The 72,089-nt window shown below is 34.3% G+C and overlaps 3 protein-coding genes and 3 long non-coding RNA genes across 7 annotated transcripts in view; 2 read left to right on the top strand and 4 right to left on the bottom strand.

The window, feature by feature from the left end:
• Positions 1-5,689: 5,689 nt before the first annotated feature.
• LOC130052039 (uncharacterized) lies at positions 5,690-6,331 on the bottom strand. The gene is made up of 2 exons (XR_008800381.1): positions 6,152-6,331; positions 5,690-5,927 (listed from the first exon to the last, which is right to left on the bottom strand). It is a non-coding gene; the product is annotated as an uncharacterized LOC130052039 (long non-coding RNA).
• A 20,716-nt stretch (positions 6,332-27,047) lies between these two features.
• Positions 27,048-41,659, bottom strand: LOC125667329 (cyclic nucleotide-binding domain-containing protein 2-like). 2 transcript variants are annotated; one of them, XM_048900830.2, is made up of 17 exons: positions 40,859-41,650; positions 40,096-40,166; positions 39,882-39,999; positions 39,584-39,652; positions 39,416-39,504; positions 37,994-38,156; positions 37,803-37,886; positions 37,640-37,704; positions 37,484-37,564; positions 37,316-37,376; positions 37,074-37,221; positions 36,011-36,114; positions 35,855-35,927; positions 35,670-35,755; positions 35,501-35,584; positions 27,752-27,886; positions 27,048-27,335 (listed from the first exon to the last, which is right to left on the bottom strand). In XM_048900830.2, the coding sequence occupies exons 1-17, from the start codon at positions 41,351-41,353 to the stop codon at positions 27,183-27,185; spliced, it is 2,079 nt and encodes a 692-aa protein (XP_048756787.2). In that variant the 5' UTR covers positions 41,354-41,650; the 3' UTR covers positions 27,048-27,182. The 2 variants fall into 2 exon arrangements, with proteins under 2 accessions (XP_048756787.2, XP_048778121.2); XM_048922164.2 differs by having other exon boundaries at positions 27,181-27,335; positions 27,748-27,886; positions 40,859-41,659.
• Positions 41,660-45,398: 3,739 nt separating this feature from the next.
• Positions 45,399-55,690, bottom strand: LOC125680834 (splicing factor U2AF 26 kDa subunit-like). Its single transcript, XM_048920609.2, has 8 exons — positions 55,601-55,690; positions 50,951-51,038; positions 50,790-50,856; positions 47,783-47,856; positions 47,376-47,447; positions 47,085-47,218; positions 45,772-45,873; positions 45,399-45,675 (listed from the first exon to the last, which is right to left on the bottom strand). The coding sequence occupies exons 1-8, from the start codon at positions 55,642-55,644 to the stop codon at positions 45,525-45,527; spliced, it is 732 nt and encodes a 243-aa protein (XP_048776566.1). The 5' UTR covers positions 55,645-55,690; the 3' UTR covers positions 45,399-45,524.
• On the top strand, positions 47,856-50,707 carry LOC125667307 (uncharacterized). The gene is made up of 2 exons (XR_007367125.2): positions 47,856-48,956; positions 49,931-50,707. It is a non-coding gene; the product is annotated as an uncharacterized LOC125667307 (long non-coding RNA).
• A 697-nt stretch (positions 55,691-56,387) lies between the features above and the next one.
• LOC130052038 (uncharacterized) lies at positions 56,388-58,958 on the top strand. Its single transcript, XR_008800380.1, has 2 exons — positions 56,388-57,011; positions 58,652-58,958. It is a non-coding gene; the product is annotated as an uncharacterized LOC130052038 (long non-coding RNA).
• An 11,331-nt stretch (positions 58,959-70,289) lies between these two features.
• Positions 70,290-72,089, bottom strand: part of LOC125667302 (persulfide dioxygenase ETHE1, mitochondrial-like) — a 6,783-nt gene continuing 4,983 nt past the window's right edge. The window contains exon 7 of the mRNA XM_048900732.2: positions 70,290-71,562. Within this exon, the coding sequence (XP_048756689.2) occupies positions 71,495-71,562 (68 nt within the window). The 3' untranslated portion in view covers positions 70,290-71,494. The remainder of the gene's footprint in view (positions 71,563-72,089) is intronic.

The raw sequence follows: 72,089 nt of genomic DNA, 5'->3' as shown, positions 1-72,089 counted from the left end.
ACAAACTATCAGGATGTCTGGCATTGGCAACCACACCAACAAAACCACATAAAGTTCATGTTGACGAAGTTCCTGAATATAAGGGTCATATATTTCCCCGCCAGAGGAAATTATATCAGTACATAGTACCCAAAGTTACCATGGCTACTTAATTCCATCATGCGGCGTATGTGTAAATCTCTATGACAAAATAATAATAATGTTTCTCAAATGATCATTTATAAATTATTTTCTTTGATATCATAAAAGTCTACAATTTTTATATATACATAATCACAAGTATTACATATGTAGTATGCGCTACGGTTAATTTCCATCAAAATTATGTTGTGACCATGTAATCTCTGCGAATCTTGCTGGGGAAAGTAGGATTTATTTTGATCATTGTTTGTGAATAGTATCCTCAAAGACAAGGTTATTCGACATGAACGAAGGTAGAAATTTTTATGACATTCACAAGCATTTTTAAAAAGAAACCTGACAATGCTCTCTAGTTACATGTATACACTTTATATTTCAATGCTATATAACATCTACTTGCGCTGATAGAGCGATTTATCGCATGAACTTTGAAATGTAGAGAATAAAAAAGGGTTCTTTTCTAGTATATCTTAATTTTGTCTGGGGAATATCTGCATAACGTCGACATAAAACAGATTTATTACTGTCATTTTTATTAACTTTACGGTACCCCCCCCCCTTTTTTTTTTAGATCCACCACTGACTGGGCTTTATATTGTCGCGAAGGTTACAGTTGTATGTTCAACTACATGTATGTAAACAAACATCAAACAATGGAGCAAGAAGAGGGAATTTATTTCAAAGATGTAGTATATATGTATAAGACAGGTTCGGGCTAATGTAACAATGAATCTATGACGAAGCAGGACCGTGGAAAACCCGCCGGGATATTGAAAATATTGTATTGAATTTAGAAAAAAAAAAAGAAAAAGAAAAAACTCAACATCTTAATTTCTAATAAATGTGATACTACAATACTTGACAAATAAATATAAGTATCATTTATCATTTTGGGGGCTAGAATTGTATCTTATTCATGAAAATGCTCAATGCACTCTTCAAAAGGTGTACAATTATATTATTATTATTCTTTATTGCTGAAGACATACGTCTTATGGCATACATGTTTACAAAAATAATAAACAAGTTAACAATTGTATAGTATGGCGTGACATTATATGGTATGTTACACAATACTGATGTGAATTTATAGACAGAGAATGCTATAAAAGTAAATCATTACGTAAATTAAAGGCACAGTAAAGATATTTCCCCAAATTACAGAACTCTGAAAATTTTTTACACTTAATAATTGTATAAGTTTAAAAACAGATGGGTTTTTCCAATAATACTTCTTGATATAATTCCTCCGCAATTCAATAAAGTAAGGGCATTTTAAAATGAAATGAAATTCATCCTCAATATCTAAATTACAAAGTTTACAATAGCGGTTATTTCTTGCTACATTAAAATGACGTCCACTCTCAATGGCAAAATTATGCGAAGACATTCTAATTCTACTAATATGTTTTTTATAAACATGTGGTATAGCCTTCATCAAGTAAAATTGCAATGAAAAATAGTCATAAATGTACATATAAATTTTACATCTTGGTGAGGAGTTGATTTGTTCAACAATACTCTGCACAAAAATATCAGAAATTCTTTGCTTAATTATTGGGAAATACGCCATTATATTCTTGATTACACCAAATATGACCCAAACCTATATCAAATAGTTTGTGTTTTATATGGATAGCCCAATTAATCACACGATTTTAACCCTTGTCTGCTTCACGTAAACTTTTGTAACATGTTTTCAAAATACAATTTTCACTTTGTAATAATTTAAACCAAAATTTAAAAATTCTAAACCAGCGAACAATGTTCATGGGCAGTCTGCCTGTTTCTACATACACCATAGCATTATTTGTATTTTTCCTGACACCCAGTACAGACTTCAAATATTCCAAGTGCACTTTTTCAACATCTTTTGCACTATGGCTACCCCAAACTTCACAACTGTAATTAAGTATATAAAACAAAGTGACAAATCGCATAAATGATTTAATTCTTTTTTATCATCTGATAAAAGTTTAAAATGTGAATTTATTTCAATTTATTATAGTAAAAACTAATAAACTATCAAAGAAATATATAGGTCATCACACTTTTTAAGATGCGAGACATACATACACAAAATCATATACCAATGTCGTAAAATTGCAATTTTCCTTCAACAGCATCATGAAAATTTCACAAAAACTGGTTAAAACAATGTAATAGTATTTATAATAATTTCATGAAACTGTTTCTTTACAAAATATTCAAAATTTCTGTCAAAAATAAAGAAAATCTATCGCATAATGAACTTGATAAAGGATTCAATGAAAACAGAGTTATTGCCCTTGGATTCAATATTTTGAAACATATTATTGGTTATTCATGTATAACTTAGACTTTCGAATTATTTTATGTTTAACAAGATTTTTTTTTTTTTTTACAATAACCATTGGAAAAGACTGAACAAAATGTATGGTAATATCAATCATAAATCTAAATAAATCATTGATTTTGTTAAATTTTATGATGTCACAGGAGGGTGGAATTACTAGCTGTATGACCCGATGTCCATGTATTTTTTTTGTACATAATTACTTTAAAGCAGATTCATTACTTTATAAAGTTATTAACTTTCCCTTAATTACATGGTTGAAAACATCTGCATGTAAAAGAAAACAGTGCGAATATTATTTAGAAAGTAAATATAGTGGCTACATATATAAATCATCCCATAATAGACGTCTATAAATAGACCCACGCGCGTCAGGGGAATCCCAACATGATGTATTAACTCATACGCATCTGTCTAGTTTTAAGGCTGAAAGAGCGTAAAACAACGAATTACTAAGAGGTATTTGATATTTTTATTTCTATTAAACTTATGGTACGGTACTGTTATAACAAAATACACAGCTTTACACAGATAAGACCACCGATGATCTGAAAGTTTGAACTGGTCACGTGACTGTCACTTGAAATGGCAGAGTGACTTGGTTATTTGTAAACATCGATTTAAAATCAAATTATTTGCGTTAAAACAGGTGAAATAATTTATGATATGTCGTACAGTCTCATAACTACATGCGTGCGATGATTTAATAGCGCTTTTACGAGATGGAAAAAAATATTGTAATTCGGACCATACAGCTTTAAATATTTATGGTCCAAATATTATGTTTAAAGTGAAATTTTTCTGACGTAGACCTTGTAAAGCTGCTCAATATGCATTTTTTGTTGCCATGGCAACCAATTTAAATTCTATTCAAGATATAAAAATTGCTATTTTTGTGTTTTAAATTAAAATAACATTTTTCTACCAATTAGTATAATCTTATCGATAATACTTTACGGCTCGGAATGCTGGAGAATAATACAGAGCGACATACAGATTTGTCTGAGCGATTGGACGAGTCTTGTGTATTCGGTGTCATTGTTTCGAGAGGGTCATGTTTACTGTTGGCATGTGTGGGCTATGGAGCGCCAAATTAACATCAACTCAAATAATTGAAGATATCTTCAATTATTTGAAGATATCATCAATTCATTTGATGCGCACAACAATTGAATTAAAGATCTCTTCAAATAATTAATGATATCTTCAATTCTGAATTATTGCGCGCATTAATTGAATTGATGAGAGCATTAATTCTTCAGCTGATTTGATGCGCGCTTTAATTGAATTAATGATCTCTTCAAATGAATTAATGATATCAACAATTGAATGGATGCGCGCTACAATTCAATTGAAGAGAGCAATAATTGATATAATGCGCGCATTAAATCAATTGATGAGAGCAATAATTGAATTGATGCGCGCATTAATTCATTTGATGAGAGCAATAATTGATATAATGCGCGCATTAATTCAATTATTGCTCTCTTCAATTGATTTAATGATATCTTTAATTCATTTGAAGAGAGCAATAATTCTTTTAGAGAGAGCAACTATATAATTAAAGATATCTTCAATTCAACATATCTACAATTGAATTAATGATATCTTTAATTGAATTGTTGCTCTCTTTAAAAGAATTGATGCGCGCATTAATTCCTTATACAAAAGCATTGTAAATGATTTAAAGATATCTTCAATTGAATTAAAGAGATCATCAAATTATTTAAACCGAGCTCTAAATTAATTATTGCGAGCAATATTTCTACTAAATTGATGCTCTCATCAAATGAATTGAAGAGAGCAATAATTGAATTAATGCGCGCATCAAATCTATTATTGCTCTCATTAATTGAATTAATGCGCGCACCAATTGAATTGAAGAGAGCAATAATTCAATTAATGCGCTCATTAAATCAATTATTGTTCTCATTAATTCAATTGATGCGCGTATTAATTCAATTGATGAGAGCAATAATTGAATTGAAGCGCGCATTAATTCATTTGATGAGAGCAATAATTGATTTAATGCGCGCATCAATGCAATTAAAGAGAGCAATAATTGAATTGATGATATCTTCAAATAATTGAAGATATCTTCAATTATTTGAGTTTATGTTAATTTGGCGCTCCATAGTGGGCTGGTGCATAACGGAACAATCAGCACTGACTGCATAGGTACAGTTAGCTTGTTCGTTCAGGTGTGACGTCCCTTTGAATTCCACCTCGGATGGATGAGGGGTTCTCTGCGGGGAAATAGCTGAAGCATACGATTTTTGTGTTTTTGTCTTTGAAATTTGTTTCTGTAAGTTAACACATACTTTAGATACTCTTGATAGTTCGTCATTCATTTTCTTGCTCACAACTTGGTACTCAGTGAAATCAAGACCATCAAGTTTCTTCAAGTGTGGATTGGTGTTTTTGCGAGAAGTCTCGCATTGTGTTGCGTGTGAAACAAAATCTGATTGTATTTTATTGGTTGTATCTGTAAGCGTTGTATTTTCTTATTTCAAGTCCTTGATTGATCTTTTGAGAGACTCTATTGTCTTGACATAGCTGGCCTGTCTTTTCTCAAGTTTGGTCACTCTCTGCAATAATACTTGAGTTAGCGATCGTAGTTCGATTAGCGATTGAGTCGGGAACTCATTGTAATGATCTTGTTTTGATTTATCAAACACATCAGATATATGTGAACTATCACCGTTGCAGAACAAGTAAAGCGCAAAACCGTCTCTAGCATATTTAGCGGAACTAATGTTACTTTTGGTTGTTTTTCTGGTAATAAGTTTACCCGTTGGACACCCCTGAATATTTTTGGCTTTCACATTCTATTTCTATATTCTATAATTAGCTGTTCGTTGTTTGATGTCATCTCTAGAAGTTTTTGCACATATAAGTCTCTAGGGAGATTTTGAAGTACATGATCAAGCGATACATATTCATTTGGGCAATACGTTTCTATAGACTCCAATATAGAGTGAGTGTCACTCGATCATACTACCACATAAGCCATTAGTGACTGCTTGCACAAAGTCTGTGTTTTGAGGACAGTACGCAAAATCGGTGTTAGAAATACCCTGATTTTCTGATAGTACACAACTAAATTGTGAATCTTGACTACTTACGGGCAGGAGATTGGTTCCACAATTCTGTATTTCATGAATATCACTCTCAGGCGACTCTTGGGCGCCCTCACTGGACGACGCCATTCCCCCCATCATTTGAATACAAATCACAATCACACCACACACAATCTTTTGTATTTTTCTTAAATGTAACCATCATTTCACAATCACACCACATTGTTTTGTATTTTTTTTAAAAATATAATGTTTGTTCCCCATCATTTCACAATCATACACTATCTTCTGTATTTCTCTTCAATTTTTTCCACCAAGTTTGGCACATTTTGTATTTCAAAGTCCAAAAGCATCTGTCCCATGGCTTTCCCCTACAAGAAAGTCATATGTACTGTATTTAGTTTTCTGTTTGAACTTGAGCTGGATATCAAATTATATAAAATCCCAATATAATTTCATGTCAGATTGTTTCACAAAATTTCAATTATGTTTACAGTATATAAAATCGATCAGAATAAAAATAAAGAATTCTTGTGGCTTAATTACAATCTACAGATGAAAGTTTTTTAACATGTATACTAGATTTTCCCTTTACCTGAGGGTCACTCCTTAGAGAGGCTATCCCCTTCCTCCTAAAACATCCTGCAGAACAAAATTTATTCCCCACACACCAGGAACATCATACCTACAAATTCCAATTTTTTTTAAATGTTGATTTCATTTTTCTACAACAAAATAATTCTAAATACAATAAAAACTCTCAATCCAATTATGTAAAAAAAAAAAAAACCCACACAGCAACTAACATCTAAAGTTTATCTCTTCATTGGATCTATTTAAACAGTATTTTATTATGAATAACATAATAAGGATTAGGCAGCAGGCAATGCCTATATAAGCCTTCTCCTTTAAGGTACAAGGTAAAGTCCACATAATTATACACACAAGAAATTACAACATAGATATGAAGTAAAAGGATAATAAGTCATTCTAAATATAATGATTATATAAGTATTATGATTTCTTGATATGAATAATAGGCTAACAAAATAGAAATGTGGGATGGTTAATGGGATCTAAATGACATACAAAAGAGAAAAAATGAAATCAAATGAAAATAGTGAAAGAAAAACGAATAAGTACAACAGGGGAAAAAAATGGTGAAAAGAAAAAAATTGATACTCAATGGAACAGATGGAACTCAATATTTACTTAAAACATGCGTCTCTCTTTTTCTCTCTTTCTCACTATATCTCTCCATGCACATAATGATAATTATATATGACTTGTTGTATTCATGTACTTTATTATGTGTACAAAAACCAATAAAAAAAAGAAGAAAGATTGAGAGTACCGACTTAACATGATACGAATAGACATACATAACAAACACACATGTATTAAATGCATTTTTTAAATCTTTTGCTTTCTATAATATATTTCTGAACATATTACTAAAGTATTAATTAAATTCAATTATATATAAAAAACCCAAAACACCCCCCCCCCCCCCCAAAAAACCCCAACAACACAGAAGCTATATTTTTTAACACTTATAAAAAGAACTAAGTATAACTCAACATTAATTAAACTCTTTAATGTGTTAAAATTGCTTAAACATAATAGTATAATTGTATGAAATTGACCATCATTAACTTCCAGAGTAACTAACAAGTGACACTAATGCCCTCATTTAGGTCTGTAATTAAACAACCAAGCTGTGGACTGTAGAACTGTGTTTATACAGGGGAGTCCTCCTTTGATCTCCGTAGGCTAATCACCCAATTTTGGCCTCATGAGTTTGATTGATGAGAGTCCATGAGTAACTCCAAATAAACACAGTACCTATATAAGAGGGGTGTTTTTTAAAGTTGCATCAAAACTGAACTTTGCTTCACACATTGATATTGTCCTGATCTCTCCTCTGAAACCAAAATGGAAAATATTGATATTGCCCACAGTCTGCTGAGACAACTTAGATACCATGAAAGAGCCAGGCAAGAGATTGTTCTGTTAGGTATGCTTTTATTGAACATGCTATTGTGTTAAATGATACAAGGTATAATTAACCTTATATAAGAAACATGGGATTCTTTACACCCAACCCCAATTCCTATCATTTTCTAATATTAAATACAGTGTAACTCGACATATCTTAATTTGAGGGATAATTGGGAATTTGAAAATATGGTATATATCTATTATTTGTTATTTTATTTTTTAAGATTAGAACTCAACCCCCCCTCCCCCAAGAAATTGCTCCAAAACGGTATTAAATTAATTGCTTAGTATGCTGTAATAGGGTTTTCATAAATAAAGGATATATGATCTGCAAGTTATACTGATATAATGCAATACTTTATTTACAAAGAGATCCAAACTAGCAGGGATTCTATTGGGGGGGGGGGGGTAAATCTCTATCAGACAACAATATAATGTAAAATTGTTAGATGTCTTGTACCGATGTTTAGTTCAGTCAATCCCTATCAACAATAAACATGATGATGTGTAATGTACTTTCATAACACTCTAATGTAAGACACAGGATATTTTAATGTGATTAATGCAATTTCTGTTTTTGTTTTTCAGATAAGTTGATTCAGAGACATCAACGTCAGATTGAAAGGTCTCTCCAGCTAGGCCGAAAAGAACAAGCTCTTCACTACATGGGATGCAAGACCGTGGTCCACACCGTAATGTACTTCTACAAACAATACTACGTCCGCAGCTGGCTACAGGCGCAGGTTCATTCCTGGGAAATCTTGCGCGCCGTGGATACCGACTGCGATCCCCCTAACTTCGTGTCAGCCACGCTAAACTTCCAGAACGAGAGGATACAACCCTATAAGTATCATCAGGCACAAGTTGCTGCCCAGTGTAGTTTCTCAAGGGCAAGTTAGAGTGATCTGTGTTTGCAGTACTTGTTTGATATTTGACAGCAATTTTTTGTCTTGTTGGGATTTAGAACTGGACTCTGAATGCTGTGAGAACTGTGTGAATCAAAAAAAAGGAGGGGGGGATACGTTGTATATTTTTTTGTGTAACACTTTAATTCTGACATTTGGATTTAATTCTACTGAGTTTTATTAATCTAATCTGAGCAGTTAGGAGAATTGTATGTGCATAAATTGTGCTATACTATTACTGTTAAAATGTTACTGTGCAAGTGCTTATGAGACTAATAATAAATTGTAAACCAATATATTTTTTACTCATTTCTCATGAGCATAAAATAGAGATACAAATGTGACACATTGGTGTTCTGAAGGTTGTCTAACATTGACAACGTATATAAAATATGTAGGTATACAAAGTCAAAGTCCAGCTTTAGAGGGATAATTAAAAATTATTTTTGATTCATATATATAAAAAATACCTTTGTACTTTCTTGTGAGTAGGTAAATGTTCCTTCTCAAAGAGATGAGAAAAATAGCTTTCGACAGCCTCTGGAGTTAAGGCTTGTATGAGATAGGACAAACTATCAGGATGTCTGGCATTGGCAACCACACCAACAAAACCACATAAAGTTCATGTTGACGAAGTTCCTGAATATAAGGGTCATATATTTCCCCGCCAGAGGAAATTATATCAGTACATAGTACCCAAAGTTACCATGGCTACTTAATTCCATCATGCGGCGTATGTGTAAATCTCTATGACAAAATAATAATAATGTTTCTCAAATGATCATTTATAAATTATTTTCTTTGATATCATAAAAGTCTACAATTTTTATATATACATAATCACAAGTATTACATATGTAGTATGCGCTACGGTTAATTTCCATCAAAATTATGTTGTGACCATGTAATCTCTGCGAATCTTGCTGGGGAAAGTAGGATTTATTTTGATCATTGTTTGTGAATAGTATCCTCAAAGACAAGGTTATTCGACATGAACGAAGGTAGAAATTTTTATGACATTCACAAGCATTTTTAAAAATAAACCTGACAATGCTCTCTAGTTACATGTATACACTTTATATTTCAATGATATATAACATCTACTTGCGCTGATAGAGCGATTTATCGCATGAACTTTGAAATGTAGAGAATAAAAAAGGGTTCTTTTCTAGTATATCTTAAAATAGTCTTAATTTTGTCTGGGGAATATCTGCATAACGTCGACATAAAACAGATTTATTACTGTCATTTTTATTAACTTTACGGTACCCCCCCCCCTTTTTTTTTTTAGATCCACCACTGACTGGGCTTTATATTGTGTCGCGAAGGCTACAGTTGTATGTTCAACTACATGTATGTAAACAAACATCAAACAATGGAGCAAGAAGAAGGAATTTATTTCAAAGATGTAGTATATATGTATAAGACAGGGGCCGGTTTTACAAAACAACTTACGACAAAGTCGCAAGTCTTAAATTGTATTACACAGTTATTACTTTGAATGAATGAAGTAAAACTTTTTTTAGGTTTAATTTTCAATATTTTAGAAAAAATATTTTGCATTTGCAGTGATTGACCTTACAATAAACTGGAAAATTCCAGTCTGTAAAGTTTGTCGTAAATCGTAAGTTCTTTTGTAAAACGCGCCCCAGGTTCGGGCTAATGTAACAATGAATCTATGACGAAGCAGGACCGTGGAAAACCCGCCGGGATATTGAAAATATTATATTGAATTTAGAAGAAAAAAAGAAAAAGAAAAAACTCAACATCTTAATTTCTAATAAATGTGATACTACAATACTTGACAAATAAATATAAGTATCATTTTGGGGGCTAGAATTGTGTCTTATTCATGAAAATGCTCAATGCACTCTTCAAAAGGTGTACAATTATATTATTATTATTCTTTATTGCTGAAGACATACGTCTTATGGCATACATGTTTACAAAAATAATAAACAAGTTAACAATTGTATAGTATGGCATAACATTATATGGTATGTTACACAATACTGATGTGAATTTATAGACAGAGAATGCTATATAAGTAAATCATTACGTAAATTAAAGGCACAGTAAAGATATTTCCCCAAATTACACAACTCTTTGAAATTTTTTACACTTAATAATTGTATAAGTTTAAAAACAGATGGGTTTTTCCAATAATACTTCTTGATATATTTCCTCCGCAATTCAATAAAGTAAGGGCATTTTAAAATGAAATGAAATTCATCCTCAATATCTAAATTACAAAGTTTACAATAGAGGTTATTTCTTGCTACATTAAAATGACGTCCACTCTCAATGGCAAGATTATGCGAAGACATTCTAATTCTACTAATATGTTTTTTATAAACATGTGGTATAGCCTTCATCAAGTAAAATTGCAATGAAAAATAGTCATAAATGTACATATAAATTTTACATCTTGGTGAGGAGTTGATTTGTTCAACAATACTCTGCACAAAAATATCAGAAATTCTTTGCTTAATTATTGGGAAATAAGTATTACAATATACGCCATTATATTCTTGATTACACCAAATATGACCCAAACCTATATCAAATAGTTTGTTTTTTATATGGATAGCCCAATTAATCACACGATTTTAACCCTTGTCTGCTCCTTCACGTAAACTTTTGTAACATGTTTTCAAAATACAATTTTCACTTTGTAATAATTTAAACCAAAATTTAAAAATTCTAAACCAGCGAACAATGTTCATGGACAGTCTGCCTGTTTCTACATACACCATAGCATTATTTGTATTTTTCCTGACACCCAGTACAGACTTCAAATATTCCAAGTGCACTTTTTCAACATCTTTTGCACTATGGCTACCCCAAACTTCACAACTGTAATTAAGTATATAAAACAAAGTGACAAATCGCATAAATGATTTAATTCTTTTTTATCTGTTACCATGGAAACAAAGCCCGGTGTGTAGTAATTTTATATGCTTTCTGAAGGTAACTCAATACTCGCACTATCATCTGATAAAAGTTTAAAATGTGAATTTATTTCAATTTATTATAGTAAAAACTAATAAACTATCAAAGAAATATATAGGTCATCACACTTTTTAAGATGCGAGACATACATACACAAAATCATATACCAATGTCGTAAAATTGCAATTTTCCTTCAACAGCATCATGAAAATTTCACAAAAACTGGTTAAAACAATGTAATAGTATTTATAATAATTTCATGAAACTGTTTCTTTACAAAATATTCAAAATTTCTGTCAAAAATAAAGAAAATCTATCGCATAATGAACTTGATAAAGGATTCAATGAAAACAGAGTTATTGCCCTTGGATTCAATATTTTGAAACATATTATTGGTTATTCATGTATAACTTAGACTTTCGAATTATTTTATGTTTAACAAGATTTTTTTTTTTTTTTTTTACAATAACCATTGGAAAAGACTGAACAAAATGTATGGTAATATCAATCATAAATCTAAATAAATCATTGATTTTGTTAAATTTTATGATGTCACAGGAGGGTGGAATTACTAGCTGTATGACCCGATGTCCATGTATTTTTTTTGTACATAATTACTTTAAAGCAGATTCATTACTTTATAAAGTTATTAACTTTCCCTTAATTACATGGTTGAAAACATCTGCATGTAAAAGAAAACAGTGCGAATATTATTTAGAAAGTAAATATAGTGGCTACATATATAAATCATCCCATAATAGACGTCTATAAATAGACCCACGCGCGTCAGGGGAATCCCAACATGATGTATTAACTCATACGCATCTGTCTAGTTTTAAGGCTGAAAGAGCGTAAAACAACGAATTACTAAGAGGTATTTGATATTTTTATTTCTATTAAACTTATGGTACGGTACTGTTATAACAAAATACACAGCTTTACACAGATAAGACCACCGATGATCTGAAAGTTTGAACTGGTCACGTGACTGTCACTTGAAATGGCAGAGTGACTTGGTTATTTGTAAACATCGATTTAAAATCAAATTATTTGCGTTAAAACAGGTGAAATAATTTATGATATGTCGTACAGTCTCATAACTACATACGTACGATGATTTAATAGCGCTTTTACGAGATGGAAAAAAATATTGTAATTCGGACCATACAGCTTTAAATATTTATGGTCCAAATATTATGTTTAAAGTGAAATTTTTCTGACGTAGACCTTGTAAAGCTGCTCAATATGCATTTTTTGTTGCCATGGCAACCAATTTAAATTCTATTCAAGATATAAAAATTGCTATTTTTGTGTTTTAAATTAAAATAACATTTTTCTACCAATTAGTATAATCTTATCGATAATACTTTACGGCTCGGAATGCTGGAGAATAATACAGAGCGACATACAGATTTGTCTGAGCGATTGGACGAGTCTTGTGTATTCGGTGTCATTATTTCGAGAGGGTCATGTTTACTGTTGGCATGTGTGGGCTATGGAGCGCCAAATTAACATAAACTCAAATAATTGAAGATATCTTCAATTATTTGAAGATATCATCAATTCATTTGATGCGCGCAACAATTGAATTAAAGATCTCTTCAAATAATTAATGATATCTTCAATTCTGAATTATTGCGCGCATTAATTGAATTGATGAGAGCATTAATTCTTCAGCTGATTTGATGCGCGCTTTAATTGAATTAATGACCTCTTCAAATGAATTAATGATATCAACAATTGAATGGATGCGCGCTACAATTCAATTGAAGAGAGCAATAATTGATATAATGCGCGCATTAAATCAATTGATGAGAGCAATAATTGAATTGATGCGCGCATTAATTCATTTGATGAGAGCAATAATTGATATAATGCGCGCATTAATTCAATTATTCCTCTCTTCAATTGATTTAATGATATCTTTAATTCATTTGAAGAGAGCAATAATTCTTTTAGAGAGAGCAACTATATAATTAAAGATATCTTCAATTCAACATATCCACAATTGAATTAATGATATCTTTAATTGAATTGTTGCTCTCTTTAAAAGAATTGATGCGCGCATTAATTCCTTATACAAAAGCATTGTAAATGATTTAAAGATATCTTCAATTGAATTAAAGAGATCATCAAATTATTTAAACCGAGCTCTAAATTAATTATTGCGAGCAATATTTCTACTAAATTGATGCTCTCATCAAATGAATTGAAGAGAGCAATAATTGAATTAATGCGCGCATCAAATCTATTATTGCTCTCATTAATTGAATTAATGCGCGCACCAATTGAATTGAAGAGAGCAATAATTCAATTAATGCGCTCATTAAATCAATTATTGTTCTCATTAATTCAATTGATGCGCGTATTAATTCAATTGATGAGAGCAATAATTGAATTGAAGCGCGCATTAATTCATTTGATGAGAGCAATAATTGATTTAATGCGCGCATCAATGCAATTAAAGAGAGCAATAATTGAATTGATGATATCTTCAAATAATTGAAGATATCTTCAATTATTTGAGTTTATGTTAATTTGGCGCTCCATAGTGGGCTGGTGCATAACGGAACAATCAGCACTGACTGCATAGGTACAGTTAGCTTGTTCGTTCAGGTGTGACGTCCCTTTGAATTCCACCTCGGATGGATGAAGGGTTCTCTGCGGGGAAATAGCTGAAGCATACGATTTTTGTGTTTTTGTCTTTGAAATTTGTTTCTGTAAGTTAACACATACTTTAGATACTCTTGATAGTTCGTCATTCATTTTCTTGCTCACAACTTGGTACTCAGTGAAATCAAGACCATCAAGTTTCTTCAAGTGTGCATTGGTGTTTTTGCGAGAAGTCTCGCATTGTGTTGCGTGTGAAACAAAATCTGATTGTATTTTATTGGTTGTATCTGTAAGCGTTGTATTTTCTTATTTCAAGTCCTTGATTGATCTTTTGAGAGACTCTATTGTCTTGACACAGCTGGCCTGTCTTTTCTCAAGTTTGGTCACTCTCTGCAATAATACTTGAGTTAGCGATCGTAGTTCGATTAGCGATTGAGTCGGGAACTCATTGTAATGATCTTGTTTTGATTTATCAAACACATCAAATATATGTGAACTATCACCGTTGCAGAACAAGTAAAGCGCAAAACCGTCTCTAGCATATTTAGCGGAACTAATGTTACTTTTGGTTGTTTTTCTGGTAATAAGTTTACCCGTTGGACACCCCTGAATATTTTTGGCTTTCACATTCTATTTCTATATTCTATAATTAGCTGTTCGTTGTTTGATGTCATCTCTAGAAGTTTTTGCACATATAAGTCTCTAGGGAGATTTTGAAGTACATGATCAAGCGATACATATTCATTTGGGCAATACGTTTCTATAGACTCCAATATAGAGTGAGTGTCACTCGATCATACTACCACATAAGCCATTAGTGACTGCTTGCACAAAGTCTGTGTTTTGAGGACAGTACGCAAAATCGGTGTTAGAAATACCCTGATTTTCTGATAGTACACAACTAAATTGTGAATCTTGACTACTTACGGGCAGGAGATTGGTTCCACAATTCTGTATTTCATGAATATCACTCTCAGGCGACTCTTGGGCGCCCTCACTGGACGACGCCATTCCCCCCATCATTTGAATACAAATCACAATCACACCACACACAATCTTTTGTATTTTTCTTAAATGTAACCATCAGTTCACAATCACACCACATTGTTTTGTATTTTTTTTTAAAATATAATGTTTGTTCCCCATCATTTCACAATCATACACTATCTTCTGTATTTCTCTTCAATTTTTTCCACCAAGTTTGGCACATTTTGTATTTCAAAGTCCAAAAGCATCTGTCCCATGGCTTTCCCCTACAAGAAAGTCATATGTACTGTATTTAGTTTTCTGTTTGAACTTGAGCTGGATATCAAATTATATAAAATCCCAATATAATTTCATGTCAGATTGTTTCACAAAATTTCAATTATGTTTACAGTATATAAAATCGATCAGAATAAAAATAAAGAATTCTTGTGGCTTAATTACAATCTACAGATGAAAGTTTTTTAACATGTATACTAGATTTTCCCTTTACATGAGGGTCACTCCTTAGAGAGGCTATCCCCCCTCCTCCTAAACCATTCTGCAGAACAAAATTTATTCCCCACACACCAGGAACATCATACCTACAAATTCCAATTTTTTTTAAATGTTGATTTCATTTTTCTACAACAAAATAATTCTAAATACAATAAAAACTCTCAATCCAATTATGTAAAAAAAAAAAAAAAACCCACACAGCAACTAACATCTAAAGTTTATCTCTTCATTGGATCTATTTAAACAGTATTTTATTATGAATAACATAATAAGGATTAGGCAGCAGGCAATGCCTATATAAGCCTTCTCCTTTAAGGTACAAGGTAAAGTCCACATAATTATACACACAAGAAATTACAACATAGATATGAAGTAAAAGGATAATAAGTCATTCTAAATATAATGATTATATAAGTATTATGATTTCTTGATATGAATAATAGGCTAACAAAATAGAAATGTGGGATGGTTAATGGGATCTAAATGACATACAAAAGAGAAAAAATGAAATCAAATGAAAATAGTGAAAGAAAAACGAATAAGTACAACAGGGGAAAAAAATGGTGAAAAGAAAAAAATTGATACTCAATGGAACAGATGGAACTCAATATTTACTTAAAACATGCGTCTCTCTTTTTCTCTCTTTCTCACTATATCTCTCCATGCACATAATGATAATTATATATGACTTGTTGTATTCATGTACTTTTTTATGTGTACAAAAACCAATGAAAAAAAGAAGAAAGATTGAGAGTACCGACTTAACATGATACGAATAGACATACATAACAAACACACATGTATCAAATGCATTTTTAAAATCTTTTGCTTTCTATAATATATTTCTGAACATACTGCTAAAGTATTAATTAAATTCAATTATATATATAAAAAAACAAACAAAAAAAACACAGAAGCTATATTTTTTAACACTTATAAAAATAACTAAGTATAATTCAACATTAATTAAAATCTTTAATGTGTTAAAATTGACTCAAACATAATTGTATAATTGTATGAAATTGACCATCATTAACTTCCAGAGTAACTAACAAGTGACACTAATGCCCTCATTTAGGTCTGCAATTAAACAACCAAGCTGTGGACTATAGACCAGTGTTTATACAGGGGAGTCCTCCTTTGATCTCCGTAGGCTAATTACCCAATTTTGGCCTCATGAGTTTGATTGATGAGAGTCCATGAGTAACTCCAAATAAACACAGTACCTATATAAGAGGGGTGTTTTTTAAAGTTGCATCAAAACTGAACTTTGCTTCACACATTGATATTGTCCTGATCTCTCTGAAACCAAAATGGAAAATATTGATATTGCCCACAGTCTGCTGAGACAACTTAGATACCATGAAAGAGCCAGGCAAGAGATTGTTCTGTTAGGTATGCTTTTATTGAACATGCTATTGTGTTAAATGATACAAGGTATAATTAACCTTATATAAGAAACATGGGATTCTTTACACCCAACCCCAATTCCTATCATTTTCTAATATTAAATACTGTGTAACTCGACATGTATATCATTTCATCAAAAAATATTCAGAGGATTACTTGTACTTGAACATCATCTGTACATTTGTCTTAAAAAATTATTTCACAACTGAGGAACAAAAATAATTATTATAGTTGCTTAATTGTAACCATATCTTAATTTGAGGGATAATTGGGAATTTGAGAATATAGTATATATCTATTATTTGTTATTTTTTAAGATTAGAACTCAACCCCCCCCCCTCCCCCAATCAATTGTGAATATAGATAAAGAAATTGCTCCAAAACGGTATTAAATTAATTGCTTAGTATGCTGTAATAGGGTTTTCATAAATAAAGGATATATGATCTGTAAGTTATACTGATACAATGCAATACTGAATTTACAAAGAGATCCAAACTAGCAGGGATTCTTAATGAGGGTGGGGGGGGGGGGTAAATCTCTATCAGACAACAATATAATGTAAAATTGTTAGATGTCTTGTACCGATGTTTAGTTCAGTCAATCCCTATCAACAATAAACATGATGATGATGTGTAATGTACTTTTATAACACTCTAATGTAAGACACAGGATATTTTAATGTGATTAATGCAATTTCTGTTTTTGTTTTTCAGATAAGTTGATTCAGAGACATCAACGTCAGATTGAAAGGTCTCTCCAGCTAGGCCGAAAAGAACAAGCTCTTCATTACATGGGATGCAAGACAGTGGTCCACACCGTAATGTACTTCTACAAACAATACTACGTCCGCAGCTGGCTACAGGCGCAGGTTCATTCCTGGGAAATCTTGCGCGCCGTGGATACCGACTGCGATCCCCCTAACTTCGTGTCAGCCACGCTAAACTTCCAGAACGAGAGGATACAACCCTATAAGTATCATCAGGCACAAGTTGCTGCCCAGTGTAGTTTCTCAAGGGCAAGTTAGAGTGATCTGTGTTTGCAGTACTTGTTTGATATTTGACAGCAATTTTGTCTGGTTGGGATTTAGAACTGGACTCTGAATGCTGTGAGAACTGTGTGAATAAAAAAAAGGGGGGCATACGTGGGATACGTTGTAACACTTTAATTCTGACATTTGGATTTAATTCTACTGAGTTTTATTAATCTAATCTGAGCAGTTAGGAGAATTGTATGTGCATAAATTGTGCTATACTATTACTGTTAAAATGTTATTGTGCAAGTGCTTATGAGACTAATAATAAATTGTAAACCAATATATTTTTTACTCATTTCTCATGAGCATAAAATAGAGATACAAATGTGACACATTGGTGTTCTGAAGGTTGTCTAACATTGACAACGTATATAAAATATGTAGGTATACAAAGTCAAAGTCCAGCTTTAGAGGGATAATTAAAAATTATTTTTGATTCATATATATAAAAAATGCCTTTGTACTTTCTTGTGAGTAGGTAAATGTTCCTTCTCAAAGAGATGAGAAAAATAGCTTTCGACAGCCTCTGGAGTTAAGGCTTGTATGAGATAGGACAAACTATCAGGATGTCTGGCATTGGCAACCACACCAACAAAACCACATAAAGTTCATGTTGACGAAGTTCCTGAATATAAGGGTCATATATTTCCCCGCCAGAGGAAATTATATCAGTATATAGTACCCAAAGTTACCATGGCTACTTAATTCCATCATGCGGCGTATGTGTAAATCTCTATGACAAAATAATAATGTTTCTCAAATGATCATTTATAAATTATTTTCTTTGATATCATAAAAGTCTACAATTTTTATATATACATAATCACAGGTATTACATATGTAGTATGCGCTACGGTTAATTTCCATCAAAAGTATTTTTAAAAATAAACCTGACAATGCTCTCTAGTTACATGTATACACTTTATATTTCAATGCTATATAACATCTACTTGCGCTGATAGAGCGATTTATCGCATGAACTTTGAAATGTAGAGAATAAAAAAGGGTTCTTTTCTAGTATATCTTAATTTTGTCTGGGGAATATCTGCATAACGTCGACATAAAACAGATTTATTACTGTCATTTTTATTAACTTTACGGTACCCCTCCCCCCCCCCTTTTAGATCCACCACTGACCGGGCTTTATATTGTGTCGCGAAGGCTACAGTTGTATGTTCAACTATGTAACAAACAATGGAGCAAGAAGAGGGAATTTATTTCAAAGATGTAGTACATATGTATAAGACAGGTTCGGGCCAATGTAACAATGAATTTATGACGAAGCAGGACCGTGGAAAACCCGCCGGGATATTGAAAATATTGTACTGAATTTAGAAAAGAAAAAGAAAAAACTCAACATCTTAATTTCTAATAAATGTGATACTACAATACTTGACAAATAAATATAAGTATCATTTTGGGGCTAGAATTGTATCTTATTCATGAAAATGCTCATTGCACTCTTCAAAAGTTGTACAATTATAAAACAAAGTGCCAAATTGCATAAATGATTTAATTCTTTTTGATCTGTTACCATGGAAACAAAGCCCAGTGTGTAGTAATTTTATATGCTTTCTTAAAGGACACATCTCGTGTTTTCAAAGTATACAGAATTATATGCATTTTGTCTTCCTTATGCTTATAGAAATTAATTGTAATAGTTCGTTCACTGAAGTATTGCGATAATTTGCCACAACACGGACTTTATATTATATTATTATTCTTTATTGCTGAAGACATACGTCTTATGGCATACATCTTTACAAAAATAATAAACAAGTGAACAATTGTATGGCATGGCATGACATTATATGGTATGTTAAATCTTAAATCTAAGCCCCGATTTCAAAAAGCCTAGTTAATTAGATAGGTAGTCACGTGGTACAGTGACGTCATATGCGACCTTCGTCGATCAACTTGTTGTAATAGTAGTGTTAGATATTTTTAAAAACCGGGTTTTAGGGGCCTAATTTATTTACCATGGATAACATTTATTTCGATGTTGACAAATTTCCCGAGTCTTATATCTTTTAGGCACCAGTGCATACAAATAGCGACACAAATGTAGCGAGGAAAGCGAGTATGAAATCTGCATAAATTTGCGAGTAAATAATGTTTACATGGGATCACTGTCTAAACACTATTTGGTAATGCCATTTCTGTAAACAACTGTAATTAGCGTTGTTGCTTTTCTAAAATAAATAGTGCAATTATTATTAAATTTATTTTTGGAGAAGTTAGATAGGCCTAAATTATAATACGATTATGTAGCATTGACAACTAGGCCTACTGTCACGGGTGCATTTCGGGGGGAAAAATATAATAAAAATGATCAAACTTATTGTGAAAATCACAATACTTTTAAATTATTTTATTCAAGCAATTTTATTAATCATTATATTTTGTTATCTACACGTTGTTACTTAGGAAGTGGGAGCGCGGCGTGCTGTTGTTGTAAACACGTACGCGTTCCTTAAAACAAAAAATGAAAGCATTATAATTCAATTCAAAGTTGGGAAATATCATATTTTATTATTTATAATTGAAAGTTCTATTATCTTTTATCTTTAAATTTCTTTTTTAAAACTACCAGTTGGTAGACACTGCTAGCAAAGTTCTGCCTATATGTTGTTGTTTTTATATATATATATATTTATTTTTTTTTAAACATACACACAGTATATATATACATACATTCTGCAAAGAAACTTGTACAAAATGTTTATAAAAACTATCAAAGGTATATGTATATATTATTTTCTGAGAGAGAGAGAGAGAGAGAGATTCAGTCATTATTTAATATATTTTAAAAGGGTACATATATATTGAAATTTATAAAAAAGATAATTTTTAAACAAAAAACAAAAAAAATAAACAACAACAGCAAACAAACACTCAATGAAATAATTGATTCCAGCGGTTCCAGCAGGTGTCAAACAAATCTTTTTCACCATTTTTATATGCAATATGTCTTTGAGTTTCATAAAATGTGTTCATTAGCGATATCGCAACATTTACATTCAGTGTCTTCCCTTTACACCTCATAGTATAGATATAATATTTCAGCCAAAGAACAAGATTATTTTGTATAGTTTTCTTTTCATCCAAAAATCCAAAAATAAAATTATTTTTTGTTATTGATATTTGAAGATTGGTCTTATGTTCAAAACAAACTTCAAATTCTCTTAAGAAATGCTGAACACTATCACATTCCCAAAACAAATGTTCAATTGTTTCTTCTTCTATCTGACAGAATGTACAATTCTTATCATCTCTAATTTTGATTTTGAATAAGTATGAGTTTGAAGCTAAAATTTTGTTCAGAATTCTGTATTGAAACCACTGCAGTTTACAATTACTTGTAACTTTAAAGGGCAGTCTGAAGATCATTTTCCATTCTGTGTCATTTAATTCAAATATTTCATTCCACTTTCTTTTACCAGTAGGTTCTGTGCAGTTTTGATTGAGAAGAGTATAAAATTGTCTTGATTTTTTGCATCGTAGAAGAGTGTATATACTCGACATAATCAGAGGGTTTGTTAATTTAATTAATTTTTTATCAAACTTGACTTTTTTCATCCATGCTTTAATAGCATTTATGACACTCATATATTCTAAAAAGTTGATTTTTACATTTGGATAAATGTTACAGAAAGATTCATAAGTCAGGAACAAACCCTCTTCATCAATAAGGTCATTAAGGTATTTAATATTATTGAGAAACATGGATTTATTAAGAAATGCTTTCCCACTCACAAGAAAGTTAGAATCGTAAAATATTGGAGTATCTACTGTTACTGTAAATGGATTTTGTTTAAGCTGTAGCTCAATCCAAGAATCGAATACATCAACCCAAAATTTGTTTTTCAGCGATGTCTTTATGTTTTTTATGTATTCTATTCCACATGTAGTAACTTTATTAAGATCTAAATTTGGTATAAAATTATGTAAACCCCTATCTGAAAAAAGGAGTTGTCTCATCCAAAACAATTTTAAAGAGGCTATGAAAGCCTTTACATTGATCATTTTTAACCCACCATCCTCATATTGCTTTACGATTACCTCTTTTTTAATTCTATGTTGAGAATGGCTCCATAAGAAAGAAAAGAATAGTTTATCTAATTCTTTACAATAGCTGTCATCAGGATTTGGAATTGCCATAAAAATATGATTTAATAGAGGCAAGACCAGAGTTTTGATAACAGTAATTTTTCCTATTGGTGTCAAATGTCTTTTCTCCCATTGATTTAAGATTGATTTTATTCTGCTTAGCTTTGGCTGATAATTTAGTTTTGACATGTTCTGTAATTCTACATCAAAATGAATTCCAAGTAGAGTAAACTTACAAGTCCCCCAATTCAAGTGAAAGTCTTTAGAAAGGGTATCCTGACTATATTTTTTTGATCCAATCCATACTGTATTGGGTTTTGAAAAATTAACTTTTAGTCCTGACATTTCAGAGAAGTGTCGCAATACTTTTATTGTTTCTAGAAGAGATTCCTTGCTACCATCAAGTATAATTGATGTATCATCGGCTAGTTGTGAAATTTTCTTTTCATTGTTATTTATAGTTATACCTTTAATACTTTTATTTTCTCTTATTTGTATAGCTAAAATTTCTGCGCAAAGAAGAAAAATATAAGGTGATAAAGGATCACCTTGTCTACATCCTCTTTGAATGTTGAAAGATGCCGAGAGATTGCCACCTTGGTTAATAGTAGATATGATGTTATGATAGAATAATTTCACCCATTCATGAATATCAGGTCCAAACTTAAAATAAGTTAAGGTCTTTTGTATAAAATTCCATGAGAGGGTATCGAAGGCTTTCTCAAAGTCAATAAGTAGTAAAAGACCTGGGATTTCTTCTTCTTCAGTATACTGCATAATATCATAAATTAGTCGAGTATTTTCTCCTATTAGAAATGAAGCCAGTTTGATCAGGATTGATAAGTTTATCCAAGTAAATCTTTAATCAATTTGCAATGGTACCAGAAGCTATTTTATATATAGTGTTCAGAAGTGTAATTGGACGCCAGTTTTTAAGATAGTGTCTTGGTTTGTCTCCTTTAGGTAAAAGTGTAATACTTCCATGTCTCTGTGTTATTGACAGAGTGCCATTTTCATATGCATAGTTGATAGACCTTACAACAAATGTACCAAGGTATTTCCAAAAAACTTTAAAAAACTCAGCTGAGAACCCATCAGAGCCTGGTGATTTATTTGCTTTCATTTTACTTAGTGTTGTAGAAGCCTCCTTCAATGTAATTTTACCTTCTAAAAGCATAGATTCCTCTCTGGATAACTTGGGAATATCCTCATACTTTAATTCCAAATTTAAGTCAACTATGTTTATTTCCTGGTTAGGTATTGAATATAAATTGTCATAAAATTGCTTTGTTTCATCCAATATTTCAAACTGGTCTTGAATTATCTCCCCACTATCTTTTATAAGTTTGGGAATTATCTTACAAGTAAAATTTCTTGATTCTAAACTACAAAAATAATGTGTTGGTTTTTCTCCTTCTTCTGTCCATTTTGCTCTGCTTCTTACATATATTCCTTGAAGTCTATGGTTTCTGAGTTTTTCCAGGTTTTGTTGTTTTTCATTTAGTTCCTCAATATTGTGTTCAGAACTATTTTGTTCTAAAACCTTAATTTCTTCTATTAATTTTTTTTCTTCTTTCACTTGTTTATTTTTTTATATATGCAGAGTAAGAAATGCTTTTTCCTCTTATTTCCATAAGTAAAGTTTCTAGGAATAACTGATCGTTAATTGTGAAACATACATCTTCATCTGACACTGTATCAAGATTATTAAAATCATAAACAGGAACTGCATATTGTTTTTTCAAATTCAAAATAACCTCTCTGATACAATCTAGATATTCCTTATCACCAAGTAAAGAATTGTTGAATTTCCATAAGCCTCTTCCCTTTTTAAAATCATTGAAAGTTAAATTCAGTGTTATCATAGAATGATCAGACCTGTAACTTGGTTCAACTGTACATGTATTAAGACAAGGTAGCAATGACTCGGACATGATAAAAAAGTCTAACCTACTTTGTTTAAATGGGTTTTTCTTTCTCCATGTGTACCTGCGAAGCGATTCATGGAGTTGTCTAAAAGGATCCATATAGTTATATCCTTCCTATATGTTGTTACAAGGTGAAGGTCAGTTGGTGCGAGTGTGTATTGAATTTGAGAGCAGAACGGAATGCATATGCGGTAGGCCTATATGTAACAGTGCGAAGCTTCGATAGAACCATTTTCTCGCAGCCGTTAATGTGATAATTGTTTGTTTGTCAATTAAATCTAATCTGTTTATGAAATGGCTAACAACTGTTTTCAAATCTTCTCGCTCGAGGTCGCATATGACGTCACAGATAATGGCGCGTTAAATATCGAAGAAAATATGCATATCGCAAGATTTGAATTTCATCGCTATCAAACTCGAAAACTACGCAAACTGTTTCTTTTAAAACACATATAAATGTAAAGTAGTTTTAGGCATGAAATGAATTAATTTTGCTGAAAAAAATAAAAAGTTTAAAAACATGCGATGTGTCCTAACTCAATACTCGCACTATCATCTGATAAAAGTTTAAAATGTGAATTTATTTCAATTTATTATAGTAAAAACTAATAAACTATCAAAGAAATATATAGGTCATCACACTTTTTAAGATGCGAGACATACATACACAAAATCATATACCAATGTCGTAAAATTGCAATTTTCCTTCAACAGCATCATGAAAATTTCACAAAAACTGGTTAAAACAATGTAATAGTATTTATAATAATTTCATGAAACTGTTTCTTTACAAAATATTCAAAATTTCTGTCAAAAATAAAGAAAATCTATCGCATAATGAACTTGATAAAGGATTCAATGAAAACAGAGTTATTGCCCTTGGATTCAATATTTTGAAACATATTGTATAACTTAGACTTTCGAATTATTTTATGTTTAACAAGATTTTTTTTTACAATAACCATTGGAAAAGACTTTAACAAAATGTATGGTAATATCAATCATAAATCTAAATAAATCATTGATTTTGTTAAATTTTATGATGTCACAGGAGGGTGGAATTACTTTAAATATTTATGGTCCAAATATTATGTTTAAAGTAAAAATTTTCTGACGTAGACCTTGTAAAGCTGCTCAATATGCATTTTTTGTTGCCATGGCAACCAATTTAAATTCTATTCAAGATATAAAAAGTGCTATTTTTGTGTTTTAAATTAAAATAATATTTTTCTACCAATTAGTATAATCTTATAGATAATACTCTTTTTAAAAATTCTACCAGCATTTTACCCCAAAATTTTGCCTCGTGTAGTTTTTATACCACTAGTATTCCCCTTTGTACAAAGATCCCGAAAATGTAAAACATCACAAAAATAAGCCCATCTGGTCAAAAAGACGACAAGAGCATTTTTTTTTTTAAAAGTCAATTTTTAAAAGATAAATTCCTACTGAACATACTGGTATGCAACATGACTTTGTTCGCTACATGTCAAAATGTCGCAAACCTTATCTTAAGGTATCTCTAAATATGTAGATTTTATGTTGTAAAATACCACCACATGGCAATATTAGGATGAGTCGTCCTCCCCACTCCAGATCCGCCTATGAGAAGTTTGGTCCTCTGAATCCGCTGGATTCTGAGCGTCAATTTTATAAACAATTCCTGGTAAGTGACCCGTTTTGACTTCGATAACTTAATGTGTTGTTCTGATTTCTCATAATCACATAAATCGAATACCTTTCCAACCAATCAACGAAAAGAAAAAAAAAAAAGGTATTTAAATATACATACCCCCCCCCCCCTCCAATCAACTAAAGGACCTCGGATTATTTTAAATGCATTTGTTTATGTTGGAAATATTACAACGTATGTTTTACTCCCCATTCAAGTAAAGAACTCTCTCTCTCTATAGCTTTCATTTTGCCACGCCTTAAGAACACCTCGTCAAAAAAAAAAAAATGTAGCAACGAATGTAAGAACTGAAACCACCTCAACATATAACGTCGTTTTAACGTTGAAATAGATTTGAACTGTAAATCAACTTACCTTGGTGTTGAACAGTTGAAATCAAGATGATTTTTTAACATTGATGATGCACAACGTTGATTCAATTTTCAACTTTTTCGATGTTTAAACAAGTTTGGAAACGCTACATCTTAAATAAAAGTAGTAATTGTGTTTGAAAGTTGAAATAACACTGAAATCCATACAATTTCGACGTGAGATTGAAATTTCAATTAATATTGGTTGAATCATGACCAATTTTTGTTATTTCCTTTTGTAATTTTGCAAAAACCAACAACGATTTTGAACATAAATCACTATGGTTACTTCGTAGATTTGAGATTTTCTATCAGTAGTTATTGTTTCATACCATGACTATCTACTAACATATATCTATATTTTATTTTAGAGTGAACAGTTTGACCAAATAACGCATTTAGAAATAATACACTGCTTTCAGTCATATGCCTAAAATAAAGTCTGTATGATACCCTACCTATCAGATTTTACTCCAGTGAAAGTTGTTAAATACACAAGGGGGACTATTTTTAAGTCAAATATCAAAGGAATTTCAATGTACAATTACCGGTCAACACAAATTCGACCTATGATCAATGTTGAGATTTTAAAACCAACTCATTTTTCAACGTCGACGTGCTTGCTGGGAAATCATCACGTGAGGATAGGTTCACATAGGTTCCGTGCAGTCAGGTTTGTTTACGGATGCATGCACAAGTTAACGTTAAAGCAGTGTCATAAGACAATTCGGTAGAAAAAGAGAGTTCTAATGTTTTCAAGCGAAAACTAATTTTTCTTCTCGAAAGAAAATATCGACACGACGCAAATGTATGCTGTGTTCTAAACTGACGCAGAGCTCGGAATTATTGCAATCTACGGGCATAACGTACGATCCTCTCCCTTTTCACCTGTGGAGAGAGTCCAAATCGACGATGATATTTTGGTGAAAGAGTTCATTCTCGATTAGTTTTCAGAAATGATACTTGAAGCTTTTCTCAAATAAACGCGTCATATGAATAGACTGTCGACAAAATTGAATGTTTGGACACTTTAATAATACTGTTTGGTTGTTGACATTAAAAATACTCTGTAAATAATAAACAAGTTGAAGCTGTTCATATATATATGATAAGAGTTGTGCAATATGTCAACCATCACACCGCAATATTCACGCTTTGGCTGGAACGCCCCCTATCCAAGCTTTATTCTTCCTTTGGATGTCGGACAGCACTTCCTGCTCTAGATCGGCCTTATATTTCACCCACTTCCGGTAAACATATACTTGGTTCTTAATGTAGTCATGGGAAGGATAATTTTGTACCTGAAACATGTTAACTTCGGTAAAACATGAGTTCAACAACTCTCTCTTTCTTTCTATCTAGTATACTCGGAGAATTTTTAAAAATTATTTTCACCTTATGTTACTTTGCCCATTTACAGATATACACTGAAATTACTTTAATAATAGAATCTGCTTTTAAGTTGGTCGGAAACGACTAAAGGATCATTAACACGGGGTCGAAAACGTGTTTGTACACAATACAGTAAAACATGGAAATAGCGAATCTCTAGGACCAATGAAAAACAGTTCGTTATAATCAAATTTCGTTATATCCAATAAAATTTTCGTTATTTTCCTCTCAAAGGGGAATAAATATCACTTCGCAATAAGCATGAATTAGTTATAAAGGTGTTCGTGTTAAGCGTGTTTTAATGTATATCCGCAAGCTCACCCACCAGGTCGGTGACTATTCTGAGGACTTTGACGTCCGCCTCCTTAAGGAAGAGCCGCTTGGAGATGAGGATACACTCGGCCCCTTCGCTGACCAGACTCAGTCGTGTGGACGGAGCAGAGATTAGGGACTCCAGACCCTGAGAGAGAAAATATAGTGGAATTGGACGCCAAATTAACATAAGCTAAAATGGGTTATCATTAATTATCTGAAGATATCATTAATTCAATTATTGCGCGCAGTAATTCAATAGATACGCGCATCAACTCAATTATAGCTCTCGTCAAATGAATTAGTGTGCGCATTAGCGGGGAGAGTGTTGATATTTCGGACGGGTGTGATATTTGGACTGTCAATTAAAAAAGCATTATATCTTGCGTTTCAATAGTTATTTGTTCTAAATCTAAACTTATTTCTGAACTTGGTATATTTAAATAATCGAAAACATCTAATTATATGCCTATGTGTAACCCAGCTCTAACTGATTGATTGAAATACATGACCTTCACCATCATTACTGTAAATACCCCGGCATCCATTTTGTTTGATTGGCAAAATCAAGTCCCGTTGAGACCTAGTTTTCTAATAAAAGTTACCGATATAATAAAACAAATTATAAACAAAATCAAAACCACTACAAAAAATCATCTAATGTGCAAAAACGAAAGCATAAAATGCCATTGAAGCTCAAAATAAAAGGCAACTGTCGAATTTTCTAACTGTCTGAAGTTATAACAACATGTGTCCGAAATAACAACACAATCGTCCGAAGTTACAACCTTCTATCTGACTTTGTTTAAGTGTTAATATGTGGCATGAATAGCAAGATAAACTCCGATGGAACCCGAAAACAATATAGAATGTTCCTTGAATCAACCAATATACAACATTTCTAGGTTCAGTGGTTAGATGAGCATTTTTGAAACACATCTCGTACTGTCCGAAATATCCCCGCCTACTTCAATCGATAAAAGCAATAATTGATTTGATGCGCGCATCAATTCAATTCTTGCGCGCAATAATTCAATACACGCATTAGATTAATTGTTCTCATCAATTAAATTTATATAAGCATCAATTCAAATATTGCTCTCATACATGTAAATTTTAGAGTTCCATATAAATGATTTGATGACCTCTTTGTTTCAAATGGAGATATACCTGTGAGCTCGAAATAAAGGACACCACAGAGTCGTCCACTTCTGCTTCATACTTAGATATTTTATTGAAAGTAGACATTAACGGCAAACTGACAACTCAACTGTATGACAAACGGGATGATTTCAGCTTCTCCATCGTCAACTTCCCATATTTATGTAGTAATATTCCATTATCACCTGTATATGGTGTTTATATATCTCAACTGATTCGATATGCATGCAAGAGCTTGTTCTGCGTATAGTCAGTTTTTAAATCGAGGTAAGCTACTGACAAACAAGTTGATGGTACAGGGGTTTCAACAGTCTCGATTGAAGTCAGCATTTCGCATGTTCTATGGTCGTTATAACGATCTAGTTCGTTAATACAACCTATCATTGGGTCAAATGCTGTCTGACGTGTTTTATACCTATTGTTAAGCCGTTCTTGGCACACTGATTTTGACTTCGGATAACTCCGTTTACCTGATCAGGATATAGGGCTCACGGCGGGTGTGACCGGTCAACAGGGGATACTTACTCCTCCTAGGCACCCGATCCCATCTCTGGTGTGTCCAGGGGTCCGTGTTTGCCCAACCATCTATTTGTATTGCTTATAGGAGTTATGAGATGGATCATTGTTCGTTATCTTCACCTTGCATTACAACAATTTTGTAAACGGAACTAATGTGCGTATCATTTCGTTTAAAGAGAGCAACAATTCAATTAGAGAAATCATTAATTCAATCGAAGAAATCATTAATTCAATTTTGGATATATTGAATTGAGGATATCTCTAATAACATAATTGCTTTATCCAAGTGAATTATTGTGCGCATTAATTGTTGGTGATATCATTAAGTCCATTAAACAGAGCAATAATTCAAGTATTGCGCGCGTAAAATTGAATTAATGTGCACAATATTTCTAAAGACGACAGTAATAATTGTATTATTACGCGCGTTAATTGAATTATTGCTCTCCTTTTAGGGTCATTATAATGATCTAATTTACCAATACAACCTGTCAATGGGTTAAGTGCTGTCCGACATGTTTCATACCGATTGGGGCCGTTTTTAACACTGATTTTGACTACAGATTGCTTCGTTTACCCGATTGAGATGTAGAGCTCACGGCGGGTGTGACCGGTCGACAGGGGATGCTTACTCCTCCTAGGCACCTGATCCCACCTCTGGTATGTCCAGGGGTCCGTGTTTGCCCAACTCTCAATGTTACATTCTTTATAGTAGGAGTTATGAGATTGATCAATGTTCGTTATCTTCACCTTTTAGTCTAGTCAATCTAGCAAATCACCTCAAAGTAATTGCAACAGAAACAAACTCGATGGAATTTAATAAACAAAAGCGTGATTAACAACATACAAAAAATCGGACAATGGGAAATATTTCAAATTTAGACTTAAATGTTTTAGTAAACCATCGATATTTTGTGATGTTTACGGCACACCGTACACGTAAAGGGGAGTAACTTAACTGTGACAGTCATCGGAATAAAGTTATACACGACGATCTAAAGTGCATGTAATAAAAAACGCGATTAAACAGCAAAACAGTTGTATTAAAAAGGTGATTTTAAGACCTTCTATATACATACAATATTGCTCAGCATCTCATATTCTTTGCCGACTTCCATTCCCGGGGAACTTTCGCGAATAAAGCTTCAAAATATTTTGTTTGACCCTCTACTGAATTAATTTTAATTATAAAACACAATATTTACTTTAAAAGTTATGAATAATCAATTATAAATGAAGTCTTAAAGAATTAGTGTCAATTTACAAGGGGGAATTACGTTTGTTAAAAAAGAAAGTATGGAAAGCCATTCGGGTTAAAAGTTTCAGTTATTTTGTATCTTCATCATTTGAGCAAGCGCTTTGTATAAAAACTTTTATAAAACTAAGTAAGTAAAGTATTTTTGCTTTTCTTTTTCAAATTCAGGTTTGGGGAGTCATTCATGGGTAATAATAATGATAATAAAACATTGATAATATAAATAATAAACACTTGCGCATAGTATCATGATTTGATGTAAAATCGAGTAGTTACTCTTTCTAATTAGTCTTGGGCTCACGACCTGCGGAACCACATCTCCTAGCAGCATGCGAACAGCGCGCTAGACCGCCCGGCCATCTATTCAAGACAAAACTTGTTTTCGATAACGATGGAATTCTCACCACGCTGGCACACGATCATTGAGAATGGAAATGGGATACAGTTATTTATCGTAAATTTTAGAGGATCATACAAAATGCACATTGTGTTTGAAATGTCTATATATAAAGCACAGAAATAGCAACGAACTCTGAAATAAACATAACTGAATGAAACGGATGAAAATTTAAATTCAATTAGTTAGGGGGAGGGGAATAAAAACTCCCGTAAGTTTCTGTCATCCGACATCGATTACACTTTAGTGGAAAAAGGAAAAAGACAAGCGACTGTTGAATACCACATAATATTTAAAACATATTAATGAACATTTAATAGATTTAATGTACACTTTCATTTGTGAATAAACAGTAGAAAAGGTATACAGAGTGTTATTTATAATCGTACGTTTCTTTTCTTGTTATTCGATTAGTTTCAACATTTGTCATATTAAGTTTTAAGGGGGGGGGGGGGGTGTTCTTGGTGAAAACTATGTGAACTTAGTTTTTTGTGAGACATTGAATTTTTGATCTTGCCTCTAAGTGAAGAATATCGTTAAAACCGGACGTCTTTTTAGGAAACGAAGTTTGTCAATCCTTGCCCTTTCTACATGCATTCACAGGATGCGACACAACGTCAAGAATGTTCGACATCGGAACGGGTCCTGTATAGTCAAAATGTAGACAAATCGCGAAAAAATTCTGTATATGATTAGTTTTTAAATGGAGGCAGGCTACTGACAAACAAGTTGATGGTGAAGGGGTTTCAACTGTTTCGTTTAAAGTCAGCATTTTGCGATTATATGGTCGTTATAACAATCTACTTTGCCAATACAACCTATCATTGGGTCAAATCTGTCTGACTTGTTTCATATAGATTGTTAGGCCGTTTTTGGCACAATGATATTGAATAAGGGTAACTCCGTTTGCCTTATTAAGATATAGAGCTCACGGCGGGTGTAACCGGTCAACAGGGGATGCTTACTCCTTATAGCCCATAGGCACCTGATCCCACTTCTGGTATATCCAGGAGTCCGTGTTTGCCCACCTCTCTATTTTGTATTGCTTATAGGAGTTACGAGATGGATCACTGTTCGTTATCTTCACCTTCCTATATGAGGATTTCATAGAGAAAAAGATATATTCTGGTGTCGATGTCATATCAACTTTGTACGATGGAATACCATAGAGACACTTATAGGAGATTTGCTTTGTGAAGTATTGTCTAACACAATATCATTTTTATAAGTTCAGTCATTGCCACTAACTACTAACTACAGCTGCAGAAAAGGAGCACTGCAAGAATTTAATTTGGATCCTTCGAATCGGGGCTTATCACTGCTTTCAGCAATTCTTGTATCCGTTAAAACTAAATTACAAGTCGCGCCAGATAAACTTTTGAACGTTTTTCGCTGTAAATGCAAGGCAAATTGTGACACTAGCCGTTGTACTTGTAAAAACATGGACTGAACTGTACTGCAATTACTCAAATGATCACTTATATAATTATCAGGCACGTAGCAATAATGTCTCTACACCTTTTATCATTACATGCAAAGTTGATAAATTTTTACGTACAGAGGTCGATTTTTAGACAGATTGGTTGCCCTCCTTCCTCTTTTTTTTAAAAATAGCATTCTCTTAAACTGTACACAGTGGAAGTGTAAAATTAAACTGAGAGAACAACCTTAGCCCCCCCCCCCCCCCCCCCCCCCCCCCCCCCACACACACACACGCCATCAAGGATTTTTATAACTTTGGATTAAAATTTACTTGTCAATTTTCAGGCAATATTGTGAAATTATCTTCACACCCCCCCCCCCCCCTTCTTTAAAACAGATTACTCCTGAAATTCTCGGTATTAATTGCACAATAATTTGGATAGAATTAAACATCAAATATGGCTATACCCCTCCCCCCTCTTTCCCAAACTCTAGAACTTGACGAAGTGCACATATTAAAGATTTCTTTATTTAAAGTCGAAGAAACTGAACCTTGTTTCGACATAGATGTAGTACAAACTGTTAAAACTCAGCTTAATAAAGAATTTGGTAGCGTAAGCTTTACTACACACTGTTTGTTTTAAAATACTACATGTATTTATGTGAAACATAGGACCGGAATGGTAAGCGCTCCTCCAACTTCCGACGTAAGGGGAGTAACTGCAAAAATGTAGGTCATCCTTTACAGACCATTTTTGAAGGGGCACTTTTTTTTGTGTTAACAGTTTATTTTAATGTATAAATCTTCATGTGGTAACTCATATATGCCTAATGGACAGGAAAAAGTATTTTCTTCCAAAATCCAGTTTTTAACGATTTTTGTTGGAAAATGAAGATTTCAGCCCAAAATTCGGCAAGGGAAAATAAATTTTGGTGCAGAAAAGTTTAGTTGTGCATTTGGACGTTTTATTCTTAAATTTATAAGATCAATGTCATATCTTCTATAAAACAGTCATTTCCTATCATTTCCAGTTTTTCACTATTTTTGTTTTAGAAAAAGGTAGGTTTTCCTACCTAAAATGGTATTTTTCATATATATTGCCAATAATCTATATATCTTACTTGTTGAGCAGTTTTTAGAATAAATCCTAACTTCAATTTTTTATTGGTAGACTCAAACGTATGACAAAATGTGGGTTTTCTTCTTAAAATTTCAATCTTTAACAATTATATTCAAAAAAGCAAGATTTTACCCAAAAATTACAGTCAAGGAAAGAATGTATTCTGCTGTAAAAAAAATTAATCAAACATTTCCAGGTTGAAATTTGAGATATAAAACTTATTTTTACTGTATGTTACATAAAATGGACATTTTCTTCAATTTCCAGTTTTGAGCGATTTTCATGAAAAAACACATCATTTTACCCAAAAATTCCAATTTTCCCATGGAAATACAAAAGCCGATTTTTAATATGTTGTTTGCATGTGTTTTCTTGCATGAATAATCAAAATTTCATTTCTGTTGCAATTAGTTTGAGGTTTTGCTCATTTTTGAGCTAGATTGACTAGACTATTTATAGGAGAAATGAGATTGATCAATGTTCGTTATCTTCACCTTTTCTTTTCAACTGAATTATAGTGCGCATCAATTCTATGGTTGATATAATTAATTCATTTGAAGAGGGCAACATTCAACTCAGCAAAATTCAATTCATGAGCCCAATAATTCTGAACTGAAGATGATCATTATCCGTAAAAGAGGTCTTCAATCAAATTGTTGCGAGCATCAAATGAATTGATGATATCTTCAAATAATTAAAATATTCTCAATTAATTGAGTTTATGTTAATTCGGCATATAGTGAGGGTAAATAAAGTGGTATAAGCTGTTTTCTCTTGCTGGTGTTTGTTTTATTATTATTATTTGTATCGTGGGGTCCGGGTTAGAATAGGTCCTCAGTACCCCTTGCTTGTCGTAAGAGGCGACTAAATGGGGCGGTCCTTTGTATGAGACCGCAAAAACCGAGGTCCCGCGTATCACAGAAAGTGTGGCACGATAAAGATCCCTCACTGCTCAAAGGCCATAAGCGCCGAGCATAGCCCTAAATTTTGCAGCCCTTCACCGGCAATAGTGGCATTTCTATCAGAGTGAAAAATTCTCGAGAGGGACGTTAAAATCAATCAATCAATATTGTTCTTTGTTGTGGCAGCTGCGACGAACTCGCTATAATAATTATTAATATCTCCAATTCTCCAATTCTGATATCAACAACTGAATTGATGCGCGCTACAATTCAATAGAAGAGAACAACTATTCAATCATTGCGGGCTATTATTGAATTATTGTTCTGTTAAATTGCAAATTATCGTGCGCATCAATTCAATTAATGCGCATAGTCATTAAAGTTTTGCTCTCTTCATTGATTCATTAATTCAATTGATGCGCACAATAAATCTTTTGGAGAAGGCTACTGACTAATTAGAGATATTTTTCATCCAACATATTGTTGTAAATATAAATCTTCAATAAAATTTTGCAAGCTATAATTGCACCAGATTGATGCACCCATCAATTGAATTGATGAGAACAATAATTGAATTGATGAGTGCATCAAATCAATCATTGCTCTCTTATATTGAATCAATGTGCACATCAAAACGCTTATTGCTCTCATCAATTGAATTGATGCGCGCATTAATTCAATTAGTGCGCACATCAATTCAACTGGTGAGAGCAATAATTGATTTGATGCACGCATCAATTCAGTTATTGCTCTCGTCAATTGAATTGATGATAACTTTGTCACAGAGACATTTTTATGCCTCTATTGGGTCTCTGACACACAAGTCCAGTACTCTACCAAACGAGCTAAAGGGTTAACCCACTAGAAAGAGGTAGTAGGAATTCCATATCACTCACACTATCACATCTTCATACAATTAAAGATATCTTCAATCATTTGAGTGTATGTTAATTCTGGAACCCCATAGTTATTGTCCTATACGTACAAAGACTTGTCCTTTCTTTAATTCCGATATCTGAGCGTACGCCGTGATTAAAGGATCAGGACACCGCTTACGTTCCACCCACTCCTGGAAGAAAGCGGAGAGTTTCATGTACCATAACGATAAATTGTATTGAACTTTTAGTAAGACATGCACATCTATCATCCCATACCTCTTCGTAATCCAGAATTTCCTCCATGAGTCGTGGTTTGGAGGACTTGCTTCTTCGATCAGACTTCTGGGATTTTTTATGTGGATCTGAAATATGATTTATCGCAAAATAGAAATGAACCCTAACCCTGTCGACAAAATGCCATCCTGTTGAATTTGAAATGAATTCTGATAACGGAGTCATACCAGCAGAATGCCGCCTTCGTCCCACCTGGTTATCGTTGTCAGCTGAAAGTTTTTCTGTTGTACTTTCTGAAATCTACATAATGTTAAACATGATCCCAAATTCAATATAGAAATAATACATGTATTAAGAATGCGTATGTAAAGGCCTCTACCTACCGACAGTTTCCCTGAGACGTTGCTGACCAGTTTCTTTCTATCAATAGTTCCCGTCAGTATTCCAATCCGAAAATTGTCCTTAGAGCTGGTTTTGTTATCGGTCCCTGTGATGTAAAGTTCAAACCGCTATAACCCTGGTCTACTATGCAATGCATCATGCGTTTCTTTCACACAATAAACCTCATAAGACATCGACAGTCCGATGTATTGCAATGCGGTCCTAAAATACTGTACTGCAATACCTTTTTTTTCAATATTGGTAAATTGGCAGACACTCTTTAAAGGTTAACACATAAGATAGTTTATATACTTTGTGTTTTAAACTACAAATGGGCTTACATAATGATATTTTTTTCAATAAAAAATGATGGACTCCAGAAGGCAAGAGGAAGTGAAACCGTCCAAAGACCGCCTGGAGACGGCCTGTTGAGACCGAGATGACGGAGATGGGCCTAACTTGGAGGGAATTAGGGAAGAAGACAAATACAGAGAGCATTGGAGGAAAATAGTCCTTGTCCCATGTGCCTCCGGGTGCAACAAGGACTAACTAGGTAGGTAGGTTGGAAGATAACGAACAGTGATCAATTCCATAACTCCTACCGGTATAAGGAATACAAAATAGAGAGTTGGGCAAACACAGACCTCTGGATATACCAGAGGTGGGGTCAGATGCAAAGGAGGAGTAAGCGTTCCTGTCGACCGGTCACACCCGCCGTAAGCCCAATATATCTTGATCAGGTAAACGGAGTAATCCGTAGTCAAAATCAATGTGTAAAGAACGGCCTAACAATTGGTGTGAAACGCATCAAACAGCATTTGATCCAATGATAGGTTGTATTGGCAAACTAGATCGTTATAACGATCACAGAATTTGCGAAATACAGATTTTAAACGAGACTGTTGAAATCCCTGTAACATCAACTTGTTTGTCAGTAGCCTGTCTCGATTTAAAAACTGATCATACGCAGAACAAGCTCTTGTCATTGCAACGTTACACATGCATTTCAATACAGGTTAAAATATCGCGATACAAAAATTGGTAGCAATACCGGGGCAGCCTTACGTGGACATGAGTCCATGGCGTGGATCTTTTTCATTGTGGTGTATAGCGGGAACGCCTCTTCTATCTCAGGATCAAACATCTTTCTGATCCTGTCTGCCCGCGTCTCTGATTTCCTGCCTTGGAAATCGCTCACAATTTTACACTTTCCCTGAGAAGATTACATATATCTTACAACTCGCTTCTTTTTTATTTTAGTTTGTGTCTTTTAAACGTGCATTAACATTTGAAAATTTGCATCTTACCGCTTTTACTACGATAATGTATTTGCTTTCTCGACTGTCTTTGACTATGACGTCATCAGGTCTGTAAAGGTATTTGCAAATTGGAATAGAAATAATTCGTTTGATAAGCCCCATAATTTTACTCTTGTTTTTTTATCAAACCTAAAGATAAAATGAACAATGACTAACTTGAAAAACTGGTAGAAAAACTGACTGGGATTGTGCTGGAAGGCTTTGTCGCAAGGAAAGTCTTTGAACAGCATCAGTGATCTAGATGAATGATAAAATTTCATTATGCTGAATACGTATCGTATTTATGATGTATATGTAATCGATTTCTCTTACTTGCAGAATTCCACGTGTTGCTCTTTTTGTGTTCTCAGCGGCTCTTTGATGATGACATCGAAATCCTTCAAAATTTACATCACTGTTTTAGCGAAACTTCAGATGATTAGAAAGATGTGCGTAATATTAGTAATTATAGTGAACACCGCCATTGTCTATATACCTCTTTCAAAACGACCAGAAACTCACACGTTGTTTTACAAATAATGGACGCTGTTCGGACACCTCCGTGTATTAGTGCAATTTCCTGAAAAAGGATCGGTATACTTTTGAAGTAAGTGTCAGACTGATATGAATACAAAACTAAAAATTTAGACAATGTTTCCGTCTTTCAGCGCTAGATCATTTATTTACTCCGAACGTTTCTCCGCCGTTGAGTTCGTGAACTGTCCGAATGAACTTATTTCCGGTTCTTGGATCTTCGTCTAGAATGTTTACAATGGCTGTCCCGGTCAACATGATGTAGAACATGGATGGAGGGTGACCCTGCTTCAAAATCACACGCCGTGTCTCATAGCTAAAAAAAAAACAACCCAATAAACGTCATACCAGTATTTGTGAGTAGCATGCATTATACGAACGTTCTTCTGAGAAGCTGTAATATCCATGTCGTAGGTTACCCGATGTCGTATGGGTGAGTATGGATTGAGAGTGTGAGTAGCAGGGTCTGAACTTCTGATCCCCCAATAATACTAACATGATTCCCTTTTACCAAGAATGTTTGGGGTTAAGTTAGACTACAAATGACCCATAATTGTGAGAAGAGAACTGAAAATATGAGAAAGTCACATACAGGCCGAGTTCACTTGAACCATCAACTTACGAAAACTGATGATATATAATCCTGGTCTCTGCATCTCGTTCTGATTGTGAACGTCAGTGTGTAAAGCACTCAAAGTGCTGTCGAACGTTGATACTAAGTCCACTTATCAGAAGTGGCATATATATATATATATATATATATATATATATATATATATATATGTAAGACTCTAAAGTGCGATGGTCGCTCCAAAGTGCGATGGTCACGCCAAAGTGCGATGGTCTGCGCCAAAGTGCGATGGTTTGTTAACGTTAAAGACGCCAATTTGCGATGGTCACGCCAAAGTCCGATGGTGCGGTCCGGTGTTCAGTAACGTTTGTGACGTCATGTCATTGTGACGTCATTCTTAACGTCTTTCACAATGAAACCGAAGAAATGCAACTCGGACGACAGCAACGGCAAGGTATACAAGGTTGAGGATAGTGAGAACGGCAAAGTACATTTGTTGTCGAACTATCTTCTTCGCCCAAACATTCTTTGATTCATGATCATTTATTACTTGCGACGTACACGTAGATCTAATAAAATCCTGGGAATATGCTATAATGCAAAACATTCTATACGATTTCGCGTTGGAAAGTTTTGTGTTTAATAACACGACAACTAAATGGTAATGAAATAAGTTGAACTTCTTATTTTTTATGCATGGATTTTGCACTGATATTTTAGTGAAACAACACACGGTTGGTACAGTATGTACCACAACACTGTGTCGTTTACAAACCAATGGATTTCGCCGTGTCACACCATCGCACTTTGGCGTGCCAGACCATCGCACTTTGGCGCATGAGTGTGGACCATCGCACTTTGGCGTGTCACACCATCGGGGTTTGGCGCAGACCATCGCACTTTGGAGTCTTACATATATATATATACATGTATGAGAGAGAGAGAGAGAGAGGGAGAGAGTGTGGGAGAGAGAGAGAGAGAGAGAAGCGACAATGGTCGATTACCTCTGATACTGCATACAGCGGGCCAGTTGTATCTGTGTGTGGACGGGGTAATCCTGGAAGGAGGTGTTGTCTCTCATCAGGGCCATTATCTGTCAAATGAAGCACACTACGTAATACTCGGTTTATAATGAGACACGTGCTGCTAAATGACGGCTTGTCAGCACTTACCACTTGTATGTTTTGGAGAGTTCTCCTTTCTTTAGGTATGAACAGCAGATCTTTCAACTTGTCTCTCAGCTGTATTTGATAGAAAGTACAAACACATGCTATGCACAGTTGTCTATAATCTTTATTTTGTGGTTTCCATAAAACCATTGAAATGCATGCACCAACTCAAACTTCAAACTCCGCAAATTATCATACAGTGACGTACAAATCCGTCTTAAAATTTGAAATAAATTTCCAAACCCCCCTGATAAAGATGTTACTTCAGTTTTTATAACTTCCTTGATATCTGATTCCTTACTGGTTCAAACTTTCCGTACGTGTTGGGATTAAAGGCGAGGACTTGATTCATGTCATCCCGCACGTGGATGTACATTTCCATGAAGGACCAGTCCTTTGTGTTCGGTTTCAGCGTGTATCTGGGAAAATGTGGAGATTATACAGGTATCTATACACTGCAATATACATACAGGCTGAAATATGAAAGGAATGTGAGGCGTGATAACATTGAATACCTCTTTAGCCATATCCATATCCCAGATACAATCAGGACACTTTTGGCGATTCTTCTGAACTTGACTATACGCTGGGAAAACAAAAAATACCAAGTTTTGTGCATAAGAAGACCAGGTTTTTTGTTGTTGTTGGTTTTTTGTTTTGTTTTTACTCCAGGTCGAAATTGAACAACCTACAAGCCACCATGGAATAAAATTGAATGTGAAAATAAAAACAAAGATAAAACGGGACAAACCTATTATGATCAGTTCAAATATTTTGAGTAAATTACATTTTTATGCTTTTCAGAACGCAATTCTTACCAAGATGGCAATAATAGTGACACAGCAAGTTTACCACATTTCAACAAATTGCACCCGAATATCTAATCAGTCGGTTGTTTTTCCAACATCGGGGCTTTAAAACGGAAGAAAAACGTTACTCTGGCTCAATGTTGAGTCAAGGAACATGTTAAAAAAGCGATCTCTGTTATCGTGTATGGTTAGTATCGATTAATTCACGTGAATGTAAGAAGAAAAACCAGAGTAAACACAAGATAGGATTCGAATTTCATAATTTTCAAAATTAGAATTATTGCTGTGTAAAATTTATGTGAATGATGAAATCAAATAAACCGTCAAGCTCGTTCATTAGAAATTCTCAACTTATTGAGAAGAAATCTGTGGTGCTTGTCTTTGGAATCATATTACTTACGTAACTACCATAGTACAGATATATTTCATAATGGCAGTCAACAGCAAAGACAAAATCATCGGCACTAACCGGTTCCCGTGGGGACAAATCCTCTTTCGGTGAGGGTGTGGGAGGACACAGGACGCTTCTCGTGGACATCCTTCTTCTTTGCAGACGACCAAGACCTCGTCTCAGAATAGAAAGATGCTGTTCCGTTGTGATTGACGTCACAGAACTCCGACGAGTGTCGTTACAGACAGACATAACCGAGCTTCGACGTCGAATTGGCGAAACTCGACCGGAACTCCGGATACTCGTTGCGCCAGAATTGACAACACATTGTTGTTTGATATTCCTTTGAGATTCCAAGGGTCGTAGAGTAAATTCTTTCAAAAGAAGTTTGTACTGCGATTCTGCCTCTGATCGAACCAGGGAGGTTCCCAATCGGACGATAAAGTCTGGAGTGTCTCTGTCATCAGATTTGCTGTCCGAGAGATTTTCACCCGGATCCAGGAGATGTGGAAAGTCCAAACTTTCAATCGGAGTAGACGTCAGCAAACGATCCTCGTCAATCGAAGTCTCCATACTTAACCGGAAGACAATAAATATGCCTTCACTCTGTGGAACTACCGACGTTCTGTTTTATGTGCCTTTGATTGGAGAGGTAATTACAGAAAGATAAAGACTTTCTTGGTTTGATAAGTAAACATGGGACATTTTGTTAACAGGTTACGCATTATCCAAACCCCAGAACAGATTTATTGGTCATTTATAAGTTGAATGGGCGAGTTACTCTGGAGAAGGACGATATTGTTCAGCCTTTATCTTTGAGAAATAACAGTTTCTCTTCTGAATAGTTCGATACATCAAATAGAAACGTTTATCAATGAATATCGTGTTTAATCTTTCTTTTTATCGGATTTAAATTGAATTTGGCAGTGTGGTGGCATAGTAAACGAAGAATGCATTGACACTGCCGTAATCTACTAAACATTTCCTTTTCATTCCGTTTAAATTTTTTCTAAACGAGTTGTCAATTGTTTTTTTTTTTAACAAGGGGGGGGGGGGTCTTCCTTTCCATTAATTTTTTTTTAATATGACACTCTCGCCATATCTTGCGAGAAATCTGTCTAAAATCAATTGCATCAAACAAATGCCTGTAACAAATTTCACATCTAGCTGTCCACTAATCTCGGCCGAGATTCGGCTTGGTTGAATATTTGGACTATAAACGCCTTAGTCCAAACATTCAGCCAAGCCGAATCACAGCCGAGATTAGCTGCTCACCAGATTTTAATTCGCTCCTACAAACTTCCGCTAGAAATCCTCTCTATTCGAGGAGTATGTTTGGTCCTAAAGACTACGAGGATATTGAAATGACATCTTGCGTTACTGAAAAAAAAGTCAGTATTACAGAATATATTTTCATATCTACAGCTATGGATAAATTACGCAAAATCACAAAGAAAGCTAAGGTCCAATGTGTTAATTGTAAGGCAGGTCGTATTACTTGACCCTTTTTTGAAATTGAACTTGCAACCTTTTCAAAGTTGCCAATACATTAATAAGCACGGATGCAAAAATTTATTGTAAAATGTACATTTTCAATGTTTTTGCCTTGATATCTACTGTAATGGTAGCCCTTTCCTCCTAAATGTACCGTAGTTGTAAAAATAATAATAATAATAATAATGTGCATATGAATACAGATCTTGATAAAAATACGAGGGAGAGTCAATAAGTGACCAGCCTATCCCATTTCCGATTGACCGAGACTGTCACGATTTTCATGCCTTGTTTCAATACATGTTTTATACCTGGGTACAAAATTGCACGCGTCATTCTTTAATAAGATATTGAATGTCAAACATGGCTAGTGATTCAAAGGCATGCTTTTCATCTAAAGTTGAGTACCGTGCTATAATTCGGTACTTGTATTGAAAAGGTAAAACAGGCAAGGAAATACACGGCGAGTTAGCTGATGTTTATGGGTCTTCTGCACCATCTTATGCTCAGGTTAAATTCTGGGTAGGGGAATTCAAATGCGGTAGAACGTCTTTAGAAGATGAAGCCAGGTCTAGACGCACACTGGATGCCACCAACGAAGAAATGTGTAAGAGAGTTGGGGATCTGGTATACTTGATAGGCGAATTCAGGTGGAAGAAATAGCGCAGGCATTAGGCATTTCACATGGAAGCGTTTCAATAATCTTACATAATCGTTTAGGTATGCGCAAGCTAACAGCTCGCTGGGTTCCTAAATCCCTTAGCGATGTGCAAATGACAACCAGAGCATCAATATGCAGCGCGTTGTTGAAGCGTTTTAGGTCAAAAGATGATTTTATTTTGCGTCTGGTGACTGTAGATGAGACTTGGGTTCATTATTCTGAGACAGAGAATAAAGTTCAGGGTCGTCAGTGGGTAGGGCCTGGGTTTCCAAGGCTAAAGAAATTCAAGACGCTGCCATCTGTTGGCAAGGTGATGGTCAGTCTTCTGGGACGCAAAAGGCGTTATTATGTTGGACTTTTTACCCAAGAGAAGTACAATAACTGGAGTCTACTATGCAAACTTGCTAGACCAGCTGAGAACCACCATCCGTGAAAAACGCCGAGTTAAACTCTCTATAGGTGTTTAGCTGCAACAGGACAACGCGAGAGTCCACACTTGCAATGGATGCTGTAGAGCGAAACGGGTATGAATTAATACCACATCCTGCCTATTCGCCTGACCTAGCTCCTAGCGACTTCTTCCTATTCCCAAACTTAAAAAGGATATCCGTGGACGTCATTTCCGGATTGACGAATAAGTCGTGACGGCAGTTGAGTGGGTCAATGGAAAGAACCTAGTCTCGTGCAACCAGACGCTCTGCTTTCTCCGTAAATATCCGACGAGAGAGATGCTCGTCGGGGATTCACGGAGACATCCGAGTATCTGGTTGAACGAGACTGTGGAAAGGACCCTGACTTTTACAGTTCTGGCTGATGGCACTTGAACACCGTTGGTCTAAGTGCATCACACTAGAGGGCAATTACATCGAAAAAGACGAGGTGGATCTCAACCGGAAATAAGATAGGAAGGTTACTTATTGACTCGCCCTCGTAGTACGTATATTTCAAAGGCCAGATTTCGACACATATGAAAGTAAACGTGTACAATATGAATATAAGAAAGAACTTTCATGTTTGAAAATACATGAGAATATGAACTGTATTGCTTTACGTTGGTATACTTTTCATGAACACCTGAACCTTCAGCATTGTTTGCGATGACAATTTTGAGCGAGAACTAAAGTTTGTGTACAGTATACTACTGAAGCAAAATTGCGATGGTTTTTATTAAAGGAATGCCGTCCGTGTGTATGTCTGTAGACACAATTAGATTTCGCGGTTAGATCAGTTCCCAAGCCTATCACACGTGTTGCAATATGAAGCATCGCCTGTAGAACTCGAGAAGTCAAGTTTTCTACCCACTGTCCGATAGAACATTTTTCTCGAATAAATCCATTGTCACCAGAAATCATTGTTGCATCATGGGATTTATTGGAAAACAAGAGGTACTGTCAGCAATGCTCACTAAAAACCCCCCTTACCCCAAAAGGGTGTTGTTAATAGGTATAAATTACCTTTCCTTAGTGTAAAAAATAAAGGGCACGACAAAACCTTGGGTAGTCTTCTCTAGGAGTGCACTTGACCTTTTGACCTCAAAATTGATAGGGAACATCTTTGTCCCATGGGTAGTCCATATGTATGATATGATGACTGTAATTAGAAAGGGTAACACTTTAGAGCCCAGAAACCATATTGCTACTTCGATGTCCAGTGCACTTGACCTTTGACCCCAAATTCGATAGGGAACATCTTCGTCCCATGGGTAGTCCATATGTATGATATGGTGACTGTAGGTGGAAAGGATAATGCTTTAGAGCACGGAAACCATTGCGTCTACAGATGGACAGACAACCCAATTCCAGTATATCCCCCCCCCCCAGCAACAAAGGGGGGGGGGGGGGGAGATAATAAGTTAAGTGAATGTCTCTATTCCACGTTACAAACTTCATTTTAGTAAAAGCAAAATAATTACCCTATCCTCAGGATTGTTCAGTTCCCACAAAATACCTACATCAATGCTGCTTTTCCAACAAATTCCTCCTATGCAGCCATCATTTCCTAAATACCCCTGAAGACAGATGCTATTACAATGTATCTACATTTTCAGTTTGCTTTGACTTTGAAATACTTGCATCAGATTTCAAGATGCTTGTCTCGTCAACACTAAATACATAATGGTGAAAAATATTGCCTTTTAAAGATGAAAAGTGGCACATTTGGTTTGAAAAATTGCAGCCGATCCAAATTATGTTTATTCATTGAATTGTTTTCGGTAGATGAATCTGATCCATCATTAATTGCCACTGGCAAGACTCCATCAATAGGGATTTTGATTGACCAAATCTTCCTTTGAACTGATGACACCCCATCAATAGGGATTGAATGACCCAGTTTTCCCCAAGTAATGCTTCAAATTGGATTTTTTTTTTTTATCCTATTTCAAAATTTTCAATTTGAGACCTAAATTTGTCATAAAAGGTTGTTTCCAACTCTATGAAATGGTGAAAAGATGCGTGAAGAATGTTTCATATACTCCAAAATCAATTTAATGATGCTCAAAACACTAGTGAATGACAATGATAAATCTGCACAGTTTTAAGTTCATTAAAACACATAAAAAAAGATGGCGACAAATTAATCAATCTCTGCTCAGTATCTTCCATGCCTTCCGTCTCTTTCTCTGGATCTTCTCCTCTCTCTACTGCGTGACCTTGATCTACGTTCCCGAGACCTTGACCGTCTGTTGCGTTCTCTGCTGCGACTCCTGCTACGTCTGGTTGGAGGTGACCGTGAACGGGATCTGTTTATAAGTTCGAACAATTGTTAATTGTACTCGAATTGAACAAACAACAGTCATTTACTTCATCAAAGATACGTTTTCCTCAAAAGTTCCTACCTTCTGACCTTCCTACGACTTCGACCATATAGTTCACGTCTCAGTTCTCTGGATATTGGCTTCAAGTGCATAAAGTTACAGAATCCACCTCGTGTACATTCCCTAAAAGAAAAATATTTTATGAATGTCCAGGGAATCACAAAAATCATAGTAAATGTTTTACCTTATACAAATCAAAGGCCTCATGGGCCTCATCATATTTGACTTATCCGCGATTTCCAACAAGGGGCAGTGGGTGTATACAGCACTGTCTTGAGCTTCAATTCTGAATCTTCAAAGTATGGTAAAACAAAATGTACATACATAAGTAGATATCTATGGAATTTCAAAGTCACAAACTAGAAACATAATACATCGGCTTGAGGAATTAAACCATAAAAGCTTCAAAACTTTTGTGAACATAAAAGTTCAAGATCAAAGGTCACTATCCTTGGTATTCAGCACATCTACACGAGATGATCACTTATCGGTACTTGTATGTCAAATATCAAAAGCCAACAACAAAAGACAAAACAGTAACAGCCCAGACACAATTTGTAGCAAGTATAGATACAAATTATTCTTTAGAAGTCTTCAAATATTTTGACCGCCTCTTCCTTTGTTCTGTTTACATAAAGTATTCCCGCAAAAATGTACCATGTGCGTATGTAAATGATGTTAACTAGTGCATTGTTTATTCATTTCAGATAAATTTTCATAAGAATTCTGTTGAAATATTAGTTCAAGAATAGCGATATCATTTATTTTTACTGAAAGTTAAATGCTATATATCAAGTAATACAAAGTCCTTAATCATCTAACCCGACTTCTAACCCCCCCACCATCTTACTTAATTAAAGTGTGGTTAAAAATATTATCATTTCGACAGACTTCATAAGTCTTTCACCATTATTGTTTGTCTAAAATTTGAATATATTTCTACATAATTTCATAAATCATGTTAACAAATCTTAAACTCAATGAAAGACATGCAGTGCCTGCTTTCATATTCGCAGAGCCTCATCTTCTCCCAACTGTATTCAGTTGCAGACCTGCTATCAATGCCTGATTCTGAAATATTTTCCCATTTGTTTATAAAGTGTGCATTCCATTGACATTATTAAGAATCTTATGTGCATGGCAAAGATTTCATACAACAAATCAATTAACATACACTGCCAGTCAAACTATATTCAGTTGCATATGAGTTTGGTAGTGAAGAGGTAAATCCGTGGATGGGCCCGATGCCAAGGAGTAGCTTACAAAGCGAATCAACTCAAAAATGCATAAGAAAACAAGATGGACCAAACCTTATATGTAGATAATCATCTTACCCCATCTCATACTGCCGACAGCATGCTTCTCTGAAGTCTGTGACAGGAGACAATTCTGCATGAACTGGTCGTCCATTGAACCATCTGTTGTTTAGCTCATTTACTGCTTTTTCTGCATCTTCCTCATATCGAAACTGAAATAATGATACCATGCTCCTGAATTAATGCAGTATCGTTGATCAAGTACAATATTTTTTATAAAAGATGTAAATTTAGGCTTGCAAATCAATATAGCGATACAAAAACCAATGCTGTTTACCTTACATAGCTTGAGGTAGAGATCATCCTTACCTTAACATAGACATTTCCAACCAGATGATCCCCCAGGTTGTCACAGACGTTCATCTCCTCTATTTCTCCATACTGAAAAGTGACCACTATTACACAACTTCCTGTCTAGATTGGTCTTTAAGTATTGTAATGATTCATAAATTCACAATCCTAAATTTTCAGTGCAAGAAGCTAAATCAAGTAATATTAGATTGATTGGTCAAGTAATCTTGGATTGAATTTTTTTCTATATATATATGTATTCCATTTACAGGTAGATGAATATCAGTATAAAAATGACAAAAGAAAACTTTACCTGTCTTAAACAATGGCATGCATGTAATATTATTTAGAGAAAACAACCTACATTATGCCCATATTTTAATTGATTCTGTACATGAACTTTTGGGGGGGACATTTGCTCCTACCTTTTCCAATTCTACATAAACTTCTTCAAAGAATTCATCATAAAATTGTTGTAATTCTGTATCGTCCATCTGGACTACAATAAATAGAAAACAAAACAAAGCTAGAGCTGCCAGAGGAATGGTCAAGTTAGATCTGATCTGAACACTACATTAATGATTACAAATCTACAAGAAAAAACATCAGTATGCTCTGCACTCAGCTTAATTTGTGGAACATGACATTTTCATTTGTTTCAACTTACCTTTCAAGCAAAGGTTCGGAGGTAATGATAAAAGGACAATTTATCTAAATATCAAATATCCCAACCAAAGAAATAAAATGTGTTTGCCACAAATAAAAATGTCATGAATGGTCTTCTCTGGCAGCACCGCTGATTTCTACAAAACAAAAGGGACAACACATATGGCCGACCTTTTACCACTTTACGTATAGGTCCTTAGCCCTACATATACCAGCACATTTTGCACAATGTTTTAACATATTCTGTTTACATTTTTTTGGACCCGAATTTCAAAATAGATTTTTCAATATAAAAAGGTCTTTCTTTTTCTTTTTGGATTTCCATGTAGAGTTCTTTTATAAATGTCATTGCACAAAATTTGCTGGCAAAACCCTATGTCTGGTTGACTACCGAGTATAGAGATAAGACGCGGGCGCGTAGACATGGGTACTGTCACCTTGGTGCCTGAACTGAATGAACCGTTACCTTATCTTCTAACTCAGTAAAAACCTCCTCGAAAAAATCATCAAAATCTTGTTGGCCCTGGACATCATCCATGGGAACTGAAAATCAAGGCACAAACACTGACTCCAAAATGTATTAATCACCACAACCCAAGATTCTGTTTAACACGTCCCATTCCATACTTATAATGCAAGTGTTAATTGTACATGTATGCTTTGAACTATCATTTACTCCAACAAATAACTTAATTGTTGAACGAAAACATACTGTAAAGAAACGGTGTATTATTTATACAAGAAAACAAAATACAAAGGAATGATGTAAAAAAAAAATAAAAAAATCATTTTTAACGAAAGAAAAAAGATATTCTTTTTATTTTGTTAGAAGAGAAATATTATATGACATAAATGTTGGTTTATTCATCAATTATTTCACAAATAAGGAAATACAGAATAACTTTCACATATAATCAAACCATGCAAGAATAGGTCAAGACTAGCTGCAGAACTGTAGCTCTCTGAAAAAATATTTTGACATAACAGAGAGCTACAGAGCCACCCCTTATAAAAACCTTCGATTTACGGCGCACAAAAAGCTGCGCACGGTTGAGGCCTTATATCGTTGTATTCTTGAGTTACTGTCTCATAAATTTAATATCAAAAAATTCTTAACATATTTTCCTACTATACTTGTGTCTAAACATACCTTCAAATATTCATTAAAGCCCCACACGACCTGAAAACTCCCAGCTTCAAATGATTTCGTTTGTTGACGTAGCCATGTTAGGTAGCCGGTCAATTCGAATCCTGGTTAATTTCCATACTTGCACAATAACGTCTAAATGTGAACTAATATCCCCACAAATATTTTAGCTAAATATTTTAAATAATATATCATCCCAGTGCCTTTAAATAATAATTATTCAAATAGCTAAACTCACGGCAATGCGGCTTTCATTAGTCTGGTGCGGTCCCCATCCCTGCCACACGAGTGTTAAGGACTTTAGTAGCATTTGCATGAATCAAGAGCTTATTTTACCTTTAGAAAAACTTTATTTTTTTAATTTCTATAAATTATTCGTATTGATAATAAATGAAGAGCGAATACATAACATATAACGAATTTTATGAATATATACTAACAACAACAGGGTACGAACTGACCCGGCTACCTAACATGGCTACGTCAACAAACGAAATCATTTGAAGCTGGGAGTTTTCAGGTCGTGTGGGGCTTTAATGAATATTTGAAGGTATGTTTAGACACAAGTATAGTAGGAAAATATGTTAAGAATTTTTTGATATTAAATTTATGAGACAGTAACTCAAGAATACAACGATATAAGGTCTCAACCGTGCGCAGCTTTTTGTGCGCCTTAAATCGAAGGTTTTTATAAGGGGTGGCTCTGTAGCTCTCTGTTATGTCAAAATATTTTTTCAGAGAGCTACAGTTCTGCAGCTAGGTCAAGACAAGCTATGTTAAGGTACACGGGGCAAAAAATTATAACATATATCTATTTATGTATACAAAATGCTTTAATATGATTTCTATCATTTTTTTTTAACCATCCCAACATTTGATGTCAAAATCAGCAAACACCAGCATGTGACAGGCCAGGAATTTTCCTACCATGTGTAGGGGCACCAATTACTTCAATCCGATTCCCAATTTAATGCTTAAATAGTACAATTTTCTCCAATCTGAAGCAAATATCTTCCCAATTTTACAATGATGGGAAATTTTGAGAATAAAAGTCACTCATCCTGTCATGCTCACAGGTACTTTACACCCTCGTTTTCTGACATGTCAAATGCCCATGGTCCTGCAATTTGGATGTGGGTGCCTAAAATTTTGGGGGCCCACTTCACTCACTGAAACTTTCAGTGAATTTTCATCCCTGCTAATGAATTACATTCTTGTATTATATAAAGAAAGCTCATAATTCCAAATTTAAAATCATTCATCATAATGAAAAAGCAGTGACTAGAATTTCCTTCCTTTTTTAAAAATTCACAATTTAAAGGGCCCAGGTCCCCTTCCCAAAAGAGCCCTAAGGAAAATCCCAGATAGTTGTCATAATTTGCAGTAATGTTTTAGTGCTAAAATATCAACAGTGCATCTATATTGTTTTAATTTGTTTGTTTACAGATTATTCTTTCTGACAATTCCCTTTGTTTTCAGCATTTAAATTTAGAAAATCATTGTAGTCAAAACTTGTGGTAAAAAAAAAAGAAGAAAATATCTACCAGGATGAAAGCTTAAAACCAGACTTATATTTCTTTGACTTCATTATTTGAAGTCTCTATTTCTAGCAGACTTACTATGTGATCCATCAGCTGTCAGTGCTGTATTTTGAGGATTCATGTATAAGTTCTCAATCAGTACAGTCTACAAAGAGAATGATATATCTTACAAATTTGTCAAGATAAAAAGAAATATTAAGTTAGCATTGCTATACAGCTGAGGCTAATAGTATCTTTACCTGGCTGAAAGTGGGCTTGTTGTGAAGACGGGAACATCGTTCTCCGTGTCGACATGCTCCAATCTTGAAGTAAAAGGAGCAGTTTACCCTGAAATAAAATCATTATCAGGTTTTAAGACAAAAAATAACCTCAAAATCAAACGCATGTCTTTTTTCAAATATTTTAGAAACTTAATGAGGAATGAAAAATTTGATATGGATGAAAAATGGAGGATATGTACAACAGTATTTTGAAATTGAAAACACAATTTCATAAGAAAGTAATCTAAAAAAAAATTGAAACTCCAGCTGGACTTGAACCCTTGATCTACAGTTCAGCAGTTGACACGCTTACTGCTATGAATTTAAATCGAAAAGGAATAGACAAATATTGCTGGTACATGTATTTATATTTTCAACTATGTTTTAAAAGGAAGTCAGCCATTATGATGATGTAAAGTACCTCCTTGAATTAAGAATATCTTCCTGATGCTGGAAACGCGTCAGTGCAAGCTCAACAAACTGTTGGACTATCTAAAAGTATTTCACAGGCCTACTCACTGAGTCTGACAATTGCAAAGAATCTTCTTTATAATTTCATTTGCAAGTATCCACGACTTACTTAATGCAGCTATAAGAATATTGGCAATGACAATCAGTAATCTGTCAAGTCTAATTTAGCTCTCTAGTCTGAAAAATTTTGGTGAAAAACTTAAGAACTTTACCATCATCATAATAAACAAAAATTCCTCCCATTTCTAATTCAATCATTTCATGTACATTGTTACTTAGTTAAGATTTTAATATTATCAATTATCTACTTTCCAACTACACTTGTGACAAAATTTAACTTCAATGAGTAAATTATAGCTCTATTCAAATGAAAAACTGATTGTTTCAAGAAAGATCTGATTTAGTCAATTCCCAAAGCTTTTGATATTCATATTAGTAGAGTTGTCATGATTCAAAATTTTTTGGGGTCGGTTCAGGATTTTAAAATTCAGGTATTTTGATTCGGGTCTATATAGCTAGGGCTGCAACGGGTACCCGAAATAACCGAAAACCACGGGTCCTGTTAATCGGCTCGGGAACTGTTCCATTTTTTCGTTCAGGGCTGGTTTTTAAAATAGAATCATTATTAGAAATCCGTTTAAACGAAATGTCATCAAAATCCTCGAAGGTGGCTGTATTTTGATCAATTGTTAACTGATGGCATTGCGGACAAAACTATAAACAATGACAGTATGTAAGATATGTCAGAAGCTTTGAAAATACGTCAGAGGATCAACATCGTCAATGACAAAACATTGAAAGCATGGAACAGAAACAAGTAGAAGTGACAATGCTGTTTCTAGTACCATGGATGTCTAGTCTAAACCTCAGTCCACGTCCCTGAGTAATTATTGTAACAAAATACAATAAAGGTTTTTGATTTTAACTGTATATTAGATTTTCAAAATAGTTATATAGACCGAACCCGGAGTAAAAAATTTAGAACCGACCCAACCCGAAATTTTTGGGAACCATGACAGCCCTGTATATAGCTATTTTTAAAATGTAATATATACAAGTTAAAATAGTAGTAAAAAGGTAGTTTTCCACAATGCCATCATATAACAATTGATCAAAATACAGCCACATTTGAGGATTTTGACACCGTTTTCTTTAAATAGATTTCTAATAATGATTCTATATGAAAAACTGGACCAAACTGAAATACAAAAAATTGGAATCAAACCCGACCCCCCCCCCCCCCCCCCCCTTTGGTTATTTCGAGTAACCCTTGCAGTCCTACATACTAGTCAACAAACTGGTTTCTTTGCATTCATACAGATAAGATTAAAGTCAAGTAGGTTTTGCTTTTAATATCAATGTCTGTAGTCATTGCAAATCATGTGTCTATAGTTGTTTTTCATAACATTAACATGAGACATGGTCCTTGCATATTTTATACCACTGGACTGTTATCAGTCAAATACTAAATAAAATTATGCTGTAAATCAAAATAAGAGGCCCACAGGCCTTATCAGTCACCTGAATACTAGTGAAAAAGTATCACTTCTTCCATGGGCTATGAAATCTAGAAAAAATTTCCTGTTCTGAATATCTAAGCTAAATTCTAATGTTCAGCAACAGTATAAAACAAGATGTGTTCTTAAAACTTCACTGCCCTCAAAAGTGCATACACTGATGAAAGGCTTTAAAGAATAGGCGTATTAACATTAAAACATCTGCAAGTATGCATTTAGATTTTATACAGTATCAGCAAACTTGCACATAAATACTATATACTAATTTTGGCCCTAACCTGGGGTCAGAACCCTTACTCTGGGGATCATCAAATTTACAATTTTGGTAAAAGACTACCTGCTCTATCCATTTAGTTTCAATTTAGCATAAATAGCACTAAAGAAGATGTTTTTCAAGTGTTTTACACATAAACACTATATAACAAGTTTGGCCCTGCCCTGGGGTCAGAACCCCTACCCCGGGGATCATGAAATTTACAATTTTGGTAGAGGCCTTCCTGCCCTACATCACTATGTATTTAGTTTTTCTTACACATGTGCAGTTCTAGAGAAGAAGATTTTTGAAAATTGGTCAATTTTGGACAGTTTTTGCCCCGCCCCTAAGGCCCCAGGAGTGCTGAAATTTATAATTTATGTCCCCCTTGTCCCAATGACGCTTCATACCGAATTTGAAAAGAATTGGACTGGTAGTTATCAAGAAGAAGTTAAAAATGTTCAATTGTTAACATACGGCAGACGAAAACCAATTGCAATAGGTCACCCGAGTTTACTCAGGTGACCTAATAAAAACACAACAGATCACTATAATATACATACATCAAGGTTGTGGTTATCATTTGAAACCTTAGAGGCCATGTGGGCCCCTGGTTTTCAAAAGTTTATGGGCCCACAATTTGATCAAAGGGCCCACATTGCATATCAATTACCAGTAGAAAACAAATAACAGAAGAATTTTTTTTGTTTTAGTGACAAAACATTCCCTGCCACGTCCGACTGCGAAGATGATCTCGATAATTTGTTTTCATATTCATGGAAGTAATGATCTCTTCTGGGGTTTTTATGTTTACATATATGATTGGTGTAACCTGTGCATAGCATCTGCTTTGCACACACACAAATAATCTTTGTTGGTATAAAGTTTTATCAAAAAGGAAAGTACGTCATAAAATGAAAATGTTCCAGGAGAAAATTTGGTCGCCATGTGGGTCAGGTGATTAATATCTAATTGCCCACAGCAAATATTACTTGAATTGGCGAGTGGTTATCTACAACCCTGTACATGTTTATCTTAGGAAGCACTCATCCTATAAATTATTGAAGAAAAGTTCATGGAGGATGTTGATGCTTATTTACACCAAAATAATTAATTGTGTAGTTCCTATTACATACTTTTCAGAAAAAGGGTAGGTAGGTCAATATTTTTTTCTGTTTCTTTTTTTGTGAATGGAGTTTGGGAAAGGTCTGGTGGATATTTGATGAGAAATGAAAAACATGCATGATAGTACTCATACTATGATACTGAGGTATTGTGTAAATGTCACTCATTCAAAACAATGACAGTTACCGTACGCATGTTTTGACATCTTAAATTTTCTAGAGCATAATCTACACTTTAGGGTAACCAAGGGCAGATAATTTGAAGGAAACCACACAATTTTTTGTTTGTGCCCAAGTAGGACTGTTATTATGAACAGCTTCACATTGGCATAGGCCTAGATAGAATGGAACACATTCCTTAATATTTCATCAGTTACATTTTCATATACATATATCGTAGGTCGCTATACAATAAATCACAAAACATTTTGGATTTGATTGCCTTGTCACTAACAGGTTGGGAACACTTCCCCTATAGCGTGATATTCTCGCTAAAACGCGATTATCCATCTTTAGCAAGAAAAAAAACATTACCATAAATAGGTGTTTTGGCGTCTTTATTTAAAATAATGGCAAATCCCGTGCAACACTGAATAAGTGCGACACACACTCAACACGTCACAAATTGTCTCTATAAAATTGACAACATAGTCAAGAAATTGCATATCAAAGTTGCTGCGTAAAGAGGGAAACAGTCTGAAATGATGAAATCCAATACACATCGTGAGTGTTTTTGTTTTGATTAATATATTTGCAGAAGTATCAGACATTTTAGCACTTTTTCTTCTTTTCATGTGAAACACGAATAGATTTACTCCACGGGTGTTTTTCTCGGTTGTACGGGATATGTTTAATCTCGCTAGAGAGGGATAATCGCTTTTTAGCGAGAATATCTCACTATAGGGAAAGTGTTCCCAACCTGATTAATATCGATTTTAATTTCAGTATACATAGTTGTTCGAAAACAAGAGCCGAAGAGGCTAACTTCATATACGAATAAAAAAAATAACATCAAATTCCATTACATCTGTAGAATGATTTTGTGCACAATAGCACAGATAAACTCTAGAATAAAAGGTTTGTAAACAATGAAACAAGATATTGAGTGCTATAGTGAGTCGGATGCTACGTTCATAAAACGTTTCTATGTCATGCTTAAATGTTTAAAATAAAACATGAACAAATATCAACATCACAATGATAACTTTAAGCTTAAGAAAATAATAGCTGGAAGTTATAAATACTACTAAAACAAAAGCATTACTTGTCCTTTTCTGTACCAAAAATCGACGCGAGGTACTCCGCCATGTTTCTGATTTACCCCGACGCTGGGTACACACTAAAAGACCTATATAACAGAAGATCTGACTGATAGGAAATAATATTCATGGATTTATATTTTTCCATTGTGAAGTGAAATTTTGATTTATAATTATCGACTAGTTGAGTTTGGGGAGATATTAAATGTGCGAAATGAAGGAAATCTATTTTTGTTTTTTTGTAGACGTATAGTAAAAGTAAAGGATTTTTTCCAGTTTGGTTCCAAATTTTTGTGAACAAAAGACATGTCCCAAAATACGCTTGTGCAATAGTATTTTAAATGGAAACATTTAATAAAATTATATACCTTTTAGGGTGAAAAACTAATTATTATTCTTGGTAAAAAAAAAAATAGAAGGCTGGGCCTAGAAACCATGTTTCTAAATTCCTTTGAAACTCAACACAAGGTATAGATCGGCCACCTGACATGTTAACCCACCGAGTTAACCAGTAAAGAAAGTTGAAATACAAATAATAAATGACTAAAATTTACTTCGAAAGGTTGTCAGTCATTATGATACATATCCTGTCATTAGTGTTTGCTATGACGTTTTACTCAGTACACAGTTTCGTGACGTATTTTGCATTCAGGGCAGTGGAAAAGGAAATAAAAAATATGAAAAATTAATTTTTGATCGTATAACGAAAAAATCAAAGGTTGGTATTTTTTAGTGTATATGATATCAATAAAGGGTTTGTGCTGAGTGAGAGTTCCCAGAGACAAAATGTTATATGTCTCTGGTAATTCATTTTTATGATGTCGGGGAAGGGATAAACTAATCTCAGTGAGATTCGTCGAGTCTAGATATTTTAACTGACGCCTCTTCAGTCCAGTTATCTAGCCGTGACAAATCTCGCTGAGATTAGGATAGAACGAATAAAAATTATTAATATGTCTTACGGCGGACCGTGTTTGAGGGCGAAGCAAAAATATTGGCATTAGTATCTAGATCCGTAACAGGACAAAAATTATTCCGAAACATTAGCACCTAACGTGTGAGGACAGAACTCAATCAAAGTATTCTATTAAACTTTAGACATTTTTGATCCGCCAATTCATCGAACGTGGGAAACTCTATGCAACTGATGTAAACAGTGCATTGTGACGTCATATTCAGCGTCGGTATTTAGCAAATACACAAAGATTGGAGACATGACCTACTATCGCGTTAATCATGGTTAATCATGTGATTATATACGATCAAGAAAATAAGATTTGCATGCTTTTACGGATTTTATATAACATCTCAGAACGACGTGAACTTGGGTACACGAGATTCAAAATGGAGAAATACATGTTCACGCGCTAGTATTCGAATCGACGCCATTGGGACCAAACTTTTCAAGTTCCATAGGTATGGTTTAATTTTTCATTAGTTTTCTATATTTTCCTTTTAAACATGTATATACGTGTTACCTACAGGGAGAGCTCCGCTCTCACGGCCCTTTGGGCCGTGAGAGGGCTTTGCCCTCTATAAATCAATAGTCTATATTTAACCACCATTGCAGTCATTTTAAACAATATTTTACTTTATTTTCTTCCTTAAATATACATAGATGTATAACCGTCAATGTATTTCTTAAACAAAAAGCACACACAAAGTGGTGTATATAGGTTCTTTAATAATGTACTGTTTATTCACTCAAACTGATTGTAGTTTGAACAACTCGAAACTATGTTGTAAAACTAAGTTTCTTGAGTAGGATTTTATATAGAAATATAATATTAATCACTTGGTCTGGTTAGGAGTGTTGTGGGGTTTGTCTGGAAATCCAGGGGTGGTCAAGGCACCAAATGTAGGTTAATGTACAGGAAAAGAGAAAATTTATGGCTGGACCAGTAATTGAACTTGGGACCCCTGCATTACTAATCAGGTGCTGAAACTACTGAGTTATCCAGGCTGATATCTATGGTCCATATACTCAGATATAGCCCACACCGGTGACCACTACAACAAAATATGTACATTACTGAAACAATTCAATTCAATTCTTTATTGGCACTAAAGCACATTATATAAGAATGTGTTGTTAGCCATACATAGATACACATATATATTGATACATTACAAAATATCAAACTGTTGAAAACTTATTTCTAACATTAAAACAGTCTCTGATGTATAGACAGGTTTGTTTTGTAGATACAAGGTTATGTGGATTTAGTAAACAAAATAAGGTATTAATATCTAGTAGTTTTGAATGCATTTTTCTAATATGTTCATACACAGGACAATCAAGTAAAAAATGTTTTTCATCTTCAACAATAGTTTGACAATGAAAACAAAATCTATTTTCTCTAGGAATGACAGGATTACAATATCGACCTGTTTCTACATACAACTTATGTGCACTTATTCTTAATTTGGTAAGATAAGAAACTAAATTCTTAGGAAGTGGAAGACATAAATATGGTTGGATTTCTAGTTTCATAACATCATGGTTGAATAATGTACTATAAAATGAGAGCTTACCACTTTGAGTGTTGTTAATATGTTGAAGTTCAGAAAAGAATTTATTTTCAAAGAATTTTTTAAGTTTAGGAATAAACATTTTACATTCAGTGTCAACGTTAACATTTAACATCTTTTGTATTGATTTTATACAAGTTTGCCAGCATTTTTTATTTTCACTAGCCAAGTGTACATCTTCCAAGTAAGCATTCCTTAGTAAAACATTGTGATTATCATTAGATTTTGCTAAATTTTCCAATCTAGAATAGTATTTAATAGCAAGCTGGTATATTTTGGCATGAATAGGGAGAACACCTAATTCCATTTTTGTTGCCAAGTTTGATGCTTTATTATGTACACCTAAGATGTTTTTCAAGATAAAATTCTGAATTTTTTCAAAAGGAGTTTTATCAAAATTATTGGGGTTTGCATTAAAGTCAGAGATCCAAAACAGTTTATGAAACAAGAAATTTTGACAGAAAATTTCCTCATCATGATAGAGAAAGAAATTTGCATTAAATACATCTTCTGCATGTTTTTAGTCTAAAAATGAGTGATTTGTTCCAACATGATAAGCAGAAAATCCACGTCAAGATCTGATGCCACAACATAAGAGGACCAGTGATAGTGTGAGAACAGTCTCCTTATCTGGCCAAACATGTCGGTCAAATGTTAAAGCCAGTTATACTATGACCAATTGCAGTTTCAGATCTGGCATGAAATATGGATAGACCACTTTTACCAACCTCTCTCAAAATCACTATTCATGCACTCCATATTGTTTGAAAAAGTAATTAATCATTCTTGATATTTACAGTTATTTACAATGGATTTGGCAAAAGTGAAAAATGAAGACAAATTAAACTTGTGCAGAAAATATTACATTGGTAAGTAAATATTTGAAGAAAATAATATATATATATATATCTATATCTGTGTGTGTGTAGTATATATTCTTTGCAGGTCATCAAGGGAATGCATAACATTCCACCATCACAGAATTAAAGCTAATATTACAGAAATTGCATTTTCAGATGGAGGCTTTATTTTTGATCATTGATGTGTTTGTACTCTTTTCTTTCTTAATCTGTGATCAGAACGTTATCTTGATTACCCTTATTATGATTATGATAATTGTTTATTCTTGAATTATTTTTAAATTACTATTATTAATAATTCAGTAAAGTACACATGTATGCATGTTGTAAGTGAATTTTCTTTTCTGTTTTAAACAGGAGGTTTTGCTTTTCTCCCATTTTTGTGGTTTATCAACTCCGTTTGGTTCTTAAGGGAGGCCTTCCTAAAACCAGAGTACCAAGAACAGAAACAAATCAAAACTTGTAAGTTAAGAACTTTGTAATTAAATGTACAAGCTTATTATAACAGTTTTGTAGTCAAATGTTTTTTACTTTATCTTTATTTGATGCAAGGTTGAAAAAAAAACTTTTTATAAAATAGTTGTGAGCAAGAGTAATACTGGTAAACATTGTAAATTACATTATCGCAAACCTCAGACAAAATATTCGATTCTCTCCTCTTTTACCTGGTAGGAGGGGACAGAGTGAAATTCGGACTGTGAGATGATGGATACATAAAAATTGTAATTCTGAAATATACAATGTCGCAACACATAAACACTTATAAATCATGATTTCTTTTCAGATGTGATACGATCTATGATTGGGACTTTGATATGGATCGCCATTATAACAACCTGGGTGGTCCTGTTTCAGACTAACAGGGTGGCATGGGGAATTACAGCAGACAAAATATCATTCCTTATTCCAAGGGGGATACCATGATACAGCCAAAATGTAAGTCAGCTGGAGCTGAATAAATTTATGGCATATGCAATAATAAAGTTTAAACACTTAATTTCAACTTTTCTGATGAAAACTTTTTATCTCCATTGTGAGAGGGGATATAGGGATGGAACCATTCATTTATTTGTATGTGTGTATTTGTAACACTGTGCTGGTAGACACTCTACAGGCTGCATTTTTTGCTTGATTGATTTGATACTGTACAAGTAGCTTTGTTATCAAGAGAGGAAGAACCCTGTTGATTTTGGGGTCAAAAGTTCAAAGTCATTATGGGACTTGTGGAGCTCTTGTTTATTTAAAAAAAAATGCTAACAATTGCATGATTTTGGCACTGAAAGTTAATGTCCATTACACCCCAAATAGTCGCCGACGACGATTTGGGATGCACAACGATTTGGGGTTTCTTATGTAACACCCCAAATAGTCGGCGGTCCCAAATTGTCCCGATTTGGGCATAACCTCACACCCCATATTGTCGTCCCCCTTGCTGCAACTATTTGGAAACATCTTTTACATACAAACTGGCCCTGTTTGTTAACTCCTTCTCCTCCTCTTCTTGTTGTTGTTGTTGTTCTTCTTCTGTGGTCCAGCTATGACCACAAAAGGTTCTCTTGACCTTACAAGCATTTTAATCTTCTACTTCGTCTTCTACCTGTTCTGTTGAATAATTTTTAAAAAAGATTTATTATGATCACAGTATTTGTTATTGTTGTTTTGGATGGTAGTTGTTTTGTTACTATTGAAAGAATTGTATTTGTTGTTGTTGGTGGTGGTTGTGGTGTCATTGTTGCCTATATGAATTTTTTTCGTCCAGTCCTCCAGAGAGAAAGAGAGAGAGGGATGTGTGCATAAATCGTGTTGCCTTTTGTTGTAGGGTCATTCTGCTGAACATGGGGTTGTTAGGTCTTGTGCACCGCAGATTTGGAAGTGTCCTCGGATTATGTTAGATTGCGCCTGTTCGCCGCCGTTTGGACACTCTTGAAAACCTCGAGAAACACTCACCCTACCTTTATTTTTCTCAATATGTTTTGTTTGTTTAAACCATTGCACTCTCCCCCCCTTCTCTCTCTTTCTAAATAAGTAAATGAACAAACAAACAAACAAATAAATGACACCTATGTGCATAGTCCCCTATAACCTACATACAAAATTTTAGCTCAATCGGTTCACAGATACCAGAGTGACAGTCGAAAATAGTTCGCTATGATTACAGCTCGTGGTTCTTTGAACTCGCGATCAAAAGATTTCATGTTACGGGAAGCACATGCCATGTAACCCAAATATCAGTTCACAAACACCAGAGATATTGCAGAGTTGCTGAAAATTGTGCAGTTTGCAGCGCTTTAAGCTCTCGTTCCAGAATTCTCATTTTTGGGGAGGCATGTCAGAGGTCACTTGTAATCTACATACAAAATTGCAGTCCAATAGGTCGACAAACACCAGAGATATGAGTGCGGACAGACAGACAAACAGACCAAGTGAGACCTATGTACTCCCATATAAGAGGGGGTACAATAAAATAACTTCTGTGTAATCTATCCTAAAAACGTCAATAAAATATTAGTGGGCGACGATTTAAGACGGGAGACGATTTGGGGTGTACTTTGGTACATCCCAAATTGTTGCCCCTAATGATAGTTCAATCTTGTCCCAAATGGTTGCCAGGGCGACAATTTGGAATGGGGCAACATTTTGGGGTGTAACAAACGTCATCTGAAATTAGAAATATACCATCAAGAAATATGCTCCAAATTACTATACAGAATGCAGGGTTCGAAATTAACTTTTTCAAGCACTAGTCCGTACGGACTAGTAACTGTTGATGTTCACTAGTCAGCAAAGCATTTCACTAGTCCGTCCAGTATATAATAAAATGATCTTCATTTTATTCAATAGTATTTAATCAAATCAAACACATCACAGTTGCAAACAATTCAATTTCTGACACCTATAGAAGAAAAAGAGACCACCATATTTTATTTCGCATTCAAGATCTTCAGAAGCATACAATATTAACCTCCGAGTTAATCCTTTTATAAATGTCCATAAGTGCGTTCGAGATCGACGTTCCTGTTGTTTTGGTGCTCAGATCTTAAAGTAAAAAAAGTTCGAAATTTTATCAATAGAGTAAAAACAATTCACTCGATTGACCAAGTCATGAGCTATAGTGTTATGAACTACTGTGTTAGAGTCACGAATGTCGAGAAAATGTGCGCACAAACGTGCATGTTCTCAGACCACACTACTTGCAATTCTTGCACCTAGAACACGTTCTCGTGATGTGTACTCGGCGTTCGGAATCGACAGGAATTTGACAATTTGTGCACGTTCGAAGAACGGCGGTCTCGAACACACTCCATGTGTTAGGATGATCAGGCTGTCATAGTCATGCAAACACTTGACCATGCAGGTAATCAACCATAAGTTCAAACATCTAAGAGACTCAGACAAATCTTGCTAAAAATCTTTACCAATTCAAGATTGATTTCTGGATTTTCACTAGTCCGTACGGACTAGTACTATAGAGAGTTCACTAGTCCGACACGTTTTTTACTAGTCTCGGACTTACGGACATGAGTTAATTTCGAACCCTGGAATGTATACGCTTTGAGGATTAAAGGAAATACACACTATATTCATTACTTGTGTAGAAAATTACTGGTACATGACTTGTGTATAAGATATAGTTTTGAACATCTCAATGCATAGTGATCTTTGTTTAAATTTTATTCTTTTGTATCAATGGGTTTTGGATATGAACCCATTGTTTGGACCAGAAAAAAACCCATACAGCATGGATGAATTTAGAAAATTTACAGTTAGATGAAAATGATGTGCTGGTACATTTTTAGATATTGAGATACTAATTTGTATGTATCATTTTGTTTGCAAGATTTTATACATACAATAACTACAGGATCTTATACTTTCAGTGAGAAGAATTTGGGTCATATCTTCAATGAAAGATCATCTCCATTACACATAAAAAAGTTTTGGATTATTTGGCATTGAAGGATCTCTGATGTGTAGCCTAGAACGAAAACTTTGGGATTGTAAAATACTTTTGTGAAAAAAAAATGTTCATTTTGAATTTGCATATATACTGTTATTCAGTTATTTTGTGCAGTTGTGTGTTGTAGAGGACTACAGTTAAGAAATGTTTGTTTATTGTTTGTATAAATGTTTTGTTTCAATTCAGAAAGTTTATTTAACTCTTAAATTTAGCAATCTGATAATGTTAAAATTGTCTCCATCAGTTCACCTACCCAGTACAGGGTTAGTATAGAAAAATAATGTACTTTTATTTTGTTATGGAACTCTGAATTTTCACTGATTGTATTTATGACATTGTAACAAACTCATTTGATACAAGAGAGAGAGAGAGAGAGAGAGAGAGTTTGAAAGTTTTATTTAATAATGTGTGATTCACAGTCAATAAAAACGCAAATACATGTATCTTCAACATCAGATGTATATCCATTAACTGTTATAGATTAGGGGTATGACATTTCAAGCTTTTAAGCTAAAACAAATGTGTCAAAAGGCCCATGGACCACAACCCTTACCCTTGTCCCCTTACTGTATAACAGGGATCTTGACTCCCTAAAACTGGGCTGTTAAAGGGCCTTATTCCCAATGCGAATAGGGTAACATTTTCCCCAAAATTGAAGGATGATTTTCCCCATTTGCAAAACTGTCGTGGTTCATCTGAAGAGGCTCTAAAGATATGTTTCATATACGGTACTTGTTTCTGTATACTAGTTTTAGCTCACCTGAGCTTTCTGACATAGTGCTGATTCAAGTTTGTAAAAATCATGGCCTCCAGGGATAGGTTGGGGATTCAATAGGGGATCAAAGTTTTAAATGCTAATATACAGGGAAAATCTTTAAATATATATGAGCCAAGGTGACTCAGGTGAGTGATGTGACCCATGGATCTCTTTTTTGAAACTCTTTTTATCAATAATGGTGTCATATTTCATATTTAAGATCTGAAAATGACTGCAAGCCAACAATTATGGGTCTACATTAAAGATTCAATGATAACTGTATAAGCCATTAGAATGGCCTTACATGGAACAATCACCAAATTGCTGTAATAGAAGGGGCCCTACATTAGAAAACACCAATTTACTGTTGACCAACAGATGGTTCTATTTACAAATCCAAACATGACTGTAATCCAACATAATGACCATGCATACATTGCAAATCCAAACCTCACTGTAAACCATCAGATTGATTATATATTGTTTAATGTCCCTCTTGAGATTATTTCACTCATATGGAGACGTTGCCGGTGAAGGACTGTGGAATTTGGGCCTATGTTTGGTGCTTATGGCCTTTGAGCAGGAAGGGATCTTTATCATGTCACACCTGCTGTGACACTGGGCCTCGGTTTTTGTGGTCTCATCCAAAGAATTGCCCCATTTAGTTAATGCCTCGTACGGCAAGCAAGGGGTACTGAGGACCCATTTTGACCCGGATCCCAACAGCATATAAACCACCAGAATGACCCTACATTAGAGATCAAAACTCACTGTAAACCATCACAATGACCCTACATTAGAGATTAAAACTCGCTGTAAACCATCACAATGACCCTACATTAGAGATACAAATCTCGCTGTAAATCATCACAATGACCTTCATTACAAATCAAACCTCACTGTAAACCATCACAATGACCTTACATTAGACAAACCTCACTGTAAACCATCACAATGACCCTATCTTAGACAAACCTCACTGTAAACCATCACAATGACTCTACATTAGAGACAAAAACTCACTGTAAACCATCACAATGACCCTACATTAGAGATAAAAACTCACTGTAAACCATCACAATGACCTTATCTTAGACAAACCTCACTGTAAACCATCACAATGACCTTATCTTAGACAAACCTCACTGTAAACCATCACAATGACTCTACATTGGACAAACCTCACTGTAAACCATCACAATGACCCTACATTAGAGACACAAATCTCACTGTAAACCATCACAATGACCCCACATTAGATATACAAATCTCGCTGTAAACCATCACAATGACCCCACATTAGAGATACAAATCTCACTGTAAACCATCACAATGACCCTACATTAGACAAACCAAACTGTAAACCATCACAATGACCTTATCTTAGACAAACCTCACTGTAAACCATCACAATGACCCTACATTAGATAAATCTCACTGTAAACCATCACAATGACCTTCATTACAAATCAAACCTCACTGTAAACCATCACAATGACTCTACATTAGACAAACCTCACTGTAAACCATCACAATGACCCTACATTAGAGACACAAATCTCACTGTAAACCATCACAATGACCCCACATTAGAGATACAAATCTCGCTGTAAACCATCACAATGACCCCACATTAGAGACACAAATCTCACTGTAAACCATCACAATGACCCTACATTAGATAAATCTCACTGTAAACCATCACAATGACCTTCATTACAAATCAAACCTCACTGTAAACCATCACAATGACCCTACATAAGATAAATCTCACTGTAAACCATCAGAATGACCTTCATTACAAATCAAACCTCACTGTAAACCATCACAATGACCTTATCTTAGACAAACCTCACTGTAAACCATCACAATGACCCTACATTAGATAAATCTCACTGTAAACCATCACAATGACCTTCATTACAAATCAAACCTCACTGTAAACCATCACAATGACTCTACATTAGACAAACCTCACTGTAAACCATCACAATGACCCTACATTAGAGACACAAATCTCACTGTAAACCATCACAATGACCCCACATTAGAGATACAAATCTCGCTGTAAACCATCACAATGACCCTACATTAGATAAATCTCACTGTAAACCATCACAATGACCTTCATTACAAATCAAACCTCACTGTAAACCATCACAATGACTCTACATAAGATAAATCTCACTGTAAACCATCAGAATGACCTTCATTACAAATCAAACCTCACTGTAAACCATCACAATGACCTTACATTAGACAAACCTCACTGTAAACAATCACAATGACCCTATCTTAGACAAACCTCACTGTAAACCATCACAATGACTCTACATTAGAGACAAAAACTCACTGTAAACCATCACAATGACCCTACATTAGATAAATCTCACTGTAAACCATCACAATGACCTTCATTACAAATCAAACCTCACTGTAAACCATCACAATGACTCTACATAAGATAAATTTCACTGTAAACCATCAGAATGACCTTCATTACAAATCAAACCTCACTGTAAACCATCACAATGACCTTATCTTAGACAAACCTCACTGTAAACCATCACAATGACTCTACATTACAAATCAAACCTCACTGTAAACCATCACAATGACCCTACATTACAAATCAAACCTCACTGTAAACCATCACAATGACCTTACATTAGACAAACCTCACTGTAAACCATCACAATGACCCTACATTAGAGATACAAATCTCGCTGTAAATCATCACAATGACCCTACATTAGAGATACAGATCTCGCTGTAAACCATCACAATGACCCCACATTTGACAAACCACACTGTAAACCATCACAATGACTCTACATTAGACAAACCTCACTGTAAACCATCACAATTACCCTACATTAGAGACACAAATCTCACTGTAAACCATCACAATGACCCTACATTACAAATCAAACCTCACTGTAAACCATCACAATGACCTTACATTAGACAAACCTCACTGTAAACCATCACAATGACCCTACATTAGAGATACAAATCTCGCTGTAAACCATCACAATGACCCCACATTAGACAAACCACACTGTAAACCATCACAATGACCCTACATTAGAGATACAAATCTCGCTGTAAATCATCACAATGACCCTACATTAGAGATACAGATCTCGCTGTAAACCATCACAATGACCCCGCATTTGACAAACCACACTGTAAACCATCACAATGACTCTACATTAGACAAACCTCACTGTAAACCATCACAATGACCCTACATTAGAGATACAAATCTCGCTGTAAATCATCACAATGACCCTACATTAGAGATACAAATCTCGCTGTAAACCATCACAATGACCCCACATTAGACAAACCACACTGTAAACCATCACAATGACCCTATCTTAGACAAACCTCACTGTAAACCATCACAATGACCCTACATTAGAGATACAAATCTCACTGTAAACCATCACAATGACCCTACATTAGAGATACAAATCTCGCTGTAAATCATCACAATGACCCTACATTACAAATCAAACCTCACTGTAAACCATCAGAATGACCCAACATTAGATAAATCTCACTGTAAACCATCAGAATGACCTTCATTACAAATCAAACCTCACTGTAAACCATCACAATGACCTTCATTACAAATCAAACCTCACTGTAAACCATCACAATGACCCTTCATTACAAATCAAACCTCACTGTAAACCATCACAATGACTCTACATTAGACAAACCTCACTGTAAACCATCACAATGACTCTACATTAGAGATAAAAACTCACTGTAAACCATCACAATGACCCTACATTAGAAAAACCTCACTGTAAACCATCACAATGACCTTATCTTAGACAAACCTCACTGTAAACCATCATAATGACTCTACATTACAAATCAAACCTCACTGTAAACCATCACAATGACCCTACATTAGAGATACAAATCTCACTGTAAACCATCACAATGACCCTACATTAGAGATACAAATCTCGCTGTAAACCATCACAATGACCCTACATTAGAGATACAAATCTCGCTGTAAACCATCACAATGACCCTACATTAGAGATACAAATCTCGCTGTAAATCATCACAATGACCGTACATTAGTATACCAGAAGTGATAAAAGAATTAGATAGGTTACACGAGGAATATGTTTTGGTTCCAGCTGACAAAGCTTGTAACAACATATTGTCTTCGTTTGTAAGGCTCGTTATTACAACTCTATCTTAAACGAACTTGGCATTAATTCCACTTTTGGTAATCGTACTTATACTCCAACTGCATGCCCTTACAAAAGATGAAATTCTTCAAAACCATGATACAGTTTTAGACACATTTAATATCCCAGTCAATGGGTCGAATGAATATGAGTTACTGTACCTATACTGGATTCCTAAACTACATAAAAACCCTTAAAAACCAAAGATACATTACTGGATCCAGTAAGTGCTCTACCAATTAAGCCCCTGTCTTTGCTCCTCACGGAAATATTAGCAGCTGTGAAGGAAAAACTTCAAACTTACTGTGCGACTACATATGCCAGAATTGGTGTCAATCAAATGTGGATTCTAAAAAATGCTAAAGAACTTTTAGTAAACTTGAAATCGCAAAACTTCTCCTAAATCAATAACTTTTCCCAAATCAATAACATCAAAACCTATGACTTTTCAACACTTTACACGACCATTCCACAAGATAAATTAAAGACTATAGACTTTTTGACATCATATACAGTTGCTTCTTCAACAAAAATGGAAAACGGGAATATTCATATCTAGTGATCAGTCATCCAAAAAATTACTTTGTTAAACACCACTCTGATTCCACGCACAAGTACTCTGAAGTTGAAATAAAAAATATAAATTAAGTGGCGGCCGCCAGTTAAATAAATATTAATTCTATACCCTGGCACCTATCGACTTTCGTAAAAATATGCTAGAGTTCCTCATTGACAATATCTTCATGTTTAGTGATAAGGTCTTCCAACAGTCTGTTGGAATTCCCATGGGCACAAATTGTGCTCCTTTGTTAGCTGACCTATTTCTATATTCATATGAAGCAATATCGATTTATTCAAAAACTTTTACGTGAGAAGAAAAAATCTCTTGCTGTGGTCTTCAATTCATCATTTAGATATATCGACGTTTTTTCTATTAACAATAATAACTTTCATAATTCATATGTCAATTTGATATATGCCTGTGAGCTTGAAATAAAAGACACCACAGAGTTGTCCACTTTTGCTCCATACTTAGATATTTTATTGAAAGTAGACATTGATGGCAAACTAACAACTCAACTGTATGACAAACGGGATGATTTCAGCTTCTCCATCATTAACTTCCCATATTTATGTAGCAATATTCCATTATCACCTTACTTAATGTAAACTTAATTCTCTGGCCCAATGGTTCTTGAGAAGATTTTCTTTATATATATGTGTGTAAATCTTTGATCTCCATATTGTGGCCCCACCATTCCCCCGGGGGCATGATTTTAACAAACTTGAATCTGCAATATGTCGGGAAACTTTCATGTAAATTTGTACTTTCCTGGTTCAGTGGTTCTTTAGAAGATTTTACCAATATATTCGCATGTAAAAATTTGATCCGTATTGTGGCCTTCTCCTGGGGGTCATGGTTTTAACAAACTTGAATCTCCACTATGTCAGGAAGCTTTTAGTTTTTCTGGACTAGTGGTTCTTGAGAAGAAGATTCTCAAGATGATCCCACCCAATTTCTGTGATTATCTCCCCTTTGAAAGAGACATGGTCCTTCATGTGAACAAACTTAAAAGCCCTCGATCAACCCAAGGATGCTCTTTGCCATGTTTGGTTGAAATTGGCCCAGTCCTTCTGGAGAAGATTATATAAGTCAAAAATGTAATAAGTTTACAGACGGACGACGGACAACAGGTGATCAGAAAAGCTAGCTCCCTTGAGGTTTCAGCTCAGCTAGTGAACTAAAAAGGCAATTATTTGAACAAAATATTTTGGAAAATTGTAGCCTAATTCTTCATGAAAAGATTTTCAAAGATTCAAATGGAAAAATTATAACTCCTACTGTGGCACATTCCCGATTATTCCTCTACGACCCACTCCTCTAGACAAAAATTAACTATGTTTATTTTTGTATCAGATAAAATATCCTTTAATGTGTAAATACTGGACTTATAAATGTCTCTTAGGTTGTGATACAATTGAAAATAACAAATATCTTAATTTTTTAAAATTTGTTAATATATCGGAGACATATCTGGTTTGCCAATATAACCTTTCATTGGGTCAAATGGTGTCTGACACGTTTCATACCGATTGTTAAGCTGCATTCGTGGCACATTGATTTTGACTGCAGATAACTCCATTTAACTGATCAAGACATAGGGCTCATGGTGGGTGTGGCCAGTTGACAGGGGATGCTTACTTCTCCATAAGGCACCTGATCCCACCTGTGGTGTGTCCAGGGGTCTGTGGTGCACAATGAAGCACTGGTATATGTTCCATCAAGTTGTTGAAACAAAAGCAAGTTCAAATCTAACCAGGTAAAACCAGATCTAGCACGGTCAATAAAACACAAAGTATCTTTGGTAAATTTTAAAAAATTTAATTCTCAAAAGAATTTCTGTACAACAGAAAATTGTATGTATGGAATTAACAAATATATTGTAAATATGGCATTAGTCAGCTGCAAACAGATAGGATTTACTTCCACAATGCAATTTCCTTGTCATCCTTTAAATGAATACATCGATAGTTATTATCACTGGGTAAACAAAGCTTAATTTACTCATACCTGCTTAAGGGGAATATGATTTTTTGAGCATGAATAAACCTTCATATGCCTTGAACATTCATGCAATAAATGGTTTATCATACCATATCTACACATATTTTCAAAATATTTAGATATGCAAAAGAAGTTTAGATTGATCTGGACATTTGATTGAGACTTGCAAATCTGATGTATACTTCTGTACTACCTGTAGCGTTACTATGTTCAACATGTTGACAGTGTTATCAGGAGGTAAGATACAAATACAGAGGAATACTTTGTATGACGTTTATCGTTACCAGTCACATGACCATAAAAACCAATCAGATTTTTAAAAGATAAAATATATGTATAATACATAATGATAATATTTTTAAGTAAGATTTAGATATCGGCTACCAGTGTTTCAAAAATGAAAACAAAATTAATTGGCAATTAAATAATCTGTTATGAAAATCTGTAGACACACTAAACTATTTCATTTGTCGTTCTTCTTTCTTACAAAAAATGTAGAATATATGCAGGTATTCTTTGTTACTAGATCTTGACGTGAATGCTATTTAATGATTTGTTCGAGCTAGGCTGAGTCTTATGAATGTTTAACATCGGGTCCACTCAATGTATTGCATTTCACCGATGAATGTTTATCATACATACACAATATATATACAAAGACATGATAAAGATATTGATTGTATAAGATTTGTCACTTCTTCCATATTATGCAAATCAACATACTCCCACTACAGTAGTGATTGTACCTACAATGTTGCCACTAAATCAACTATTTTATCACAGATTGTAAACCTTAGAGGCTAAAAAACGTTTAAAAAATCAAATCTAAAATTAAATATAAAATTATGATGTACATTTTGTACAATGAATTCTATTTATCTAAGTTGTTTGAATAAAATCAAAGATGTAAATAAAAAAAATTGCATGGCACATCCACTACCATCTGTAATCCAAACTGGTTGCTGAATGACTTCATCTCAGGTTTTCTAGTAAGCTTTGTTTCACTCTAACCTTTGGTAAACTCCTCAGGCAGATTGTACAGACCACAGACAAGGTTGGCAGGTAAAGCTTTGTCTACAAAAGAAGTTTCAGTTCAATTACTTCCAAGAGTAGTTCAAATTATTGAGATGGAACAACACAGGAATTTACCAAATACTTCACATTATTACAAGGTTCAATGGACAACAGGGGCATATGTCTGTTTGTGAAACAGTTAAACACATCTTAAGGTAGCTCACTACACTAAAGCTTATACTCTGTATGATACTACATCACAAGATGGCGATTTAAATGTTTAGTGAAATTATTTGTGTTGATCGATTTGTTTATCATCATAGCTCAGTGGTTAAAGCATTGGGCTGGTGAAATGCAGATCTTGAGTTCAAATTTCAAACCCCCCCCCCCCCCCCCCCAAGTCTTTTATTCATATGTGTTGAAATAATTTTTTTGAAAATCATGTTTTTATCCAAATTTGTATATTTTTTGCCTTATAGTTATTGTATATCATCATATCTTTTATAATTAAATCAATTCGTACTGATTTGTGAAACTATTTCTGGGTGTGGTGAGCCACCTTAAGTTCCAGAAGTATGTGCTTCTGT

This window comes from Ostrea edulis, chromosome 2, assembly GCF_947568905.1.
Source record: "Ostrea edulis chromosome 2, xbOstEdul1.1, whole genome shotgun sequence".
Taxonomy (NCBI): Eukaryota; Metazoa; Mollusca; class Bivalvia; order Ostreida; family Ostreidae; genus Ostrea; species Ostrea edulis.
This window is presented reverse-complemented; position numbering and strand designations above follow the sequence as displayed.

Excerpts from the sequence above, each read along its gene's own strand:
- LOC125680834 (XM_048920609.2), bottom strand. The coding sequence starts at position 55,644 with ATGGCGGAGTACCTCGCGTCGATTTTTGGTACAGAAAAGGACAA. Across the intron at positions 50,857-50,950 it reads ACAAGCCCACTTTCAGCCAG|ACTGTACTGATTGAGAACTT; the intron begins GTAAAGATACTA and ends TTCTCTTTGTAG. Across the intron at positions 47,857-50,789 it reads GACAGCTGATGGATCACATA|TCCAGATGGACGATACAGAA; the intron begins GTAAGTCTGCTA and ends TATTTATTGTAG.
- LOC125667329 (XM_048900830.2), bottom strand. The coding sequence starts at position 41,353 with ATGGAGACTTCGATTGACGAGGATCGTTTGCTGACGTCTACTCCGATT. Across the intron at positions 37,887-37,993 it reads ACGGCGGAGAAACGTTCGGA|GAAATTGCACTAATACACGG; the intron begins GTAAATAAATGA and ends ATCCTTTTTCAG. Across the intron at positions 36,115-37,073 it reads CGCCATGGACTCATGTCCAC|GGACCGATAACAAAACCAGC; the intron begins GTAAGGCTGCCC and ends TTTACATCACAG.